At 38.9% G+C, this 72,089-nt stretch overlaps 4 protein-coding genes across 5 annotated transcripts; all 4 read right to left on the minus strand.

Annotated features, from left to right (window-relative positions):
- Positions 1-4,340: 4,340 nt before the first annotated feature.
- On the minus strand, positions 4,341-7,524 carry LOC127785736 (peroxidase A2-like). Of its 2 annotated transcripts, XM_052313137.1 has the most exons (3): positions 7,020-7,520; positions 5,230-5,392; positions 4,341-5,139 (listed from the first exon to the last, which is right to left on the minus strand). In XM_052313137.1, the coding sequence occupies exons 1-3, from the start codon at positions 7,443-7,445 to the stop codon at positions 4,718-4,720; spliced, it is 1,011 nt and encodes a 336-aa protein (XP_052169097.1). In that variant the 5' UTR covers positions 7,446-7,520; the 3' UTR covers positions 4,341-4,717. The 2 variants fall into 2 exon arrangements, with proteins under 2 accessions (XP_052169097.1, XP_052169096.1); XM_052313136.1 differs by having other exon boundaries at positions 4,341-5,392; positions 7,020-7,524.
- Positions 7,525-32,350: 24,826 nt separating this feature from the next.
- LOC127752815 (peroxidase N-like) lies at positions 32,351-34,023 on the minus strand. Its single transcript, XM_052278234.1, has 4 exons — positions 33,764-34,023; positions 33,469-33,651; positions 33,197-33,362; positions 32,351-32,902 (listed from the first exon to the last, which is right to left on the minus strand). The coding sequence occupies exons 1-4, from the start codon at positions 33,983-33,985 to the stop codon at positions 32,493-32,495; spliced, it is 981 nt and encodes a 326-aa protein (XP_052134194.1). The 5' UTR covers positions 33,986-34,023; the 3' UTR covers positions 32,351-32,492.
- Positions 34,024-35,060: 1,037 nt separating this feature from the next.
- On the minus strand, positions 35,061-40,079 carry LOC127752592 (protein NRT1/ PTR FAMILY 8.3-like). Its single transcript, XM_052278003.1, has 3 exons — positions 40,022-40,079; positions 37,788-38,005; positions 35,061-36,540 (listed from the first exon to the last, which is right to left on the minus strand). The coding sequence occupies exons 1-3, from the start codon at positions 40,077-40,079 to the stop codon at positions 35,245-35,247; spliced, it is 1,572 nt and encodes a 523-aa protein (XP_052133963.1). The 3' UTR covers positions 35,061-35,244.
- A 2,602-nt stretch (positions 40,080-42,681) lies between these two features.
- LOC127752853 (protein NRT1/ PTR FAMILY 8.5-like) lies at positions 42,682-49,411 on the minus strand. The gene is made up of 6 exons (XM_052278287.1): positions 49,321-49,411; positions 49,112-49,244; positions 44,983-45,082; positions 44,664-44,881; positions 44,025-44,560; positions 42,682-43,712 (listed from the first exon to the last, which is right to left on the minus strand). Exons 2-6 carry the CDS (start codon positions 49,178-49,180, stop codon positions 42,911-42,913), a joined length of 1,725 nt encoding a protein of 574 aa, XP_052134247.1. The 5' UTR covers positions 49,181-49,244; positions 49,321-49,411; the 3' UTR covers positions 42,682-42,910.
- Between the last annotated feature and the right edge of the window lie 22,678 nt (positions 49,412-72,089).

Raw genomic sequence — 72,089 nt, forward strand, 5'->3', positions numbered from 1 at the left:
ACAAAACGCGCATCGAGAAAGATGAATTGATTTGGTTTTCAAAGTTGAGGGATTCTTTATTCGTTTTACGGCCGAGGGACTTTTCCTAAACAAAAAATGGCCATCATGCGGCAAGCTGGACCTTGAGCTGTGTTTTATCAGACCGGCCATCCCACAGCCCAACTAAAACAACCAGCCCACATGCACGCCGCATTATAGTGACGAGAAAGTCTACTTTATGTAAATCAATCGTAAAACCATGTAGCAGTTTAGGCCCAAACCTATCAAAACCAGTAAAAATTGAGTCCGGTGATTTGCATAGCAGTTTAATTAGTCCTACTTAGCACACAAGTAACATGCTAGACTTATTATTTGTCCTATGTGACATGTACATGGCGCTTACGTGACATGTACATGGTGCCTATGTGACAATAAAAATAAATAAATAAAAATCAGTGAACCCCCTACCCGCAAAAAATTAAAATTGCAGGTAGCATACAGCACACTTGCATTTGCATCAGCTGCTTCCTGGCCGCAGCCACCGCTAATGTCACCATGGTCGCCTCCGTCCCATGGCATCCTACCTACCGCAGTGCAGTGGTCCCTGCCACCCCAGTGGTAGAGGAAATATCCCAAGTTCCCTTTATTTTTTTCTATATGGTAAGCGCCATGTAAATACCACGTAAAATAAAAACTAAGTCAACTTATCATGTGTGTCACGTAGAACTAAATCGTCATTCAGACTGTCCAGAAACACTATTTACACAAATTTTTATATTTAAGAGATCCTATGTAACCTGTAGAGTGGATTTTTTTTTCCTTGCAGTCATGTGCTATTTTCTTTCTACTCCTTTTCTTTGTTGATATAGTGGTTGCACATTTGACTTATAAAGACAATTACATAAAGTCTTTGCACATGGTATTTCTTTACCATATGCCTTGTTTTCAACACAACTTTATCATTCGCCATCCTTGACTAGACCAAGCCTCCTCACTGAACACAATCCCGATTCTTGCTGTTGATTAGAATTGAACTTCAACGTTAATGGATAAAACATCTGTATCGATAATAGTTTTTTTTTAAAACAGATCAAATTTTCATTGACCCAGCTTTGATAGAAAGCCCAAATTAGCAGAATACACCACCGCTGAATAAAAGACAGAGACTTATAAGTGACCTGCAAAGGGGACTTGACCAAAATATCTGAAAAAACCCAGTCAGTCCTATTTAACCAGAGCACCTAACACACACTAGCAAAACGCATCACCCAAACCCAAGATATACTGTAGTTTTTTTCACAAACTGATCAGCTATATATAAAACAACACTCCCACAAATGAGGCGTCATAAATACTGTCAATTTTTCATTGTATAATTTACTGACCATGTATGCATGGCCTCACATAACAAATACAACATATGCCGTCTTCCATGTACTATTAATTAATGCCAAAACCTTAGGCAGGCTGCTAGACAACATCTACGGATAAGATATCTATATTATTCTCACCACGCAAATTCACAATGTGCGTATAATAAACCAATTAGGAAAAGCAATGAAGCATTGTGTAACCGTCGAATCAGCTTACTAGTTGTCACGCATGCATGAGGCCATTTCCAACCCAAGACACTAGACATAGTTTTCATAAACTCCACATCATCAAGAAATTAGTACTAGACACTACTCTTTCAATGCAAACATCACTATTTTATACTTAAATTTAATGCTACTTATCTCACATGATGTCTTGAAAGTTGTGTAGAAACCATGACTTATGCAAGACATGGTTTCCTCCTCTTTCCTCATTTATTCACTTGCCACATTATTTTTTATTCTATGTGACAGCTTATTTAATACTATGGACACCATCCTAATCATTGGGCTGAGAATGGCGCGAAGGACAGGAAGAGTTGTGTGCACTCAAAAGCATTAGTACACCGAACAAGTCATCAGCAATTAATATCGAATATAATAATATATGGCAGCGCATCCAAAAAATCTTATCAAGTATTACTCCAATTAAAGATGGGAATTAATATATATGGAATTTTTTTTAGATTGGACCATAGCAATCTTTTCTGAACAGAGATAATTAAATCTTGCAAGGACACAACCGACACCTCTCCAGCTGATTACCAAGATCTAAACTGTTACGCCAACCGGTCGATGTGATGTGACAATTGATCAATCGACTACGTGTAGCGTTCGATTGAAAAAGTGGTCGCGGAGCCCCTCCTGCGTGTTACATTTCACGTTGTCAACAAACGAACATAAACACGCACGAACACATTACACAAGGGAACGTGAAAGTGGAGGGGCTATAAACCGTACACTGCTGCCTTCTCTCTCTTACAAGTCTTTCTTTTTCTCTCAACCCCTCTACTGTGTTTATATCCATAATAAGATAGTCATATAAGGATACATATATGCATATTTGGTATAAGGTTACTTCATCCTTAAAAAAACTGAAGAATAGAAGGAGGAGGCGGTACCGTGATCCTCACAATCACGGCGCCTACCTCATGGTCGCTACAAATCCGACTCCTTCGGAAGATCGGTTTCATAATAAAAAACCTTTTTACTTCCGGTTGGGAACCCTCTTTAGTCCCGGGTTTCCAACCGAGAGTAGCAATCCGAAACTAAAGATGCGCATCTTTAGTCCCGGTTGAAATAACCGGGACTAAAGATGGATCTACTAAAGATAGGGTATCTTTAGTCCCGGTTGTTACCAACCGGGACTAAAGAGGATAGCCAGGTTTTTTTTCCTTTTTAATTTTCTCCCGAATCTAGGTGGTATGCATATCTTTTTTTATTTTCTCCCGAATATGGGTGGTATGCATATCCCAAATCGAAGTAAGATCCCAAGTCCACGTCACAAATTTTAAAGTTCTAAAAAATTACATCACAAATCTTAAAAAAAATTACACACAAATCAAATTACATCACAAGTTTCTACAAAATTCATCACAAATACATCACAAGTTCACATCATACACAAATCAAATTCATCACATGATCCTGCAATAAATCATAAATTCTTAAAAAAAAAACAGAGGAGCCGGCCGGCCGCTGCCGCCTAGCCTCCACGCCGGCCGGCCGGCCACCACCGAGCCGCCGCGCCGCCTCCTCTCCACGCCGGCCGGCCCCCGACGCCGCGCCGCTGCCGCGGCCCTCCGCGCCACCTCCCCTCAGCGCCGGCCGGCCCCCACGCCGCTGCCGCGGTCCTCCACGCTGCTGCCCACCATCGCGCCGGCTTCCCCTCCGCGCCGGCCGCTGGCCGCCGCACCACCACGCTGGCTGCCACCCGGCCTTCTCTCGCTCCGATCCAAGCAGCTGGCCTCTCTCGCTCCGATCCAAGCAGGCTAAGGAAGAAGAAGAACTAAGGAAGAAGGAAGAAGAAAGGATAAGGATAGGGAGTTAGAGAGGAAAAAAGAGATAGAGAAAGAGTTCGTTGTGTGGACGGGAAAAGAGGATAAGTAATAGGGATTATATAGTACGTGTTGATTTTTATTCCCGGTTAGTAACACCAATCGGGAATAAAGTAAGATACCAACCGAGACTAAAGATCCTAGCCGCCTGACACGGTCTGACATATAGACAACCCCAACTGGGAATAAATATCATCTAGTCCTGTTACGCTTATAAACCGGGACTATTGTGGATTTGGGTCGACTGACTAAAGATGGTTTCTCCACCGGTGATACTGTGATCCCGATCGACGGTGTTTGCCCCGAAGCTTCGCATTGATGTTTAGCGAGAAATCGCGTTCTGGATGCCGATGGATCGGTTCGCATGGATAACAGGAGGTCTCGCATACACCTGATTTCGTGTCCGGCGTCGGGCAAGCCATTAAGACCAGTTCCAGTGTCTGGCGTCGGGCTCGTGTTGGAGTTGCCCCAACCATATGAATGAGGCATCCACCTGTGAGCAGCTTGACTGTGTGCATTATCCTTAGTTGGTAGGAAAACCGGAAGTAATACTGCATTTGTTATCTCTTACCCTATCTGTCTAAAAAAAGACCATTCCTAGCAATAAATCTGACAGATTAGGATTGTGTTTTCTTTGGAATGGAGTAGTATGCTTTTAAGTAAAGCTGGGCGTGATGCCTTTTCTCTAAAAGAAAAATACTGCACTTGTTATTAAAAAGAGAATGTTAAAACATAAGTAAGGGTGCAAGCCTCCTCCATGCGTATCTCTTAACGAATGCTTTTAGTTTTTAAACATAAATACACATCGTAATTTTGCAACCTTGGTTTTGTTTTATTTTTCAGAAAATAATAAGCTTAATATTGGTTTTGACTGACAATATAAAGTTATTGATGATATAGTGTAACAATAAATAAAACGTGAAGTGGGACATGGAATCAAACATGTAAACCGTTTATGGCACCTTTAATTTGGAACAAACACAATCATGGTACGTACAATTACATTGGTAACCAATTGGCCAATTATTAAGCTGGATGCGCGTGATCATAATAGATCCTTGATCACACATCCAAATTGAACACATGTACATTCTTTTTTCCATCCTTTTCTCCTTGATTAATTAAGCTGGACTACTAATATATCTCACAAATGCAAGCGCGCTTAATTAACTATGCACAAATAAATCTCTCTCATTTTGCTAATAATAACAACAATAATAATCGACACATACGTAATTAATTATGTTTGACATGATGACGTTGGTTACTTCAATTTTAAACTAACCAACGTCATACATGAAGTGATAATTAATTGACCCTTCTGCAGTTGGTCCGGACCTCACCCAGGGAAGGGTCAGTGACAGGGGAGAGGTTGCCCATGTTGATCATGGACTGCGCGAAGCTGCGGAAGAAGGCGGCCTGGCTGGTGGCGAAGCGGTCGACGATGGGCGCCGTCGTCCCGGTCGCCTCCGGCGCCGACTTGAGCTCCTGGTCCGACTGGAGGAAGCCGCGGTTGACCTCGATGTTGGTGTAGTAGTGGTTGTCGAAGGTGTCCGGCGTCGTCGGGTCCAGGTCGTTGAGCGCCGCCGGCGGCCCGTTGGGCGGGCACCGCTGCGACAGGAAGCTCCGGTAGGCGGCGTCCATGGTGGGGTCCGGCCTCCCCGTGTTGCTGAAGTTGTACAGCCTGTCCGTCACGAACTGGCACTGCACCCTCCCGAACGTGTGCCCACCTGCATTTCGCATTATTGTCGTCGTCGTCAGCTCCGGCGGGCATGACGGCAGAACTGAAATTGAGTTCGCCGGAGAAGTGATACGAGTACCTGAGAGGGCGACGAGGTCGACGTCGTTGAGGTTGAGGGCGGCGAACTTTTGGCGGAGGACGGTGAGGTTGTCGGTGGGGGCCGGCAGGTTGAGGGAGCCATTGAAGTCGGAGGTCTTGCCGTCGAGCCGCCCCAGCAGCACTCCCCACCCGGGCCCACCTGACTGTGACCGACAAAGAGAGATCGATCCATGTCGTCCAAAAATTATTACTTGTACGCTCAATTCAATTATTCATCGATGAGTTGCACTTGTGAACCCTATATGCTATATATCTTAGATATGATGTTTTGTAGTGCATGCAGCATGCATGGTGCACACGACAAGATTGGTTTCAGTACAACAGTGTCGATCGATCGTCGTCTTGTGTGTGTGGCGCGCGCGCGCTATATATATATATATATATATATATACTAGAAAAAATACCCGTGCGTTGCAACGGGTGAAGGTTATTTTAAATTTATTATTTTTATATGGTTTAGTTAAGATGAAATTCACCGTGGAAATTCGCTTGGATATATATATATATATATTTAAAAAATCATGAGCTGTAATTAAGAGTCTGTTCGTCTTAAGTTAGTATACGAGTTTTTTAAGAGATTTCTTATACAACTCATTATGTATCGCCAAAAGTGAACGAACTTAAAACCAACTCAACTACAAATATGTATTTCCACAAGCGATCCTTCTGTATTTCTAATAGCAAATGGACTTAAAAACCAACTCAAATATGGGTATATATTTCCACAAGCGAACGAACTTAAAACCGACTCATACACAGATGACGTATCAAAGTAGCGGCAAAAACATCTTCAATTTTTATAATAGTATATATATATATATATATGTATGTATGTATGTATATGTTGATGCTGATACTTACTTTGTCCTGTCGTAATGTTGTCCATATATATTATACACAAACTGTACATGTATATAGTAGCTAGCTCTACATGTCTTCCTTTCCTTGGATAATTAAGTGTGGCTTTGTTGTTAGCATGTGTAATAGTTTACAGATAAGGTTGGCGTGAGCCGTAAAATGTAATTAAGATTATCCAATGATATGATGAAATATATATACGGCGGCATACATATGCATGCATGCAAGCACCGACGACGGGCCTGTCAAATCACTGTTGAATGAAAAGGTGGTACGACTGCTAGACAGCACTCCAATTTGTTTCTTCATTATGGTTCCTAGACCTGTCTATAGAGTTACTTTCTCCGTCTCAAAATATAAAAGATTTTGTGTAAATATAACACATCTTAGTACTCTAGTACTATAAATCTGGATAGAGAATATCTAGATTTTTAGTATTAGGATATATCATATTCATCCAAAATCCTTTATATTTTGAGTTGGAGGAAGGATAGATGCATCTTGCAAGCACTTAATTAATTCGAGAGACACGTACAAACTACCAATAATCATCGATCGGCCCAACCATATCACACACTGTATTGTGCAACCATGCCGCATATTATGATGATATTCCCACGTAGCTAATATGATTGGATACCATCGAATCCATACAATTAAGCATGCATGTTAATCACGTACTTCTGTCTGTAACGAGCTACTATTACGTCCTGTGCTGTAGTTAGTAGTTTTTATTGGGCTCAAGAAATATGTGAAGATATCTAAATTTTACGTTAAAACTTCTACTACCTCAAGATGTTATCTACCCGAGATACTAAGTTTCATACTAGAAAATTATAAGGTAACTCTCAATACTTTTATAATGATGATAAAATTACCATGGTAATAATAAATGAAGTTAATGAAAATTACCAGCTCGACGGAGATCTCGGCGGCGAGGGCGAGGATGTCGGCGCAGGAGACAACGCCGGGGCAGGCGTCCTCGAGCGCGGCCTTGACGTCGTCGACGACGGGGAATCCCCTCGCGGAGTTGTTGTTGGGCGGCGACGTCTTCTCCGACGGCATCCCGGGGACGCTGTCCAGCAGCAGCGACGCGTCGCACCCCTGCACGAAGCAGTCGTGGAAATGGAGCCGGATCAGGCTCGCGAAGATCCGGGCGTCGCTCCGGTGCGCATCGATCAGCACCCGCCGCACGATGTCGTACGCGTCGGGGCACGTGCAGTCGTAGTACTCCTCGCACAGCTGCGCCACCGCGGCGCCGCCGCCGGCGACCAGCGCCACTGCCGCCACCACCACCACCACCGCCAGAGAGGAAGAAGAAGAAGAAGAAGCCGCCATTGCTAGCTAGCTAGCTGCTACACGACTACTCCTATACGGTCGTGTCGTGTGTTTTCCACGAGCTAACACACAGCGCCTCTCCTGATTTATAGCTGCCCAAGTGTACTGTGTGTTGCCGATCCATTATTTGATCATTTAGCTAGGCAGCTGGGGCAGCTAGCTAGCCAAACTAATTACTCCCTACTATTCGAAATGTTTGACACCGTTGACTTGTTAGCACATGTTTGACCATTCGTCTTATTCAAAAACTTTTGTGAAATATGTAAAATTATATGCCTACATAAAAATATATTTAACAATGAATCAAATGATAGAAAAAGAATTAATAATTACTTAAATTTTTTGAATAAGACGAACAGTCAAACATGTGCTAAAAAGTTAATGGCGTCAAACATTTTGAAACGGAGGAGTATTACATTTACTCTCGTCGTTTTTACTTATTTATTGTTACGCATCAAGTTGCTGTTCGTATTTTTGTGCATCGTTATCGGTTGACATGGTAGAATATGTGAAGGATAAGTATATGTAATCCAAATGGCTTGGCAATAATGCTAGTCTACAGAGTTGTCAAACTTGGTCTCCTCTAGACTGAGACCTGACTATGACCAGATGACTACTTGTGCAGATACTTGCAAATAATACGACATGTATTATTCGTGTGTTGGGTAGTGTACCTACTGGTTTTTTCCTTAATTTGCTTTTCTTTAATTTTAAGAAACTAATAATATATGGATATATGTTAATCTATAGCTAGTGGTACGTGTTGTTTATCTTATCTCCTCTAGACAAGGAGCAGTCCAATTCTTTGCAACGAACATATCACAACCACATGCATTTACTAATATGTTTTTGGGAGTGAACATGATAATATATATGTTTAAGATAAAACTTATTACATCATGCATAGTATTTATGGATAATACCTTTTGGCCCAATCTCACAGCTATAGGTTTAGCTTTGCTTGGACAGGACAATATGCAAGAGGCAGAAAACGTCACTGTCATGTCTTGCAAAGGCCAAGTAAAGCTTCGTTTCTTTTCTAATCATTCCACGGCGGCTATACATTAATTTATAGCTTTGCATGCATGCGTACATGTTAGCTAGCTATGATCGATCACACGTGAAATAATGGAGTTAATTAATCAAAGGACCATCGTTTGTTCATATTATAGGTACGTACCGTTGTGTTTTAATTTGTACATATATTTCTCGTACCGTATGATACTAGTACGAATAAATGTCTGCTAAAAATCTCTATATTTTTTCCCCTGGTCCGGGAAAGTTATCAAGAAATGCTACTAGTAAATCATTACAATCACGTACAAAACAAGTTTCTATCTGAATCAGTAGAATTGATCATATCACTACTACGAAACACGTTTTTTCCTAACGGCCAAAATACTTCTTTTGCAGGTCAGCGCGCACCCCGCCCCGCCTGCTACCAAAGCCATGTAAAAATTTAATCCACCATCTTCATAGACATGCCATTATCGCTCGTTAAAATCGATTTTCATAGACGGCCAGGTTAAGTCAACCGACTGGGAAAATGATTTTCAATGAAAAAAAAGGGGAAAAGATTATCCCCCACATCCCATTGCTCTCCGCATGCCGCACCAATTTTCGTAGATCAAACAACAAATAAAGCAAAAAAGGAAGACCAATTCATCATAATTGAAAATCAAGTTGCTCCATAAAATTTTGTATTCACAAATCCAACCTAAATTCACAAGCAAAAAAGGGAAGCAGCCTATGTGGAGCTGATGTACCAGATGCAGGAATCTCATGGTCACAAGCCATGCATCACCCCCATCGGATCCACTTCCTTCACCACTGCTGGTGGATCATAATCTCCCAATCACTACCGGCACCATATCCATCTCCTCCACCACCATCCACATCTCCCCTTTGCTGCCGCTGCCACCTCCCCATCTTCGCTTTGCAGCCGATGCTGTCACTAGTATCCTGGAGCGCTATCGCCACCACCCTTCTCTGGATCTCTTTGATGGAGAGAAGTAGAGAGGATAACTCTAAAGGAGAAGGAGAAAGAGGGAAAGTCTAATATTCTAGGAGCCCGCATATAAAATTATTTTTATAAGCAATATTTTTAGAGGGCCGTATGTATAAATAGAGTTGTTTTTATACATGGTTATGCTAATACGACTGTCTATTTCTACAAAGTGGGGTTTTTTCTTAGTCTGCCTTTAAAAATAAATTTGAGGTGCTACCAAAATGCTTTTCTTATAGCGTATCACATTCTAAGACAAGTTTCACTTAATTTGGTTAAATATATAGGAGTATACTATATATACATGAAAAACTAGGCACGCTTGCCCAATGCATGCAAATACATACATTTTGAACGTTCAACGACATGGGACCAGTGCTTTAACTAGATAGTGCTATAATTAATAAAACCGGGCAACCGGCCACAAGCTGGTGAGGAAGAATAAACGATCTGGATAGCTTAATTTAATTTTAAATCATAATTCTTTTTTATCAAATTGTTATTCTTCATCCATCCTAGCTTCATGCAGTGTAACGAACATATGATCCTTGTCTTCACATACCTCTTAATTAAAGCTAAGTTGTGAGCTGTTATGTTACCTCTCTAGTCAATATTGTTATGTTACCTCTCTGGTCAATATATTACTCCATCCGTTTCAGGTTATAAGATATTTTGACTTTGGTCATTAAGTTTGACTAAGTTTATAGACACATATAATAATATTTTTATTAATGTTACCAAATTAGTTTTACTAAACTACACTACACCATGCCCCTAGTTTGCTTACTACATATCTGTCAGGAAAGGACCTATATGCTGTCAAATTATTTGTCAGCAAAACTTTTCCCGACAGATAAGGTCTGTCAGGCCAAGTGCTGCCGGCAAAGGTCTTTCCCGACAGATAAATATGTGCTGACAGATAGACTGATAGTGTTGCTACATATTTACCGACATATAGTTTTACCAATAGATGGGCATTTACCGACACTTAAGAAGATTCCCAACAGATAGCATATCATTGTGTTATAGATTTGCCGACAATTAATGTATAGATGGCTAGCACAATAACTTACAAGCAATCAGTCGGTAATCCACACAAAAAAATATACTAATTACCTATTAGCATCCATTTTATGAACCATACCTCAAATTAAATTTGCAACATACATGGATGAATACCACTCCAAATTTTGCAACACAGATTATCACTTTTAGTAAGTTACACACATGCATAACACAATATTAAACTATTCATAACTATTATTCATCCATCAAGTAGCCTTCAAGTACCAGTATCACAATAGCAGTATTCTGATACAAATAGCAGTTGTCCATCAGCTCAAATAGCTATTACATAAATGTCCAACTTAGATATAATGGAGTTCTTCAAGTACATAGCAATAATTACATAACTTAGATGCAACTAAGGTTCTTGTAGGTGTATCGAGGTCCCAAAAACAATACAAATCATCTCTTTTATGGTTCTTGTAGGTTCTTGGTTTTTTTTACAGCACCTCTGCTAGCCCTTTTTATGGTTGCCTGCAAAATAAGGAAAGCTATGCTTCAGTCCACAATATCACATTCCCTTTGCTGAAATAAAAAATGTAAACAGTATAGAAGATACTGCCACCATATGTGAAAGCCCAATTTTTTTCATCTAACAGTTCCATGGACTATTTTTTTCATAGAAGCAGCACATGATAGCCCAACAAAACACCATGTGAAACATGATAGCCAAGATTCAGTGTCTGCCTCACTTGTGGTAACCACAACGAAACAACATATATATGTTTGCAGCTGAAATGGGGAAAGGTGAATTGGAAAAAAAACAGGTGGTCGACTTCAGAATAAGGGAATACTATATTGATAGACTTCAGATCTACTATCATCAATATATGTAAGCTAACATCCAATGCTATAATCAATGAACTGTACAGATTCAGATGCCCCAATAATGACAAAACATTACATGCTATGCAAAAATGTAGACACACCTACAAACAGGACAGTCAGTGATGGGAGTACCAAGGTCCAATAGACCACAATACCTTGCAGATACAATGTTAAGTATAACCCTCATGGAGAGGACTCAAATGAACTAATCATTGCAGATACAATGGCATTTCACTTGTCACCAAGAAGTGTTCAGTTAAGTGATCATGTCTATGAATGTTTTCATGGTTCCACACTCAAATTGCCATGCAATTTATAAAACACTCATGAAAAAAAAGTTTGTAGTACTGATTCAGCATTTTGTATATTGTTCCTATCACTCACAAGGTAAACTGTTGAGTGATCACTAGTTGTTTCAAGTGAGGTTATTTGCCCTAATATAAATACATGATCATGCCGCTGGTTCAGTGGTTCTATGGGAAATACAGCAAAAAGAAAAGGGACTCTATTGTGTACCTGCTTGCTGGTTAGTCTTTGATGTCTTCTTGTGTACCTTCATCTAAGAGAAACAACCAGTCAATATTTCATGAATAGTGGAAAAAATTCAAATAGGATTTAGCTTAGGATATTACCTTTACATATGGCCATGCAATGCACGTCATGTGAGCTTCAGCCATAGTCCCAATATCATCATATGGACGTGGTAGCACAGCATTCCTTTTGAGCACAATATCAATGAGAACCTCACAATAATTCTTACCAAGAGGGGCTTGTCCCACCATCGAGTACGGGTGCGTTGACACAATTGTTGCCTTAGCAACAGGACTAGATGTAAGAATATCATACAGTATTACATCTACTCCAGCCTGAACACCATGGATACACAAAATTAAGAAATAAAGTCAGCACTGCTAGTATTATTATATAAGTAAAGAGCATGACGCAAAATACCTTAAACTCAGGATCATGATGAGATGGTTTTCCACCCAATGCAGTAGAGTAATTACTTTGTGCACTTATTCTTGGGGCTGGAACTTGCCTACGAGCACCAATGGTTCCATCATCATTTGAATCATGATTCTCTGCCGAGGCAAAGTCACCCTCAGAGTTATGATGATCTTGTTCTTCATTGCCACCAAATTCTTGTTCACGCCTTAAATTCTGTCACAAACCAAATTGAAATAATTCATTGTGATGGAATTGTCAACAAAAAAGTTGATGAAAGAGGTTAGCAAGTACTCACAGTGGGATTTTGAGAATATGATCCATGATGCGAGTTAGATCCCTGTACTACAAGCATCAATTGCTTCATCTCATTTAGTTCTTGCTGCAGTTGGTCTACACGATCTGTTAGGACTTCAACTTGCTTGGCTGCTTGCCGACGACCTTCAATTGCAATCTGCATCCTAGTTGATATGTAATTCTTAGCTCCAGGTGTGCCAATATCTTGAGGAGTTGGTCCTAGTCCCACAACACGAACACGCCCTCTGGGCTCCTTTTCTCCACAAACGTGTGAATACAAGTCACCTTCTTGGATAGATTTATGTTTCAGTTCTGGGTTGTTTGTTGCCACTTCCTTTAGCTGATTCTGTAAATCAATAAATATATTGCATATAGACATCAGTAAGTATTACATAGTATTTGCTAGTAGGCAACAACAATGTACACATACTTACAATGGTTGAAGCAGCTTCTTGACAAGAAGTTCCATCTTTGTGGGTGTGTGTTGCAATAAAGATTTCATCTCTACGAGCATCACGACCAATATCTTGAGACTACAACAATTAGTTACTTTAGCTATGGACATAACCCATAATAGTGTACCGAATTCTTATTAAAGAATCATTGTCATACCAAGTCATATCCAACACAAGCATGGCTCTTGCTTCCAGAGGTATGAGGCACCAATGACTTGGCACGGTTTTGTTGTCCTACTATTGAGCGATACTGTAGTACAAATACATAATCATTTGTGTACTACTCAATCAAAGCAACACGTGGAGTGCTACTATGTAAAATTGTAGTAATTCAACCATTAAATTTTAAATTGAAAGTATCTTACTTCAGCCTTTGAAGAATCCAGTGATTAATAAGCCACTTCCAATCAGGGTCACTAACTCTTTCATCGCATAAATTCATGATGTCCTCTCTAGTCATGGTCTCATCATACACTTGAAAGGACTTCTTTTTCAAATCTGACTTAAAATCCTTCCATTTCTTTGCAGCCGTTGCCATGACAAAGCCAATAGCACCATCATCTAGATCATAGTATTCCTAATTTAACATGCAAATTTAGCATTCAGAAAACAGATAATTGCATAGATACAAGTATAGGCAATTTAATTTAAGTAATGTACTACTGCACTATAGGTAATTAAATTTGTATTGCAAAAAATACCTTCAAATCATCCCATAACTTGAACTTTTGGTTGATATCAACAAGTCTCCAATCGTCGTGCCCAAGTGAGAACTCCTTACTTTTTACCAATGTACCAATGAAGCTTTTAAAAGGTGCAGCATTTCTACCGACCGGTTGACCATAAGCATTGAAGAGAACCTTGAGTTTAGGTTGATTATTCTGCCTTGAATATATGCTATTCATTCTAGTGATACCTCTTCCCCCCTTCTTTTGTAGCTGTATATTATTAACACTTGGAATATTTTCTGCTTGCATATGAAAAGAGATGTTAAGAACTTTATATATTCATATACCTCAACTTATTAACGATACATGCAAATGTTGAATGAAATACCTTCACCAGCTAAGGGCATATTTCGAGGGTCATTAGCATCAACACCTCCATTTTCTGCATTTGTTTGTGTCCTAGGCCGTAATATTGGACCTCCAACTACTACTCCATCTGTCCCCTGAGTTGTCTACAAGAAAAATTCTAAGTCAAACATTTTGTATGCATTACATGAAAAACAATCAGATCATGCCTCATTAAAAACACTACATCCCTATATGTATGTATATACATACAGTTAGAGGCAGGAGCCATGACCATGAACACTACATCCCTGATTATATGATGAACAGCTTCTACTCATCCATTCTCTGAATACAAGAATGACTAACCTCTGAACAAAAACAAGTGGAGAACACATTGTGATTTGTTCTAATTGTTTACACTACAAGGGGTGCAAAAGTTTCTATGGAAAGCAACTAGAGACAACTACAGTCCATACTAGGCTGGATAGTTACATGAGTCATTTCTGAATTCTTTGATCATAAAGTATGAGTTCCAAGATACAGGACTAAACAGAGGATGGAATGTTAATTCAGGTGATACTTAGTATCAAAATTCGAAAGGAAAGGGCCGAAGAAATCAAAGGGAAAAGGGGAAAACTGCATCATGATACTTCACCTTAGCTTTTTTCCTTGGTGGTTTGGAAGTGCCCTGTTGGCCATTTGTATGACATATATTTAATGATTTAAGGAATGCCTTGTTTTTAGCAACATTTGCATCTCTGTCAATTTCATATTGACTTTTTTTTTGCATGCTTGCCATCTCTGGTCCTGAAATAAGGGAAAAAAGATATTTGCATTAGAATTACTTTACAACTCTTGCAAGAAATAATGACAATGAATTTACAATTTTGCAAGAAAGTGACAATAAATTCAAGCTGCACTAATATTCCAAACAAATCTTACTTTTTGGGTTTAGTTGCACCAACAAAAATTCCATCAATGTCTTTCCTAACACACCCAATACCTCCAGCACCAAGATCAACATTAATATTGGGGTGTAGCTCAGGCAGTGGTACAGCTATCTCATCATTCTCTAAGTTTTCAATTTCAGGATCTTGCATATCATAAGAGTGCCATGGTTTGGACCGAACTGCAAACCAATCTGTTTCAATGGGATCTTGAACATAGTAAACTTGAGTTGCCTGTGATGCTAAAATGAAAGGCTCATCTGTTATCTTCTCCCCTGTATTGAATAAGTGCTTGAAATTTACTGTAGTTATACCTAATTGATCAGTCTTAACCCATTTGCTGTCCACCCAATCACATTTGAAGAGAGCAATCTTTCCTCTGCGGTGATAATCCAACTCAATTATTTCCTTTATAACACCATAGTATGAAATGTTTCCTATTGTGACAGCATCATCATTTCCTCTCTCAAAACTTGAGGTCTGTGCAACCAGCGCTACACCACTGCATTGAACTGGTCTACCCTCATCATAGGAGTTTGTATGAAAGTTGTACCCATTTATAGTATAGCTACTATATTTTTGTGCAACCAAAATTGGCTCCTTGGCTAAAATTTTAATCTCCTCTGGAACTGTCTCACCACCCTCAACTAACTCAGCCACCTGTGATGTATTGATATTGTTAATGTGAAATGAAAAAAAAATCTAAAATATCTTGTTTTTTTTGTTCATTTGCTCACTTACATGCAATTTAAACCATTCATGAAATCTTTCATGTTGTACACGATTGATCTCTAGTTTGTTACGATGACCAATAGAGGAAAGATATGTTGCATGTTTGCTGCAAAGGTGAACTTGATCAGTATAGCAACAAAGAATAAAACTATAATATACTAAATCTGTTTTGCTGCAAAGGTGAACTTGATCAGTATAGCAACAAAGAATAAAACTATAATATACTAAATCTGTTTTGCTGCAAAGGTGAACTTGATCAGTATAGCAACAAAGAATAAAACTATAATATACTAAATCTGTTTGGGCAACTTACTCCAAGAAAGGTTTTATATTATCATAGTTGAACAGGACATATCTGTGTGCTTGAAGCCAGGTTTTGTAGTCTAAATTCATGGAGCACTTGCCAACCAATCCTCGCCCAATACAGAAATAAGGAGTTGAACTATAGATTTCCCTGCTTTGGCCATCATCATTTCTAACTGGACGATTAAATCTAGTTTCACCATGTAAATAGCGAGAGCAAAATGTAAGACTCTCATCAAATAAATAGCTCTCCGCAATTGATCCTTCGGGATGACTTTTAGTACGAACATAGCCCTTGCACCTCATTTGATACCTATAGTGACAAGAAAATATGATACTTTTCATTTTGTTTGTACCAGCAAGTAATATTGTTGCTAACTATATTTTTAGAAAATTACCTTTCTACAGCATACATGTTCTGAAAATGTACTGGACCAGCAATTATAGCATGGGCAGGAAGGTGTACCGTCAAGTGTACCATAATATCAAAGAATGACGGAAGAAATATTGTCTCTAGAAGGCTCAAGGTTTCAGCTATTTCATTTTGTAGCTTCCACATTTCACTTATGCGAATGACAGGTGAGTACATCTGCTTGAAGAAGTTGCTTACACGAATCAGGGCAGCACTAACATTTTCAGGTAATATCTTTCTCACAGCAAGTGGAAGCAACTGCTGAAGAAGTATATGATTGTCATGGCTCTTCAAACCAATTATCCTTTTCTCTTTAACATGTACATTGTGGCGTATATCAGATGCATAGCCATCAGGAAACTTGACACTTTTTAATACCTCACAAAATAACTTCTTCTCAGCAGGACTCATGGAATAAGGTGCAGGAGGTAAAAAGAACTTGTCTTCAACTTCCACAGGATGAAGATCCCTCCTAATATCAAGAGCTTGAAGGTCTAAACGTGAATTCAGATTATCCTTTGATTTCCCATCAATTCCCAAAAGTGTATTAATTATGTTATCACATACATTCTTTTCAATATGCATGATATCATAGTTGTGCCTAAGCATCAAGTCCTTCCAGTATGGCAGCCTGAACCAAATAGACCGCCTTTTCCAAACAATCAGCGGCTCCCCTTCCTTGCGCTTCTGCTTTTTGGTTTTTTTCCCTGAAGGATCCTTCCCAAAATTTGTTTGAAGGTTTTCTGTTTGCCTTAGAATTTCATCTCCAGTAAGTGGTTTAGGTGCTGGCCGCAGCTCAGTAAGACCATCAAATGAATGGGCATCAAACCTAAATTCATGGTTTGCATCTAAGAACCTACGATGACCCATGTAGTATGTCTTGCTCCCGTTCTTTAAAAACAGCGAACAAGTATAAGAGTGGCAATCAAGGCATGCTCCTTCACCAGAGGTACTGCATCCTGCCACATATCCTAGCCCCGGATAATCAGTAATGGTCCACAATATGGCAGCACACAATTGGAAGTACTCAGACCTAGAAGAGTCATATGTTCTAATGCCTTCAACAAACATATCTTTCATGTCATCAACTAGTGGCTCAAAATAGACATCCATATCACTACCAGGAGCTTCACGCCCAGGTATTAACAATGAGAGGATGAAATTTGGTTGCTTCATGCACATCCAAGGTGGGAAGTTGTAAGGAATCAAAATAACAGGCCAAATACTGTAGTTAATGTTCATGGACCTGAATGGGTTAAAACCGTCTGTAGCTAATGCACATCTAATATTGCGGCTATCAGAAGCAAACTCAGGATGCTTCTGATCAAAGTCCTCCCATGCAAGTGAATCTGCCGGATGCCTAAGCAAACCATCTCGTATACGTCCTTCATCATGCCACCTTGTGAGAGTTGCTATTTTCTGGTTCACAAACAATCTCTGCAGCCTTCTCTTTATCGGAAAATAGTGAAGAACCTTGACAGGAACCTTGTGTACACGTTTCCCATCAAGACTCTTGGTTTCTGATTTCCATCTTGAAGTTTTGCATTTTGGACATGCGTCTTCATTAGCATGGTCCTTGTGGAAGAGAATGCAATCATTTTTACATGCATGAATGTTAACATAGCCAAGCCCTACAGATTTTATCAACTTCTTAGCTTCATTGTAATTTTTAGGTAGTGCTGACCCCTCCGGGAAGGCATCATTCAGTAGATCTAACAGCATGTCAAAACTTCTATCTGTCCAGCCCCCAAGTAATTTAGTATGCAGCAGCCGTACTACAAAGCGTAGCTTTGAAAAGTTCTTGCTCCCTGGGTACAATTCTTGACTAGCACCCTCTACTAACTTCTGTAGAGCCTCTAAATCATCATCATTGATGGGCTCACTACTAGCATCTTCGAATTCCCCTCGATCATCTAGTCCAAATACTAAGTCTCGAACCAAATCAGAAATGTCATCATCTTCTCTAGAGTGCTCACTGTCAACCTCATCCCTGTCATGATTATCAACAAAAGAGGAACTTGTTTCTCCATGAAACATCCATATTCTATAACCCTTTACAAATCCATCGCATATCAAGTCCTCACGTATGTCACTTCGATTTTTCCATGATGAGTTCACACATTTTCTACATGGGCATAATATTTTATCTCCTATTGCAGACTTGCTAAATGCAAAATCAAGGAAATTGTCCACTCCTTGTATATAGATTTGTGTGTGCCTAGGCTCATCCATCCACGCCTTATCCATGATGATTAGCTAACGTCTAACTTGAGTCCACAGTAATCTTTTGATATATTAGTTGATATATTAGTTGACAGAATCAGCAAACAGTAGCATAAACATAGTTGAGCAACTGTGATTTTTTTTCCAGCCTATGTACAAGTCCAGTTTCTAAATACACAAATTAAGACATGATATTGGTCCCTTTCTCTTGAGTAATCTTGCAGTGTATTTTTTCCTGAAGCAACTGAGCTAGAGACAATATACACTACATTGCAGCTTACCAAGTATAAATAGTATGATTTTTATGTACTCAGATTATAGAATAATGGGAGAATATATAGGTACTAATCTGATAAAAATCTTGTTGATCTAAATTTTTTAAAGGTTAAACATGCTAATTTTGGATTTATTTCAGAATACTCACAGTGTGGCAGTGAAAAAAACAAAGTGCATAACTCTGAAGTGTGAAACAACTTGGTATGTTGCATTATTTTAATTTTATTATGTAACTTAGTTTGTCATATTTCCAGGCTATGTCTGCAGAGATGTTTTCCAGTACACTGAGTAGATTAGCCAAAGAAGCTAATATCCAAAAAAAAAAAACATCTAGCTAGCTACACCACATCAATCCAAGGGGAAAAAATGCATGGGATTAACTTATTGCCATCGCAGCTAATAGGAGAGGGAGGAAATGCTGTACATGTTGCAATCACATCGAATTCAGAAACACAGCTAATCAGATCGAGAGTTAATTGAGGTACCTGCTCACTGGACAGCAAGGCCTTCTTCTTCCCAAATCGAAACACACCTTCTCTGGCTCAGGGAACCACCGCGCTGCATGGCACACATAGAAAATCATCATGATGATCTTGCGGGAAAATATGATTTCGTTTCTACCACGTACCTTGCAGCTTCGAACTTTGAACTCGCCGCCGCCGCCGACTTGGAGGAAGGTGTGGTGGAGGTGGGAGGATTTTGCCGAGGCGGAGGGCGAAGCGGGGCGCGGTGGATGGGGAGCGAGGTGGCGGCGCGCGGCGGATTTGGCGAAGGAGGAGGTGGCGGCGCCCGGTGGATGGGGAGGAGCGTGGAAGGGGGAGAGGTGGCGGCGCGCAGTGGAAGCGGGGAGAGGAGGCGGCGACCTAGCTAGGGTTATTTTTGGCGTGTTTTTTTTTTGGCGCACAGAATATCGGCGGTTTTTTTTTATTTCCTGCCTGAGCTTTCACCGCGCTCTATCCTAGCCGTTGAATCAAGATCTGACGGACGAAGTATTGCTGACAGATGGATTATCATTAAGTTTTCCTGACATATAATTGGTTTCTAGTCTTAAAATTGCTGACAGTTATTTTGACCCAAAAAAATTTAGAATTGCTGACATATAATATATCTTATTACATAGTATTCCCAACATATAATTTGCCAAAAGCCTTTGCCAACAAATAGTCTATCAATAATTGTTTATCTTTACCGACAGATGTCTGTTGGTAATCTAGTGTCATGGTGTAGTGCTAATAATTAAATATATTTTCATAATAAATTTATCTTTGGTCGAAAATATTACTATTTTTTCCTATAAACCTAGTTAAACGTAAAGTTGTTTAACTTAAACCTGAAACGGAGGTGGTATATAGGAGTACGTGTGTACGTACTGTACGCGTGCAATGTATTTTTGCTATGAACGTAGTACAATATAGGAGTATATTATGTGGCTGCTATATATACACATTGCAGTGAGCATACTCTGGCCACATCATCAGCCAATTAATTGTTCATCACAAATTAAGTGATCATGGATGCACATTAGCCCACAAATTAAGACAAAGATCGCTACTGTTGTCTTGAAAGTGGCTTCTACGTACCAAGCTTGGATTTGTACATATAATGCAGGCAGACATAGCTAACAAGGCCAACTGGCATATAGATGGTTGGCAGATAGCTCTTTCCCGTTCATGATATATATCGACCGTTTTCGTTAAACAATTAATTGGATGCATTATTCGAGGTTTCTATATATTATGCTAGATATATATGTGCACAAATGTACGGGTATATATATATGTTCACACATGTCAATAAAGCAGAAAAATAAGAATATACTCCCTCTATTTTCATGTTATAAAACGTTTTGACTTTGGTTAAAGTTAAATTACTCAAAGGCTGTGTTCGTTTTAGCCTCTTCTTAACCCATCTCCATCATTTTCCACGCGCACGCTTTTCAAACTGCTGCATAGTGCGTTTTTTGCAAAATGTTTCTATACAAAGTTGCTTAAAAAAATCAAATTAATCCATTTTCGAAAAAAAAAGCAAATACTTAATTGATCACGTGTTAATGGACTGCTCTGTTTTCCGTGCGGAGGAAATGGGTTCCCAACCACCTGAAACGAACACAACATAAGTTTAACTAACTCTATAGAAAAAAGTAGTAATATTTATAACACCAGCATAGTTTCATTAAATCTATAATTGAATAATTTTTCATAATATATTAGTCTTGGGTTAAAAATATTACTACTTTTTTCTACAAAATTAGTCAAACTTAGAGTAGTTTAATTTTGACTAAAGTCAAAACGTCTTATAACCTGAAACGGAGTGAGTACTATACTTTTCGTATATAGTCACAGATTTTTTTATATGGTTTATTTATCAAGTGTATATATATGATACTTGTTTTCTATTTTGTGACTGTTTTTATTCTTATCAATCACTTTTTTTCAACAATTAATAGAATATTAGGATTCGACAACTTGCATATCTATTAAGTTTCAACAACCAGAAAAATAAAAAAAAGTGAATATAATTTTGAGTTTGTACTGAAAACTTGCATCGTTTTTATATAAAGCAATTTTAAGCTAGATTTACATTTTGCAGGTTTAGTTGAGTGATAAATGAGAAAAAAAACATCGTGTTGTGCAAATTTAGATGACTGAAAAAAAAGAAATAAAATAGATAACTGATAAATAACTAATATGGAAATTTTTATTTTTTAAAAGTATATATGTTTGTATGCTAGCTAGCCAGCGTATGCATACGTATACACACACGTGTGTGTACGCGATACACAAGGTGCTTCGCAAAGGTGTTTAGAGGGCTTCCAGCTGCAGAATCAGAAGTTTTCTCTAAACAATCTTGCTTCTGGTCTAGATTCTGGAAAATTATAGTTGTAGAATAAAAAAATAAACTAAAAGCAAGAAGCTGAAAAATCTAGCTTTTTCCGATTCTCATAAGCCGGTTACCAACCAGCTGATTCTGAGAATTTTAAACTCCTCAGACAGCTCCTCAAACTGGCTGATTCTTAGAATTCTCAGAATTAATTCGATGATTGTAGGTTGTTGGTCAGCAGCGTCAGATTTTAATCGGTTGTTCGTATGACACATTCGATCGCCTGTCACATTTCTAGACGGTACGCGTTGAGCACTGGTAGCCTGGTACAGCGCTAGTATACATAAATGTGCCTCAATTTCGCTATCTATCGAGAAATAATTAATTACACCCCCGATCAATATGCCTGCCTCCACTAGTTCTTAATACATACCCATATCATCTTTACGGAAAATCGAACTATAACTAATTATGATTTTTTTGGATAATATATAACTATAAGTAATGATAGTGAAATTGATACCCTAAAGGAACTTAATTAATTTGTTGCCCTATCGATCGGTACAGAAAAAAAATCCTAATAATGGTGAAATGGGTACCAAAAGGTACTTTTTGTCCCTGTCGGTAAACCATACTTAAGTAACATTACCTCTACGATTCCTTGAAATTTTCGTTATCCACTACCACCGAAAAAAATAGTTAGCTGTAAATATATATGAGCACTCATGTTAAATCTAGGATTTATTAATTTGAACCTAGGTGGAGTGGTTTCCTTAAAGAAAAAATCTAATTAGCTGAGTTACACTCACTTCGCAGCAATATAATGGTCGATTGGTCGTACGGTCGTGTGCTTCCATTTGATTTATGATTGGTTAACGTACGTACCCTTCAAAGTGAGTGGTCCAGTATGTGTTGATCTAGCCTTATTACTGGACTCATTATTTTTCCTAGATGCCATTGTATACCTTGAGGTTCACCGACGGTCCTTAAACACTAGCACGTGTTATCTTGTTCTTAAACTTTCAAATACAAATTCAGATCTTTAATTAATCCATCACAAGTCCAAAAGTGTCATGTTTTCTACTCCATCCGTCCCTAAATATAAGGAATTTTGGTTGGATGTGACAAATCATAGTACAACGAAACTAGGATAGCTTGTCTAGATTCGTTGAAATATGATGTGTCACACCTAACCAAAATCCCTTATATTTAGGGACGGATGGAGTATCTTTTATGCTACTGCCTTTTGTGACTTAGCTACATTAATTTTAGTTACTTCCTTCGTTTCATATTACAAGACTTTTTAGCATTGCCCATATTTATATTTATATAGATGTTAATGAATCTACATAGCAACGCTATAAAGTCTTGCAATATGAAATAGATGGAGTACTACGTACGCACCATATGTTTGGAGCACTGGCCGGCGGGATCTAGTTCTCGACAAATTCCTAAGGAAAGAAAAAAACCAGCATTAATTTTTATTAGGCTCCCATCGGTTGCCATTTTAACTAAAATGGCTTATTTGGCTTATTAGAAAATTAAAATTAATTTATAAGTAAAACTTTTGTAGATTTGTTCGTAGCGACTTAAAAGCCAAAATTAACAAAAATTACGTTAAAAACATTTCAAAATCAACTTCAAAATTAAGTTCAAAAATTCAAATTTTGGCTTATTCTTTGGCTGTTTAGGCCAAACGATGGGGCTGTTAATGTTTTAGATCACATATGTTTTAATTATATTTCTCCAAATTTGCTCCATTTATTCACTCGGCCAGACATAAATTGGTACACATGTGTGTAATAGTTGAGTCTAAAGCATTACCAACAGATCGAATATATAATCCGCTCTCAAAAATTTGTTATTGGGTTTTTAAATTAAAAATAGAAATGAAAAAACTCATCTGAGAAAACCTAAATTTAATAAAAACTAAAAGTGAGCCCTTGTTATTTTTTGCGGTTTTTGTAGGAAAAAAGTGAGCCCTTCTATTAAATTACCAACTAAAATCTTTGTTTTTCCACCGTCCCCGCGCGGAAAAAGATCACTCCTCCAGCCAGCCCACACGTGGGAAGCCCACACGTGGGAAAGAAAAAACAAAGCTTGCAGGAAAAAGAAATTGGGAACGGGAGTGGTGTCGATCCACCTCAAACGAAGAGAGCGATGAATGCGGTGATAGGGTTACCAAAATATTACTCCCTCCATCTCAGAATATAAGAAGTTTTAGAGTTGGACACTGTTATTAAGAAAATAGGTCGAAGTGAATGGTGGAGGGTTGTGATTGGATGAGTAATGGAGGTAGGTGGAAAAAGCGAATGGTGGAGGGTTATAATTGGTTGGAAAGATAATGTTGGGACAAATCTTAAGGGTTAAAAGTTATAATATTTTTGAACGGAAGGAAGGAGTAGTATAAGCGTAGGACATCTGTTAGTGGTTTTCTTTTACCAAAATCCTAAAAAAGTCAAGATCGGGGATGGAATAAGGGCACTATTGATGATGCTCTAAGCTAGCAGTGTTAATTACTTTTTTTTGTACCAAATAATGATGAACTCCAACTCAGCTTTCATAAACGTTTCAGGCCCTTCTAAGGTCTAGCTAGGTACCCACCGTGCCATATCATGTCACCATTCAAGAAGTCAAGTGCATATTATTTTAGCAATTTTACGGTACTTGAGGAGGTACCATGAGAAACCATTTTTTCTATGGACGTAACTACATAGCTAGTGGTAGCTGGTTTGTCTTCCACTCTATCTATAAGAGACACCATTCACTTATACTTCAAATACAATTTTCTCTTAAACTACTTATCCGATCTACGATCCGATTACACCGTTGTGTTCGTAACAATTAAATCTTTACAACAAGATCTCACATCATTATATTTTGAAAAAAATCACAAATTACTTTTATAATATGTCTAAATTACTTTTAGATTTCACTAAGTTACTTCTTAGATATATAAAAGTAAATTCAGTAAAGCCTAAAAGTAATTTACATATATTATAGAAGTAACTTAGAACAAAACGAATATAACTTTGGCATGTCATTTGAAGTAAATCCGTTATAGAGATAAAAACATTACTCTATCTAGAAATTAAATTAATCAGCACAAATTATGGAATTAACTAAAAAAAATAATAAAAGCAATCACCTCAGAGCATTATGAATATATAGGAAGTATTTTAATCAAATCTAAAAGTAAATTATATATATGATAATTTGTTCAATGAAAAAAGACATTAATTAAAGTTACTTTCTTTTTTGTTATAAGTTACTTCTATAATATATGTAAATTACTTTTAAGCTTTACTAAATTTACTTTTATATGTCTAAGAAGTAATTTAGTGAAATCTAAAAGTAATTTAGACATATCATAAAAGTAATTTGTGATTTTTCATCAAAATATAATCATGTGAGATCTTGTTGTAAAGATTTAATTATTACGAACACAACGGTATAATCGGATTGTAAATCGGATGAGTAATTTAAGAGAAAATTTTATTTGAAGCATAGATGATAGGAATATTTCCTATACTTACTTAATGGACAAATACTATAATAAAGTAAGATTCTTCCATCTAACACATATCTAGATTCTGGATAGGCGTCGCTAGTTATGACTAAATCGAGAGTGCTCTCGAATTAGATTTTGTGTTTTTCTATTATAAATTTGGTACCTCATAGTACCTAGATACTAACAGGTACTAAATTTTACACTAATTTTTTAATACCTCATGGTATCTACTCAAGGACCATAGAATTGCTCTTTTTTTTTACAGCTATAAATTAAGAAAAGCAATAGTGCTTACTCAACGAATTCGAAGGATAACAAAACTACAACACTACTTTAAAAAATGTCTATAGATGCAGGTTTAGGAACCGCATGATCTAACGGAGGAGACGGTGTGAGCGCCGCAGCCGCAGCCTTCCATCCCGCCGCCTCCCCTGCGGCTGGATTTGGAGGAGGGGAAGGCGCGGACGCTGCCGGCCTCCGCTGCCACCTCCGCCGAGCCGCCGTTGCCTCCTCGGCCGGACCGCTGCCGAGGTCCGCTACCTCTCCCCTGTAACACCCCAGGTAACCACATACTTAGAGTGCCACACCAAAATATATTCAAAACCACTAACTTTCAAAATTATTAGAAATTTCAGCAGAGTCTCCCCTATAAATACGGACATCCATGATAGGCAGTTATAAGATAAATCAATAACGAAATAATTCATACTTTCCAAACCATCCTAGTTCCATAAATTCCACATAAAAATACGAACCAGAACTTTAATTGACCTTTACAAGTTCTACGCAAAACTTATACTAAGCAGAATCATAATCTAAAACAAAATTTCAATAGTACAATAAAATGTGTAATCCAAGAGAGCTACTTCCTGCCCATGCATGCTGATCTCAATGTGTACCTAAAAGCAAATAAACACGAGTGAGTACGGAAATACTCAACAAGTATATTATGGAACTAGAAGACACGCATACACATCATGCGTAATAAAGCCTGAACATAAAACTTTCTTTTTTTGAAAAGAGTCACATTTCAAACACCAAGTTAAAGGCAGTCGTAGTTCCCATTCCGGGCAAACATGAATTAAAATAATAGTTTCCATCTCGGACAAGTGTGAATACATCCTAGCATTTTGCCGGCAAAGCCGAGTAAACGTGATTAGCGCTTACCCACAAGAATATGAGTAAAAACCATATAGCACATCCATGACTTACATGGAACATAAATAATTGAAACTAGAACAAAGAACCAAATTAAAACCATATTGCACATCCATGGTAAGCATGGAACTTGAACTATTTAACCAAAACCTGAATCTGCAATATTGAAACAAGAATAATGTCGTAAATATAAGATAAGCTTGAAATCTAAATAGCATTAACAATAATCTGAACATATGCAATCCCATATCACACAAAAATATATTGAAAATAAATAGATAGAGCAAACACTCAGAGAATCACACAAGTAGTTCGTCATGCACTCGCCTTTTAACCTCGACGGCAACCCGACGAAACCCCTTCCACACCCGTGGAGTAAAACTACGCATAAACCAATATATTGAACTAATAATAGTTATAAGAGATATTTACTAAAATCGAAACCTAGAACATATAAACTATTTACCGATTTATATTAAACAACCTATAGCAGTTCCATTACTGTTTTATGCGTAACTCTCATACCTTCTAACGGAATCTGGCAAAAAATACAATTTTGATCATCTAGAAAAAATTGTCTACAACTTTCATGTTGGGAGAAAAATCAGATTAAGTCTTTGTAAATCCCATATTAAGGAAAACGAATTGTTGTCCCGGTTTTTGGACCCGGTCAGCAGTACTGTTTCTATTGTTTCTCCTAAACCATTTATCGGAATCGAGCGAAACCAGCAACGTTATAAAGATATCGACGATGACTACAAACTTTATTTAGGACAACTAACCTGAATCCTGATGGTTTAACACCAGATTTGAAAATACTATTGTCAGCCTATAATCAGCAAGTAAGAAAATACTCAACCGACGATTTAATCGATTCCCACGTGAAAATTGTATTTTTTTTGGACTAATAGGAGTTACCTTTGCAGAGGAGAAAATCAAATTTGAGATCAATCTGTGAAAACCCAGAAAATCCCCAACTTTTGCCTCTCTTCCCTTTTTCCTTCTTTTCTCCTCCTGCTTTCCCTGCTTTCTGAAACTCCTCCTCTCTGTTCGTTGTAGAAGCACAGCAGTAGACCAGCAGCAGCAGCAACAGCGAGGAACGTTAGCAGAAACAGCCACAACATGGAAACATATTAGATCGGTGGCAGCAGCAGCAGCAGCAAGGATTGGCGGCAGCACTCACCAAGGAGGAGTCGAGCAAGAGGAAACAATTAGTGGCGCAGAGGCAGGGTTGGGGACTGGCGCTAGGGCTAGCTGCCACGATCCCTGGTTTCTTTTTTTTTCTTCTTTTTTTTTACAAGTTGGTTAAATAGAGAGCCTAATGAAGATCAAACGGCGTTCATTAATTCAACCTCTAGGACCTTGTTCGGACTTCGATTACTCTAAACTTATAGTCTATTTTGCACTACTCGGCGAGCTCTACGCATCCATGGTTCCTAATCGCCTATTTGAACAACGGTTTAAAATTTTAACTTTTGCGCGTTTGTTCTAATATTTCCTGAAATACACTAATTCGATACTCGGGGTATCACCACCCCCCCCCCGGGCGGATCTGGCAGAGGGGAGAGCACGGTCGCCGCCGAGATAGGCGAGAGAGACGGAGATATTAGATATGGACAGGAGGATGGATAAGATCGAGAGATGGATATGGCGGCTCGCTGGCTCGGCTCGGTATAGGTAGCATTTTTTTTAAAAAAAACCGACACCTATAATAGATTATAGGTGCCAGTTTTTCTTTAAAACCGGCGCCTATTGCTTAATGGTGCCGGTTTTATGTGTTTTTAGTCTGCGGATGAGGGGAAAGCACTATATATGACAGTTTTAACTGTTCCAACACCTATAGTGCCAATCTCTATGAGCTTTTTTAAGTAGTGCAACTACATATGTTGATAGAGGAATGTACAGTGAACTCTAGAACGGTAAGAGAATCGATCTTGACCTTCCATCCTTTCTCATTTAGATCCATTTGTTCCAAATATAAACATTTCTAAAGTTTTTCATTGAGATTAAGGTGAAGGGATAAATTAAATTAAACAGAAAAGGGTTTTGATTGGTTGAGATATGATGATGAAATATATAGTTGCAGAAGTTGCTATATTTAGGGATAAACTATATATGCTAGCTAGAAGTTGTTATATGTATATTTTTTTTATTACGGAGGGAGTATCTATAACATTGCCACCCAATTACTGTTAGATTATCAGTTTTATAATAGAATTCCTAAATTAATGGTTAAAATCATTTTTACTGTGAATTAATGGTGACAATACCGGTAGTATTCTACTATTAGTCAAGACCATGGTAGGTTAGAGGAATTGAAGGCATGCTTCACTACGCCGGACCAGGTCATCTCTGACAGGCCCAAACCCTCACCTTTAACGGGTTTGGTCTTGGTCAGTGATTAGTGGTCACTGATGACAAAATCACCTGTGATAGGTGAAACACCCGTCACAGATAACTCATCTCTGACCGGTATATAAGTTATCTCTGACGGGTTAAAACTTGTCACCCATCACAGATGAGTCATCAATGACGTGTCGTAACTACCTGACCGTCACTGATGACTAATCTCTGACGGGTTGTAACTTACGACCCGTCACTGATGACAAAGCAAGAAATACAATTTTTGAATTTTAAACGCAACAAAAAAACCTCAAAAAAATATTTTGAATTTTACTAGCCATCCTATACATGGTTACACATCACTACCTACAAATTCACAATTTTTCACGCAATATAACTTGCATGCTAAACTATACATGGTTACACATCACTACCTACAAATTCACAATTTTTCACGCAATATAACTTGCATGCTAAACGTGAGATTCAAACTCAAGACCTCAACCTCCATAGAGAGCTCCCTTACCAACTCACCTACTCAACACATATTGACAAATCACCCAATGTTATTATTTTGTCTATGCTTGTCTGAATCATTTAACATATATTTAACACCCTAAATGACTTCAAATGAAAGTATTATCAACTAAATAGTTATAGATCTCATCGTGTTTTATAACTTTTATATAGAAAATATCTTCATCCGATGTTGTTTGAAGAATTCAAAATTTCATTTTTCAAAATAGATCTCACTTTATAACTTGTATTTTGAACATGTAAACTTTGTCAAATGAAAATATTTTCAATTATAATGTTGTAGATCTGGTTGAGTTCTATGACTTTAATATGGGGCATGTATCCATCCATGTCATTTGAAAAATACTCAAAAAAAAAATTTTAAACGTAAGATCTCATCACTTGTAATGCATGTTCGGCGATGTAAACGATCTCTAATAGAAATGTTGTTAGTTATAAAGTTGTGGATATCATTGAGAGCTACAACTTTTATATAGGACATGTCTCAATCCGAGGTTTTTTGTAAAATTTAAAAATTTGAATTTTCACTCATCACTGACGGGTCATAACTGCCACCCGTTAGAGATAACGTTATCTGTGACGTGTGTTAGTTAAAGACCCGTCAGAGATGAGTGGTCTCTTTTGTGATGGTTCATGATACTACACCTGTCACAGATGGCATATCATCCGTGACAAGCCATGGTTGTCTGTGACGGGTTACAAGTGCAAGCCATCACAGATGACTTCACATCTGTGACAGGTCCTCCATAGTAGCCATATATTGAAGAGGATATTTTTTCGGCCCATCAGAGATGACTCATCTTTGACGAGTTGCGTTGGCCTATCACAGATCACTGAAGCCCGGATTTTTAGTAGTGCTTGTAGCTAGACACCCATTTTTAACATGCATGCATGTATTATCCCATTATAGCTGGCCATATTTTCCCACACAAGAACTTTTTGTTGGATTTTGTCGGCTATAAAAATTATATCTGCCAAACTTCATGCTTCCAAGATAGACTTTACAAAATGATTGATCGAAGCAAACGCCATGCAAAAATTTCGTCAAATTAAAACAAATTAAACAGAATACAAATACCATGCGTTTGAATTATTAGAGCACATCGTCAACATTGCAATCATTAAATATTCAAAATAGAGCATATATATAGAATCTTCTTTGGAAGACAACATTGTAGACACATCTCTTTCATTCGGCGACCTATAGTTGAACGAGTCTGCACATGTAAACGTAGGAACATGTATGTTGACACGTACGATTAAATATTTGGCCAACAATCTCTTTCATGGAACTAGTGTTAATTAGTGCACCCTGCATTAATGACATGTGTATGTATATACTAAATCTATCCATGTGCGTGCGTGGTGCACGACAGCACACACAGCCACAAACCAAGTAATGATAAAATTAGATAATAAATCGCGTACTTAGTTCTCCATTAAATTTATATCTCTAATTAAGCACGTACTTAGTTGCCCTTTAAATTTAGTTTCCCACAGGAAGACGGACACACACAAGTGCCAAAAGGTAGCTTAGGATTGTGATGCACATCCAACCATATTAAGGCTAATAGCTAGCATACTTGTGTTTCGATGGAGACAATCTTGAAAAGACTAGTAACTGTTTCCCTCCGTTATAAATATGTATGCTCACAAAATGAACACATTAATTAGCCCATTAAAATTAAGTTGAGAGAAGTAATCATTTAAGCATATACTTCCTCCATCTCAAAATACAAGGCACAACCATTTTTTTTCTATACAAGACGTGCATGCATGCATACATTAACTATTACTTCTTGGTTTTTTAAATTTGGGTTATTTTAATTTCTCTACCATTAAGTCACCCAATCACATTGTTTGCATGTATGGATGTGGTTCAATTGATGAGGTGATTAAATTCTTTCTTAGTTTTTGTGTCAGGAGTGGCTGAGCCTTATATTTTAAATACTTTTAGTGCGTAGTACTTCCGCTTCAATCAACACACGTTGTAGATTGCATTTGCAATTAACACGACTCTGATTAAGGTGAGTAGAAGTGATATTTTAAGATCGAACAACAATAACTAAGCCTATCAAAGAGGGTGAATGGTAGCTACACTAAAAAAAACTTTTAGTGGAATTAAAATTTACCCCAATCGATAGAGATCGGTCTGACCGGCTTGATTGCCCCGGTCTAACCGTTAGTCCATCTTGGAGAATAGCGTCTGTCGGGCCGGCGAGGATGGCGGGATTCCTTACCGTTGTCTGAGCCCTTGTGGTGGCGCCGTGGCAACAAAGTGGTGACGCGGGGAAAAGCGGCGGCTTCGCCGGCTAGGAGAGGATGGGGAAGGCGTGCGACGGCCGGTGATGGGCACGGTGGCCCGGCCGCGGTGGCGCGGTGCCTGGTAGCGGCGTTGCCGCTTTGCCCCCCCGGGGAAAAGGGTGATGGAGCCGGGCTCGGGAGGAGGAGTGTTAGACTTCTCCTTCGCTAGCCTGGGAGAGGAGGAAAGAAAAAAAAATTGGGCTGTTAGGGAGGCAAAGTGGACTTTTTCCAGAGAGGGTGAATTTGGTCGAGGAGGCTGGGTTTATGGGAGGTAAACATAGTTTTATAGAGTAAAACATATTTCACAAAGGAACAATCTTTTTAAAATAAGCTTTTCGAGAATAAATGAATTTTAGGTTTTTAACAAGGACATGGCACTGGAATAGGAAGAAAATTTCGAATTGGCAAATCCAGCATGATGCAAATTTTTCGCAAAGTTTTTGGGGATGAGTTTTTGAGTTCTCGGATTTTATTTGCGAATTTTTCAGGATGTTACAGTTAGGTACTCCTACCAATCTTGAACGTTTTGCTAGCACAGTACTACTAGCAGTACTCAAATGATTTGGTTGTCAATATTCTGCAAACACAACAGATGAAACTGTAGAGATAGTTGCAATCTTCAGATCATCCTGCAGCATGATATGATATACAGTATATGACCCACCCAATTTAAGGCACATACATTCAGTTCTTTTTTTCCAATGGATCACATCTTTGTTGACGATCAGTTCACAAACTAGTCACAATCACATCGTTATTACTTCTGCTTCTTCAAGCATTCATGTAACATCAAAACATTACACACATCGTCTCAATCGCCTTGTGAAAAGTACAAGAAATTTACTATCTTTTCAACACACTGAAGCTCAGTTAATTAACAACCCTGCAGTTCTTGCGAATCTGGCCGTCGTCACCGGTGAGTGGGCTGATGTTGCCCATCTTCACCATGGATCTGCCAAAATCCCAGAAGAACTTGTGGGCATTGGCGCTGTAAGTCTCCACCAGCTCCTTGGTGTTGGCGATGCCGTCGTCGCTGGAGAAGAGGCCCTGGTCGGAGGACAGGAGGCCTTTCTGATTGAGGAGGTTCTGGTAGTAGCGGTTGTCGAAAACGTAGGCGGAGGTGATGTCCAGCACGGTGGTCTCGTTGCCGTCTCCACCGGCACAGAGGCTCTGGAGGTTGGCGGCCATGGTGGCGTCCAGCGTCGGGTCGGCTGAGCTTGAGGTGGTCGACAACCGGTTGCTGAACAGCGTGCACCGGGCTCGTCCGATCGTGTGCCCTCCTATTGATGATCAATGAGTTTCAGATTTCCAGATCATTTAAAAGTTTATGAAATCTTGAAATGTGCAACAGATCATTTTATAATTGATCAAATATTATCTCTGACGGTTTCCAAGTTTTTACTGTAGACAGTATGAAAATTCAGAACTGACAGAGAGCATATGTTCCCTGAAACATGGGCTGCCACTGTACAGTTTCAGGAAGTACTACAGTGTAGGAAGAGGTTATCTTAGCATATAAACCAGATTCTGAACCATTCGTGCACCATGAGATGGATTGATAACTAGTGTGCTACCTGATAGGACGACCACATCGGTTGTGTCGAGGCCGACATCATTGAACTTCTGAATTATCGATTTGATGGGTTCGAACGGTGAAGGGAGGCCGTTGTCAGCTCCTGATTGATTTGCGACAAGACCATCCCTTCTACCGAGAAGAACGTCATAGTAAGGGCCTCCACTCTGAACAAATGATGAAATTTTAGCATACTTGAGATTTTCAAACAAAGATGTACAGTATCAGAAAGTGAAACAACAAGGACAATGGGTAGACGTAGACTGAACATACAAATAGTACTCCATAGCCAGCTGCAAGGGCTACAATGTCGGCGCAGGAAACAACTTCAGGGCAGATGTTCTCGAGATCTTCCTTTATCGCGTCAATGACTTCGAACCCTCTGACAGAGTTCTTGTTGGGAAGTGCAAATTTCTCGCCGTCGTCACCGTCCAGAAGGATGGAACCGTCACACCCCTGAAATGCACAACAAATTTTCAGTAATTGTGACACAACTAGTCAATCTAATATGTATGTAGAACATTCAGATAAAGTTCAGAGATGTGTGAAAAGGGTAGTTAATGTATACATTGACAAAGCAGTCATGGAAATGGAGCCTTAGGAGGGAGGCACCCATCCTCATCTCAGTCCTCATGGCAGCATAAACATGCTGCTGGACAACGGTGTACACATCAGGACATATGTAGTCGTAGAAATCGTCGGATAACTGGCATCTCGCACCCCGAGTATTAAAGCACAGTACAAGAACTGAGCATACAAGCATGAACCTGTAGCTGTAAGAGTACTCCATCTCTCACAGAAGTTACTGCCCTGCTCTTGTGCTGGTTGCACAGTCCATGTTTTCTTGCCATGTTCTTATAGGCGGTTAAAGCGATAGATCGATGAATTATACTATTTCCGATAGGCGAAGTCGGCATGATAGTGGGCGGCGGCGCATGCACTGGTCTGATGCTGCTAACTAGTTTTCTATCCAGATATTCCACTTTCTGAAAATGGCTACTGGAGCCTGGTTCTCCTTTCTGCTCTGCAATGGTGAAGTCACTAACTAGTGTAATGGAGCTGCACTTAGCATGCTTGCTTCCTAGTGCTAACCAGCTTTTTGTATCAAATCCAAAGTGGTAGTGGGTGTTCCAACCAGCTGAGAAGGAATTTTAACGTATCGATCGCAGTTTCGTGTGTGATTTGGGTATTGCAGATGTCTGAAGCATGATAAGATAAGTGGATTGTTCACTTGTTCAGTTAAGTAGTGGCAACGGTGGCATGTTTGCAATGTGGGGAAATTCATCTGGCCTATCAAAAGATTCAGATGAGGCTTAAAGTGCATTGGTGCTGCATACGAGTTGTCTCTGCATTACCAATTGAGTCCAGTGCAATGATGTAATCATGCATTAATTCATGCAGATAAAGCTTCTTCAGATTCAAACTGATTTTTTTTTAGATAATGGATTAAACTGGCCTCTACACCCAAAAAAGGATGTACACAGCCCAAATGCCATCCTAATCAATAAGCACTACAGCGAATGACTGATTGATTCAAATCCATGACCGAGCAGAAACTCAAATTTATCTCCTTTGCTGAATGGTACAGGTTTTCTTGTACACGCTCGTACTGAAAAATAAAAGTAGCAAACAATAGATCAACTCTTTCACTTGTTTACAATAGAGCCAAACTGAACTAACAATTTTGTCTTCAAATCTTTACATAATGGAAGAATCTATTAGTCTTCAAATTAATGGCATCCTAATCGAAAAGCATTACAGAGAAATGATTGATCGAGAGTCATGTGAGATAAGAAATTCGGATGCACGTTGGTTTAGTTTTCTTTTCTTTATTTACATGTTATCTGTCTTGCAATTTTGCCGGTTTTGCTACAGTCAACGTGGTCGCCATTTGAGCTGTAATTCTTTACTCCCAGTGAATTCACAGAGCTCTTGATTTCTATTCCAAAAATAACAATGAGAAAACATAAATTTTCCCGTGTACAGAAACTAAAGAACACATGAGCTGATTACAATTTACAGGTTCACAATTCGATCAGCAATTCTCAATTAATGGATTGAATCCTTGTACTTGTATCGCTTTGCGCAGCAGATGAACACGACGAGGTTGATCGAGCTGAGGCCGGCGACGAGCCAGAAGAAGCGGTCGAGGTGGCCGTCGTCGATGTCGTCGGCGATCCACCCCGGCGAGCCGCCCCTCGCGGTGGCATGGGACACGACGGTGACGACGACGGAGCTGAGGTAGCTGCCGAGCGAGCACGTCATGTGGCCGAGCGCCGAGCAGAGGCTCCTCATGGAGTCCGGCGCCTGGTTGTAGAAGAACTCCAGCTGCCCGATGTGGGCCAACACCGCACTGGCGCCGAGCAGCACGTATTGCGGCACCTGCCACGCGATGCTCACCTCGCCGGCGGCCGCCAGCCGCCTGCCCTCGACGGTCGCCGCGGCGGCCATGGCGGCGACGGACAGCGCCATGCCGGCGCCGATGCGCTGCAGCTCGGTCAGCCCCCTCTCGCTGCCGGTGAGCCGCCGCGCCGCGGGCACCACCGCGGCGTCGTAGAGCGGCACGAGGACGAGCATGGCAGCGGCGTAGACGGAGTTGAGCGACGCCGCCGGGACGGCGAACGCGACCCCGAGGCGGCGGCGCATGGCGCGGCCCTGCACCGGGAAGAGCGGCTGCTGGACGAGCACCATGCAGTAGACGATCCCGGTGGCCCACACCGGCAGCATCCGCACGATCGCCTTCAGCTCCTCCACCTGCGTCACCGTGCACAGCCTCCACGGCTGCGCCGCCGCCGACGACGGCACCGCCACCGCCACCGCCGCCTTGTCCAAGAACCTGAACTGGTCGGTGTGCGCCATCCTCCGCCCCTCCTCTGCCGGACCATCGTAGAGGACGAAGCCGTCGTGAGGCAGCACGACGTTCCTCTTCCTGACGGCGGCGACGACGACCTGGCAAGCTCGGACCACCGGGCTGCCACGAGGCTGGTGGTACCTGTACATGGCGGAGCCGAGGAGGAAGCTGGCCATGGCGAGGACGGTGCAGAGGGCCGGGACGCCGAAGCCGAGGAGCCAGCCGAAGTTGTCCTGCAGCCACACCACGGCGGAGCCGGAGACGAGGGCGCCGACGTACATGGCGAAGTAGAACCAGTTGAAGTAGGAGCTCTTCTTGGGCCTCTCCATGGCGTCGCCGCCGTCGAACTGGTCGGCGCCGAATGGCCCCACGCAGGACTTGATGCAGCCGGCGCCGATGGCCATGAGGTACAGCCCCAGGGAGAAGACGGCCGGCTGGGTGCTCCGGCTGATGACCGCCGGCGACGCCCCCGACAGCGCCATCGTTCCCATCCCCTGCAATCAGTGCATCGATGATCGATCACAAGAGAAGATTTCAAATTCGTTTGAAATTTGTCAGAAATCATTGGTCAATCTCTTTTTGTTGCCGTAACAAAAAATTGTTTAATCCATTGCCGGTTATCAAAATGCCTAGTAAGTTGCTACAGTATTATCGAAATCGGTAGTGGGTTTTTTTATTCTACTCTGGATAGCATAGTTATTATAGACTTACTTTGGTTATAGAATCTATATGTCATTTCTATTCAATACTTCGACTTATTTTTATTGTAGTATCTATGTGATTTCTATTCGATACTTCAGATATCCACCATTATATTATGAGGGAGATGAATCCCATAACTTCAATTTGAGCTTAACTTTTAGAACTCATCTTTGTGAAACATTTTCATAATTAATATTTTAGAATGAACAATTAGCATTGCAAATCATTTATTTGATGAAAATTAGTGTGGACGTTGGTATAAGTGCATGTCACTAGTGTAGGCCATGTTGCGGTATTTATGCCCTGAAACGATTGTTTTGTCTGATTGTGTGGAGGTGATTTGAGATCAAACCTTAATTGATGGCAAGAACCGGGACTACGCTGCAGGAGGACCCGAGGCTTAGCATGGTCTACATGTCATGTAACAAGATCGTACTAGAGTCAGGATTCTTGAGGTCAATATCAGTCATAGGTGGGATTATTGAAAGTAAACTTAGAAAGCAATGGAGGTCGTGATGAGATTGGATAAGGTGTCACATGGTGAATGGACACCGTGCGAGAAGTCTTTGTAAAGGGCTTTTGCATGTCGTGCGGTGTAAGTGCATGTGGTTGCGGAGAATGTTGGAAGAAAGAAGAGCATCCAGTTGCATGGCAGCTACAGTAAATGGAGTACTGTAGCTAAATATACATACTCTCTTTAATATTATAAGTTGTTTGACTTTTTTCTAGTCAAATTTTGTTATGTTTTATCAAGTTTATATAAAAATTTAATAACATATAAAATATCAAATTAGTTTCATTAAATTTAACCTTGATTATATATTGATAATATGTTTGTTTTGTATTGAAAATACTACTATATTTTTCAATAAATTTGGTCAGGAAAAATTTCTAACAACTTATAATATAAAACGGAGAGAGTACGTAATGTGGATGGATGGCATGGTACATTTTTTGGGAGAGCAAATTAAGATGTGAACTATTGTCATTGTTAAAGAAAGTTGTGTGAAATCAACAAGAATGATTAAATCAAGCTTACGATGATGTAGATGGAGAAGAAGGCGAGGATGGTGCGGTATCGGCCGAGGCAGGAGTCGGCGACGATGGCACCGGCGAGGGGACCGATGTAGCAGGTGCCCTGCCACATGCTGAAGTTCCTGGCTGCTTCTGCATTTCCCTGCCGCAATTGCGTCGTCAGGAATGTCACCAGGCTGTACTGCACCCCGAAGAACGCCAACTGCCCCAAGCATTCCGTCCCTGATGAATTCATATTTCACAACAAACCGAATTTCAATATGCAACTTATTACATGAACCTGCAGATCGATGCAACTGGTATAAGACAGGTTGAAATGGGAATAGAAGATAAGGAAAATTGGTGAAAACCATGTAGCATCTGTAAGAATTCAGAACATGGAGAAACTGAACAGGCAGCATGGCCGGATCCGTACTACCAATTTCAAGAAACTAAGTGAGCTAAATGGTATATTTCAAAATGCCATTTTTTTTATTTTAATAGCACAAGTATCATTTTTTTTTTCATGTAAGGTGTTGTATGTTTACCAAGAACGAAAGCACATGCCCTCCAGCAACCAGTAGAGTGTTTGGATGCAGGATTCCCTTTGACATCAACAGATCCATCTCCTGTGTGCTGGCTTAATTTACCCTGCAGCAACTGAACAGTTGTTACCTACGTGCCACTCTGTAAATTCTTCATATGTCTGTTCATCCCTAGCTGTCACTATATAGTAGCATCCATATCAGTAAATTTCTATATATATATATATATATATTTCAAGAATTTTTCTACAACAAAATAAAATAAACTGTTGGGGCACAAACATATCTTCTTTCTTTGTTTTTTTTTTTTTGACAGGAGAGAAAAGCACTGAACTCAACGTAACCATGAACACAACTTTGTGACAGTTTGGACTTGGGATCCATTCTCCTTGGGAAAAAAAAGGATAAGTAGGGCCGTTTTTAATTCATACAAAAATTACTATGCCCTACCATTTTTTTTTAAAAAACAGAGGAAATGTGGTAGCTTCAATTGAAGCCAAATAATGTGGTACCAGTTTCTTCACCGTAGTATTAATATTTGACTTCATTATTGATCTAACTTTACCTACCCAAAATTTATCACTACCAAAATTTCTGGTAGGGCTTTAAAACCAAAATGGCCCGTCATAATTACTTCAACATATTCCTCATTTTTTGATGTGTATTATTCCTTTTCACGAGCATAGGTAAATTTGTAGCATACCAATAATATTCTTTTAAGAGTATTTCTTTTTTATTACACGGTGACATATAGGGAAGAAAACGGTCAGAAAATAGCCTCAACCATTTCAATAACTTTTTTTCTTTCTGTACAACATAGTCAAAATCAGTAAAATTAGAAATGAGAACGGTATCTAGAATATCAAAAAAAATCAGAAACGAACGAGGACAGGGATAAATCCCAAACCTCACTGAATTACTGTTGGGAGCACAGATATATGTGTATAATATTTATGGACACCTTGATTGACACGTGACTTTGCCGTCATCCTACTATTTCTTTACATTTTCTTCCTCAAGAACTGTAAAAGCTGAACTCAAATACTCTGAATTACAATTTGAATTGTGCAGGTAGATTTATTTTTTCGTAAACGTGGGAAAAGAAAGGAATTAACCACATTTCTTTGGCACAAAGAAATTTATGTTAAGTGAAAATTCATCTGAATATTTTTTGGAAATAAAATAGGAAAAGTGAAATAAAAAGAACAGTGTAGAAAGAGAAGTTGTTCATTAGAAAGCAGAAGCAGGCAGTCACCTCATTGTTAAGCCCTGCTTCATCTGCCAAAGCACCCGGTTTGTTTGTGTCCATGTGTCTTATCAAGTGCTGTATGAATGTTGTCTGTAAATGCACAATGCAACACAAGCACACATGATGCATCCATATATATACTCCTCAATAATATATAAGCAAGAGACCATAAAAAAAACAATGCTATTAAGTCTATAACCAAGAGTAATGACTCTTTCCAAAAATAAACAAGAATGATGTTGTACAGGAGGTTACAGCTTCGAAGGATCATGCTAATGATCCTCATGATTGATCGATCACCTGAGGACCTGAAACACACGAGATCGAATTATTGGGTTATTTATGATACTATTAGACTTGTTCACCTCATAATTTTTTTTCTGATGGATTTGTTCACCTCATCATTGATCACATAGTTAATTAAGCTACACGTATTGAGATATTCTTGATCGAGCTTGTTACAACCTTGCAGTTTTAAGTAGTGTTCAATATCCTTATCCCAATCAAGATTTTCCTTCCCCATGGAGAAAAGTAGCAAAAAATATTGCAGAAAACTTCTTGTTGCTGATGACATAAACATATATGCAATTGCAAAGGCTTTCATCTAGAAGATTTAACCAACTTGAGGATATGTCTGTCTCAAAATGTGTTGTGTTGCAGCACTCGATATTTTGGAGACGACGACCCTGTGATAAAGTTAAACACAGGTTGTTTCATCGTGTTGCACTTGGCATAATATCTTGAACACATGCATACAGAAAGTAATGTTTAGTTATTGAGTAATTTTATGGTACTTTAGGTATTATGAGATACCAAAAGTTTACACGAAATTCGGTGCCTTTCATTACTTATCAAGGATCATGAAATTTGTCTTATAGTTGTTTCATCTAGTAAGATCAAATCAAAGAAACTAGCACAATGTTTCTTAATCATGTTATTCAGAAACAATGAGAAATATTGAAGGGCATTGGAAAAATGTTATTTAGTACTCCTTTGAATTGAAGGGGTTCTTTGTTTGGATTGAACGGTTTTTGGAGGATAATTGGATGATTCCATTTCCTATAGAATTTGCCACTATTGATTCATTTGGAATTAATGAAGGAATGGGGCATAGAAAAAGTGGAGGAAATCTATCTTTGCCATCGATTCCATAGAAAATTCATAGGAATTTTATATCCATTGAGACCTCTTTTATTGATTTCCTTTGAGAAGCCCAGGACAAATCAATGTTTGCACTTCCAAATGAACATAGTTTAGACACATCTTGAACATATAAAATATATATTATGCACAGTTAGCAGGAATTGATAAGTATTAATGGTTTGTTCGGCCAGATTATGTTGGACTAATTGGGGTAATTAAGTAGAACAAGTGGATTATGTTATAGCACTGTTTTCATGGGTAAATATATTCTCCCGCATCAATTAGCTAAGATGATATCTCTTTTAGATAATGAGCTAATTAAGAGGATCTGACCGGAAAAAAAAAACAGTTGAATTAAAAACTCTAAGCCTAGTTGTTCCGTGTATAAATACATGCATGAACTGGTCATTTGAGTATCATATATATAGAGCACGATTTAATTAATCACGTTAAATATCGGGTCGTGTTTTTTATGCGTGTTGTCTTCTAATTTTGTCACATTAAGCAGCTGGGCTATCATTATTCTATTTTTTCTTTCCTTTTTCCACAAAATGAGGAAAAGGATGAAATATACAATCCATTGATCAAGCAAGGACGCATTTGCAAACGACCATGCCTACAATCTACAAAGATCATATAAAGCCAGAAGGTTTCATCGTGTTTATCTATCTTGCACATGTGAATCCAAAATTTGGAATAATTCAGAATGCAGAATATGGATATACCCTCATAATAGATGTTGAAATATCTTTTCTCATGATTTACTCTTTCAATTCCGTCCACTTTTACTAACCTAGCTAGACTTATTCTAATTTCAGATAATAAAACTTTATACGGTTTGCCAATAATTATATGTATAGTAGTATTTAGTACCTACAAGCTATACCAAATTAATAATAGATCATATATCTGATTCACACAAACTATATATACTGAATTTATCGTACTCTAAGATACATATTGCAAATCAGAAATCACCCATCTGAGCAGTTCTTTACATTTTTCTCTTTTCCAAAATATCTTTGTATATTCCAAAGGGTCATGAATTTAGTGCAAAACCCAAAAGAACCATCTAGTTTGAAAATAATAAGATATAAACACTGATACGTTTGTTTTGCCTTTACGGTAGTCTTTGTTGGTAGTAGAAGCCAACCTAGACATTCATCTTCTCTAATCTAATGGATTGTATATATTTATAACGGGAAGGCTAAATGGCTGTCGAATGATTTTTGATAGCTAAATCATTCATGTTTTAATATATTCAGAACCGTTGTTTCATATGTTGTAGCAAAATGTTACATGAGGTGATTTGACTGTGTTTCAGTCTTTTAAAAGATTGAAACATTTTCGATCTACTTGGTGAAACAACGCCCGATTGGCTTCGAAATTTGCATGATGGAAGCCTAAAAAATCATGCGAATCCCATATAAACTTTTTCTCGATGTACTCGGATTTCTTTCATGTTTCAATATATTTAGAACCGTAGTTTCATATGTTGTAGCAAAAAGTTTCATGGGGTGATTTGATTGTGTTCCAGCTTTTTAAAAAGATTGAAACATTTTCAATCTACTTGGTGAAACATTTTCGCTCTACTTGATGAAACACTCATGATGGAAGCCTAAAAAATCTTGCGAATCCTATATAGACAGCTATTTATAACGCACATTACAATTACAAGAACTAAATGGGGTTTATGCAGATTTTTGCTAACCATAGATGAAGGTTTAGGAATAGGTCATCATTTGTGCCTGTAGGCTGGTGTAGGCTGGTGTTTCAGTTAGTTCTCTTGTTTTCCATCAAATTGTGTTATGCAATTCACAATCGTTTTAATGCAAACTTCGTAATAATTTGGTTGTAACTTATTCAAAGCAAAGACTGGAATGGTTCTTCCATTATCTAAAATGTAGAATTCATAAATCAACAATTAGGATCACTTTTACTAGTGATAATAAGCAAAGGTACATGAAATTGGTTTTTTAGAATATTACAGAAATTAGAAAATGGCAAAGTATTTATTGTTGTCCTGCTGTTAATTAAAAAACCGACGTTTAAACATCTAAAAAAACCTCCGATGAGGTTTACACATATCACAAATAGCACATTTATAATTGATTCAACCCTACACTACATAGGCACTTCCAAGGCAATTTTATTACTAGGACTAATTAATTAATTAGCTGAAAACACATATACACAAAAAGAAATAAAAAGTCAAGTGGTAGGCAGCTTGCTTTTGTAGGTGGCAGCGCAGCAGACGAAGGCGATGAGGTTGATGAGCTGCAACGCCGCCATCAACCAGAAGAATCGATCGAGATGTCCCTCGTTCAGATTCTTCGGGATCCATCCGCCATGGCCGCCGCCGCCGCCGGTGACGGAGCTGATGATGGTGAGCATGGCAGAGAGGAGGTAGCTCCCGGGGGTGACCATGATGAGCGAGCACGCCTGGCACAAGCTCCTCATGGCGTCGGGGCTCTGCTCGTACGCGAACTCGATGTACCCAACGACGCCGAACACCTTCGCCACCCCGACGAGCACGTACTGCGGCGCCTGCCACAGGATGCTCACCGCCGGAGCCTCCGCCTCCACGCTGCGGAGGCGCGCCGTCTCGACGGCCGCGGCGGCGGCGAGCGCGAGAACGGCGAAGACCATGCCGACGCCGATGCGGTGCAGCTCGGAGAGGCCGCGCTTGACGCCGGTGATCCTGCTCACCGCCGGCATGAGGACTCTGTCGTATGTCGGCGCGAGGACGAGGATGCAGACGCAGGTGAAGGTCGTCAGCGACGCCGGCGGCAAGGCGAAGGCGGCGGCGAAGTGGTTGTCCATGGCGCCGCCCTGCTCGACGAACAGCGGGAAGCAGGCCTCGGCGGTGTTGAAGATTACTCCGGTGAGGAAGATGGGGAGCATCCTCGCAAAGATCTTGAGCTCCTCCACCTGCGTCACCGTGCACAGCTTCCATGGACGACTAGCTGATGCTTCATCGGATGCAGTGATAGTGGCAGCTCGGTCAAAGAACCTAATTGCAACAATTAGTGATAAAAATTCATCAAATTTGATCTTGTGTTTTCAGTACACTGAACAACTCAATATAGGTACGGTGAAGATTAATTAGTGATCACCATCTGTAATTTTGTAAGCTTAAAGTATGACTTTTAGCAGGATTCTACATTTCGGATTTAAATTTCCAGTTTCCATGCTATTGCATTCTAAGATTTAGAAAATTTTGTCGAAATTTTGTTAAACGACACCTGCCGTTAGCCCGTTACGGCAGATGATGCATAATGAATTGAGATCAGAAATTGATCAGAATTGGCAGAATTTAGTTTACCTGAGTCCATCAGTGTGCATCAGCTTCCTGCTGCCAACAATGGCAGACTCCTTCCCTGGCATCTCATAGAGCAGAGAGCTGTCACTTGGCACGTCCACGTGGACCTTGCGAAACGCCGCCACGACAACCTGGCAGATCCTAGTAAGCGCGCTACCGCCGGGTTTCTGGTACCTGTAAAACCTCATACTCGCAAGGAATCCGACAACGCCGATGACCGAGAACAGTGTAGGGATCCCAAAACCCAGTCCCCAACCACAGTTATCCTGAACCCACACTATAACCGTGCTCGCGACGAAGAACCCGCCATTGACAGCGAAGTAGTACCAGTTGTAGAAGAGCTCCTTCTGCGCCTTCTCTGAAACGTCGGTGTCGTCGAACTGATCGGCTCCAAATGTCGGCACACATGGCCATATGCCACCCAAGCCCAGAGCTGTCATGTAGAGGCCAAGAGAGGACAATGCCTCCTGAGGAAAGGTTGCCATTGATCTGTGCATGTTTGGTGGAACCACTGCTGAAAGTGTGAGTAGAACCATTCCCTGAAAATGTACAGTACACAACACAAATGTTCAGACAACTTAACTGATATTCAGACAACTTTGCTCGTATTCAGAAAAATATGAAAATGTTGTGATCTCTTACAAAGGTAAAGGTGGTCAGGGAGACGACGATTGTGCGGTGCCTTCCCCAATAGGAGTCTGCGAGGAACGCGCCGAGTATTGTGGTGAGGTAGCAGTTACCCTGCCAAGCAGCGATGTTGCTAGCAGCAGTGACATTGCTCTGTCCCTGTACCTTGGTCAGGTAGCTCACCAGGTTGGTCCCTACTGCGTAGTACGCCAATGCGCCGCAAAATTCGCCACCTACATACACCGTGCCAAGAACATGTTCTTCACTAGTTCAAAATGAACACTGAAATGTGATTGATGAACACTGAGATGTTGGGCAGTGTGTGTTATTCAACCTAGAATAGAGTAGCATGCCTTCCATTTCCCAGTGTGTGTTTTAGATGCTGGATTGCCTTTGACATCAACTGATCCATTGCCTGTATATGGACCTTCCTCCTGCAACCAAGCACAAGCATTTGATTACTCCTACATTTGATTGTTAGGACACCTCATCAGATGAGCAAAAGAGATCATAGAATGAAAAGAAGTTGCAATGGTGAATTTCTCCAGGCAAATCAAGGAAATCAAAGAAAATGTTAGCAACCGGCTGGCAGCCAAACTCCCCGTCCATCCACTGCCGCTGCTCCTCATTTGCCATGCTCTGCTCGATCGCCGGCGACGAAGCGGACAGTAAGTTTTAAGGAGCTCCCACGATAACATTAACAAGAAGCACTTGCCATGTCATTTCGCACGGAAATTCGTATCGTTAGAATATAAAAAGCAAACTGCTTGTGCGACACGATCGACAGTTGCAGCCTTTGCAGCAGAGATTAAGGTTGATTAAGTACACTTAATAGGTCGCGTGAAGGTTATTGAAGTGTAATGAGTCATCGTACTCAACTTTCAGCACGCCGACTTTCAGGGATCCTAGCAACTTTTATGTCGAAGTAGTTGGACGGCCCGCGCAATTGCGCGGCTAGCATCAATGTAAAATTATATATTTTTACACATGATTTTATTTAAAATTATCATCCCCGTGACTCTAATAATTTTATAGTTTTTAAAAGCCATGGCAGTCGCTACCCCTTACTTCTTTGGCACATTTTTATTTGCTTACTCGATTTACCACTACTTCTATTAATCCTTTTTAGAACTTTAAAAATTAGGCCATATAGTTTTTAGAGTTCAGTGTCTTGTTGGGTTTCGTTTTCATAATTTTTAGAAGTATCGTCAAACATCGCCAATTTACTATTCTATGGCCCGTCTGCTGACACCTCTCTTTATTGTCATTGGGATTTTAAAAATCGAACACAATTATTGTTTGTGTTCTTTTTTACTTTCTATAAGTTTCACCAAATCGTTAGTAGCTTCGCCACTATACTTCTCTATATCCTACCCGCTACTTCCCCTCTTTATTGTCATTGAGATTTTAAAAATCGAGCATGATTATCAATTGGTTTTATTTTTACTCTCCATAAGTACCGCCAATCGTCGTGACCATGTTGCTTAACGGCATACCCGTCGTCATTTCTCTTAATCATTATTGGGGTTCTATTTGGGGTTTTGTTTATAGGTTTTAGATATCCCATCAACCGCCAGCACTCTACTCCTTTACAAGCCTATTGCTTCTCCCCTCTTTATTGTCATTTGTTATCGTTCTGTTCTAGATAGGCTGTTTTTTTTTAAAAAAATTGCATATTTTTCATTCCGATAATTTTTATTTATAAATTATATTCCTACTTAAACTCTTATAATTATTTTTCTATTTTTGAAATATATTTTATTTGTTATTTTGAACTTTAATTCATCTCGCCATGTGTTCCAGATTGCCGCTTATTTCAATAGTCATTACGTTTTTATTAAAACTTCTAGTTATTTATAAATTATATTCTAATTGAGCTCTTATTTTTCTTTTTCTATCTTTTGAATTTATTTTTATTTTATATATTAATTAATCTCGTATTGTGTTCTATATATACTATTTTTTAATATTTTTTAATATTTATTTCCAATTTCAATTGTTTCAAAATTTTATTCCTTCTTGAACTATATTTTTAATTTTTAATTTTATAATTTTGAATTTTATTTGATTTTTTATTTTGAATTTTATTTAATATGGTATTGGTTTTTTATATGGACTATTCTTTCAATATTTACTTATTTTTAATTTCGAATTTTAGTTATTTTCAAATTGTATTCCTACATGAACTCTTCTCTTTTTTTCTAACTTCAGATTTAATTTTATTTTTATTCCGAATTTTAATTTATCTCGTATTGGGTTCTTATATGGATTCTTCTTTCAATATTCCTTATTTTTAATTTCGAATTTCAGTTTATTTTTAAATTCTATTCCTATTGGACTCTTCTTTTTGTTTTCTAATTTCGAATTTTGTTTTATTTTTATTCTGAATTTTAATTAATCTCGTATTGGGTTCTTATATGGACTCTTCTTTCACTATTCCTTATTTTTAATTCTGAATTTCAGCTATTTTTAAATTGTATTTCTACTTGGACTCTCTTTTTCTTTTTCTCCGATTAATGTGGGAATTTTTAGCCTTCACTGCGAACGTGGTGTCTCTTTTCAAATGTGTTTTAATAATATAATAGATAGAGAGATATATAGATGGCATAAATACTGGCTTTGGCTCTAGGCAGATCACATTATCTTTCTTCAGTGTTGTGTTTCCTGGGCTCTTCTGAAGTCAAATCGTTAGTACAAATCGATATTTATTGATTCCTAATTTTCGAAATTATTAAATTGACAGAAAGTAACGAAGACTTTTAACTCTGAGGTAGGGTTTGTTATTCCAGTTCAAAATTTTAGTAATTTCATACCCCACCGGCAAACTTAAATCTCCCCCAAAAATTTCAGATTTTTTCAAATATTTATGAATTTGATCAAAAGTTATTCATTAAAAATACATGTTAAAATTTCAAATAATTGCGTGCAAAGAAATACCAAAACTCCTAAGTAGATTATTTTTTTCTCGTTAGCCTTAAAACGATAAATTCTATATTTAACTTTCAACATAATGTAGTTAATATCTATAATACTAATAAAAGAGTAAAGTGCACAAGCGATGCAACTCACATGTTGGCAGTTAGTGGAAGCTAGTAATACTTAAGTGGCAAACCGATGGTTGCAAGGGCCATGGAACAACAAACATGAACTTGGTATCTTCCATGGCTCTCTTCGTCCTTAGTTCAGACCTCAACTGATTTTCTATTCATGTATCCCGCCCAAGGTTCACAATTCTGACGAAAACCGGTCGAATTGCATAAAATTTCGAAGCTTCGACAAGGCTCGAAAGTAAAAGCTGTATGAGATTTCGATGAGTTTCATCGAAATTCAAATTTGAATTGATAAAAAAGGAAAAAACAAATAAAATCTTATAAATAGTATGATATTCATAGAACCTATTGTGATATAAATTTTCAGAAAAATTGATTTATTCTGTGTATTTACTGAAATTTACACTGGGAAAGAAAAGAATAACGAATTAAAAAAAGGAAAAAAATTCAGTTTACCTCTTTTCTAGTTAACGATTGAAATTTCGATGATTTCGCTCGGAATTTCGCCAAAGCCGACTGGTTTTCACGAGCTTATCGGTAAATTCAAGAAATTTGTATTCAAATTTTGGTTTATAAAATTTGTTCGGAATCTACCGGCTTTCCACCGGATTTTGCGAAAACTGTCGTTCCGCTAGGGATGGGTCATGATTTCATTTGGCCCGTCCAAATAAGGCCTGAGTTACATTGAATGATTTGGAGCAATAGGTTGTTCTGGCCCAACAAAAATATAGGAATACTATCAATTATTGGCATGTAATAAAAGACATGCCAATACAGTGCAGTAGTCTATATAAATGTGTTCTTCAAAAAATTATTATAAACTTTGAAAATGCCAACAAATATGTTTTTTTACACATAAAGGAGTTTTTTTTATTCCGGAATGCCAGCATATATCGATAGCACATATAAGCTCGCAGCTTTAATTCTGCGTCTGCTCCAAATTTTTCTTAGCATGAATCAGTACATACCATAAATAATTTGAAACTTTCTGTATAAACGTGTGAGTTATAATATTCTGAAATACAAACATAAAAAATCAGAATATAAGCCAAAAACAAGGTTTTAAAATAATGTTCCGGACCATCACATCGATCCTAGGAAAGTAGGAATGAGTTATGAAAACGAACGGCTGCCCTTGCCCTTCCCAAAAGTACAAAACCATCCTTTCATTCTCTTGTTTTTTTGTTAAAAACATCTAGATCTGCCAAGAAAAAGGAAATCAAAGAAAAATCTCACCAACAAAGTTCAACTTTCTCATATGAAATATAAATCAATGCATGCAACTGAGGAGGTATGTTTAACCATCCGTCTCAATTCTCAAACAAACAAACGATTTTTTTTACCCTCACCCAGAAGAAAAGTAGAAAACTAAGATGAAAGCAGAGACATGCATGAAAGGTTAGCAATGGTTACCTGCAAAGAAGGTGTGCCATTGAGGAGAGGAAGAAGAGGTAGCTTGGCGTCAGTAATGGAGCCTTCCATTGTGCTGACCCTGCTGTGGCTATTTTCCTCTTGTCCAACAACTCTGCCTCACAAGCTTACAGTCCTGAGAATCTTGGATATATATAAGCAATTCTCATAGTAAAGGTAAGATTAATTAGAGGAGCAAATAATGGAAGCACCTGAAGAAGAAGAAGAAGAAGAAGAAGCCTCAAAAGGACATGAAAGAACGAGGGCCATGCCTTTTGTCATTCTTTTGCTGTATAATTAAAGCGAGTAGGGCAATGACTGACTAGAGCCTTCCATGTCAGTGTCTCCTTAAAAATGTGGAGGCTTGGTACTGTTTGGTGATCAGAAATCTGTGACCAGAGAGGAAACAGATCAATAAAGATGTGGTTGGTAAATCATAGATGATGTGCTATTTGTTATTTTTAATTTTTAGATGAACTAGTCTTTCGAAAATTTTTAGATGAACTATAAAAACTTGTGGTCCCCTATATATGGATGGATACTCATACAGTACATATTGTAACGAAATATTTATATATTTATAAGGTGTTGTGTGCTTCCAATTAAACAAGGTAGTTGCCAAAATATTTATGAATTAGTACTATCAATGTATGTCCTGGATTGGACCGAGATGGCTGTGTTTAGTTCGTGTACCAATTTTTTTTTAAGTATATGAACACACATTTGAAGTATTAAACGTAGACTAATAACAAAACAAATTATAGATTCCGCCTGTAAACCGCGAGACGAATTTATTAAGCCTAATTAACCCGTCATTAGAAAATGTTTACTGTAGCATCACTGTGTCAAATCATGGTGTAATTAGGCTCAAAAGATTCGTCTCGTGATTTACATGCAAACTGTGTAATTGTTTTTTTTTATATTCACATTTAATACTCCATATATATGTTTAAATATTTAATGTGACGGAAAAGTTAGAAGTTTGAAGAAAAAATTTAAATCTGAACACGGCAATCTCAAGTTGTTCCAAGATTAGCCATACGATCCGTAAGCTATTGAATATTGAGTCTTCGAGTCATTATAATAATATAGTAGTACTCCATTAGAGTCCCCGCACCCATCCGTTCAGAAATAATTAATGCGATCAATAATGTACGGAACCAATGCTCATAAGTCACAATTAATGGCCTGATGACAATCTTGTTGGCCCCATGCCCAGACACTAGGGATGAAAACGGAGCGGATATGGACGGATAATGCTCATACCATATTCGTTTTCATATTTTTTACCGGATACGAAAACGAATACGGATAGCTCGAATACGGAAACAAATACGGATTATCTCGAATACGAATAAGAATTGAATATGATCGGACACGAATACAGAAACAAATTTTTCTCGGAACACGAAAACCAACTCAACTTCTAATGGAAACAAATATCAACATATATAATTAGCTCATTTTATATAAAATGAGGTATAATTTATAAATATTTTTTAAAATTTAAATAATATTAATAGTATGGACTAGTGTTAAGAGATAAACTACTATTAAAATCTATAAAGGTATATTGAAGGTTATAGAGTTAGAAAGAAATGGGGTATGTCTCATGGGTCCTGCGGATATCCGAATAGCACTGTTCACCGGATATCCGAATTATTATCCGTATCCGACGGAAACCCTGGTACCATATTCGTATTCGTATCCGGGAGAAAATATCCGTATTCGTATCCGTATCCGAACTATCCGAGAATTATCCGATCCGAAAGGTATCCGTATCCGTTTTTGTCCGGAGCGGATGGAAACTATCCGCTCCGTTTTCATCCCTACCAGACACTTTCAGGATGCTTAATTAAACAACACTGCTCTACTTGTGTTCTGATTGGTTAAGCTATGTTTGATAAAGTGATAAAAATCTTTTATACGTGTGTTATTAGTATTTTAGAAGTTAATTTAGGATCGAATCATAAGAACTAAGCCAACCAGAGGGGGGTGAATGGTTGGTATACCCAAAAACCGAAAACTTTTAGCGGAAATAAAAGTTACCCTCGAATTCGACGGAGATCGGTCTGACCGAAGTTGTCCTGCCGGTCTGACCGCTCAGATGCCGTCAGTCTGACCAGTATAGATCAACCGGTCTGACCACCGAAGCTGCTCGCCGTGCCTGTCGCCGCCGCCGGTCTGACCGCCGTGCTTCCGTCGGTCTGACCGCCGCTTGCCACCGGTCTGACCGCCGGTAGATCGCCGGTTAGACCGCCGAAACCCGGTAAACACAAATCGAAGAACTCTTCAAGTAGATGACGACTTTATTGATTCTCTTTGTGTTTACAAAGTGCACCAACAGCACTCCTTACAAAAATTTCGACTAAACTCGAAACCCTAACTCAAAACTCAACTCAATTGCTCTCAAAAGCGATACCGGGAAGCCTCACGCTCCCCCTCTATTTATACCCGAGGTAGGCAGCCTAAAGCCACGAACCACACTCATACTAGGAGTCCTAAACACCTTAGGAAACCCTCTAGTACAAGAAAGAAACTTTACATAACCAATCGTACCAAATTTGGACTCCTTCCAAATTCGACTCCGCATCCCATACGCACACAATAACTTCATCGTATGCCATATGGAATCTCCATCAACCACGTGCATCAACTCTAGCCTAAGTATTCTGCATGATCTCTGACCACCACGGACGTCGCCTTATCCCCAAGCCGACTCCTGGTCCATCACCGCAAAAACTCTCCGGAGACATCGAGTCACCTACACATGGAACAAACAAAGAAACCATATTCCGAGACCAAGCTATCTCCAACTTGACTCATTAGTAGCAAACAACAGTATTACATACGTATAGTATCCATCTAGAGGTCATAATCATGAAATAATCACGGATATCCAAACAAACAACCCGAAACCAAAACCGACACAGTATCGGCTGGTCAGACCGCGGGCTAGCCGGTCTGACCGCGCGCATACCGCCGGTCCGACCGGCTACCAGATCCCGGTCTGACCGGTCACATGAAATAACAAATCCTGCGATCACCTGTGAAATCCAATCATCTCCAAAACCACTTCGTGAATAAATTCCAAATAAGAAAACCAATAATCTCTGATGCCCAATTGTTCATCGCAGAATAATCATCAAAAACACCTTTGATTTTACAGTTAAGGTTAGAAATCTATCTATCTATTACTCCCTCAATTTTAAATTGATCTACATATAATTTTTTTAGATTATTCCTAAATGATCTACATATTTGTGTTTATTCTTTAAGTCTATTCGTTATTTGTGCATTGGAGTAAATAGAGATTGATGTATGCATCCATGCACATAAGTATTTATAACCCACATGCGATATCCTGATTTGCTATTGGCTAGGAAATAGTGGGGATGGTGCATGCATCGAGTTTGTTGCTAGAGTAAATATAGTATGAGAGTTATTAGTTTTTATTGGTCTTGGTGTATCTATGAAATATGTATATCAATTTGGAATGGAGGGAGTATATACTAAAAGTCCATTAAACTTCCTACAAACGCTCTCAAGCCTGGCACTTCTACAAACGCTCCTAGACCGCCACATACCAATGTCTAATCTCACCGTCGATTTTCACTTAAATCGGTGATGCAAATAATTTAGACTATTAGATTAGATTAGATGTATTTTATTTAAAGGAAACGAATACCATACTGTTGGGCGGAAAAAGAACGGAAAACATAAGTACTCCATAAATAACCATAAATAAGTATGTACGACTAAAAAACAATCAAGCTTACATAATGTTGATAGAAGAAAAAAGACCTACTCACAGATTTGCTTAAAAAAAATAAAGCCAAAAACAACACAAGTACTTAGTACCATTGAAGAAATATAAAAAACAACAAAGCCAAAAAAAAATATACATACGTAATACCATTGAAAAAACCGATGATCTTTAGATATAATTTTCTATTATTTAAATATAAAATATAACACTATATAAATTTAAGCAAATATTACCGTTGGTTTTTCACTTTTCCAATTTTAGCATGAACTAAACACACCCAAAAAAAGACATACCAGAATCTTAGCAAGTTGATTGAAAGGCACGGCAAGTGGGACTGCCTAGACATCCGTTTACTTCTGCAGTAACATGCAGTTTTACGGGCACCAACACATACATAATTTGTTCAAGAAAAAAACATACATAATCATACGCACTGCAGTAACATGTAGTACATTTTCTTATTGCAATACAACACTATTAACACATAGGATGAGGCACACTATGACAGCAACACACTATATATACTGTACATGCAGTAACATGTAGTACTTCTTTAGGCAGTCAGCACGACGGTGGCGGCGGCGGCGGCGACGTCGACGGGGTGTACCGTGCGAACCCTCTTCCCTGCCTCCCACCACTGGGCTGCAGCCTTCCAGCCGGCGCAGCAAACAAGAGTAACTGCAGCGAGAAGTACGACAATGACCACAATCAAGCCTGAAAAATTCATTATTTAGTAATTCCAAAAGAAAAAAAATATATGAAGAACTAGGACTTGAACCTATGACCTCCTAGCTGAGGAAAACATATTTTCTCGTGGCTAATGATTTAGTACCGATGATCTTCTTGGAACTTTGATCGTTTAAGACTCATCGCCATTATTACGGGTTTTTATTCTAAATACTAAGGATAAATATAAAGAAGAGATAAAATCCAACCAATCTAAAAAATAGATACTCCATCCGTTTTATATTACAAGTACTAGTCAATGTTTTTCAAGTTCGACTAAATTTGTAGAAAAACATAGGCCTTGTTTAGTTGGGAAAATTTTTGGGTTTGGTTATCACATTGGATATAAGGACACCCATTTGAAGTATTAAACGTAGTCTAATAACAAAACAAATTACAGATTCTACTAGGAAATTGCAAGACGATTTATTAATCCTAATTAATCCATCATTAGCAAATGTTTACTATAGCACCACATTGTCAAATCATGGCGCAATTTGGCTTAAAAGATTCGTCTCACAATTTACACGTAATATGTGTAATTGGATTTTTTTTTCCTACATTTAATACTCTATGCATGTGTCCAAACATTCAATGTGACCACGTGAAAATTTTTGTTCTGGGAACTAAACAGGGCCATACTAGTATTTTCAACACAAACTAACATGAAAATATATCCAATGTTAGATTTAATGATATAATTTCATATTTTAGATGTTGTTAAAATTTTTATAATTTTGATCAAACTTAACAATTCAAACGTCTTATAATATAAAACGGAGGGAGTACTAACATTACAAACATGCTCCAGCTCACCACTGATAATCGTCATCAGTAGTAAGTACTAACAAACATTCAAAAGAATCAGGGGCGGATCTAGAGTGTAACAAGCGGGGCCCTTGGCCCCCACTCAATTTTGCAGCGAGCGGGGGCAAATGCCCCCTTGACACTTTTTACTTCCTGTTAACGGCTAAATTTGGTAAGATGTGAACTAGGTTCAATATTTGGATCGAGGCGGATTCGATGAAGAGATCGATTCGAAGAACAGAGTATACATCGGCTGCGAAGGTATCAGCTGGAGTGTACATCGGCTAGGACGGATCGGACAGAGGGTAGCCAATACAGCCGATAGAGGTAATGCAGCCGATGATGATGAAGACGGTTTCAAGGCTGTTTCTAGAATCGATCAAAGTACTTCACAGGGATTGCCATGGTAGAGATAAAGCTCTCTTATGTAATTTCCTTAGAGATATGTTTGGGCAAAAGTCTACCGCAAAGACTTATGGTATCTTAGAGTTTGTTAGAGATAAGTGTCGTGTCCGGCAAGGACATATCTTGTATCTCGGGTATAAATATGACCCGAAGCCATGTAATCAAATAACACACGTTCAATACAATCTCGGCGCATCGCCACCCTTTTACTTTCGTTTTGTTTCGACGAGTTCTTACTTTCGGGTTGAGCTGCATCGGTTTCGATCTTCAACTAGAGGTAAAACTTGTTATGGCGGCTTGCGTTCTCGGGATTAGTGCTTCCATCTTTATGATACTCTAATATTGTTTATGTAATTCGTCAAGTTATCATATATTATATATAATCTTTGACAATATCGTTATCTAACCTTAAATCGGCTAACATCTATTGTTAGAAGGCAACCGATTAGGTTAAATATCGATGTTGACTTAGATTATATAGGGTATCTACCATCCTATGAAACAACCAACGGCTTGATTGTCTAGATATTGTTATTCTCTTCACACTTATAGCTGCATCAGTTGAGTTTGACCTTATAAGTCGTGATTAGAATCTTAATCTCTAGTCTGCTTTTGATTGCCGATTAGGGCAGTATCGGGGTTTTAGCCGATCTTATCTGATTTAACTAATTTATATCTTATATGCTTGATTGACATGTTAAATCCGCCCTTTATGTTAAGATCTTGTTGCGTTTAGGTATATTAAGCTTTCTGTTTGATATATCCTACTTGCTTTAATATCTTAATATAGAGTGGTATCAGAGTAATTAGCCGATACCTGCTAGATCTATCTGATCGGCTATGCTATAAATGTCTATAATCTCATTGTTAATATATATTTCGATCTAAGTGATTTATACTGTCTCGGCATGGCGACCGATCTATCCCAATCACTTGATTTAAGTATATATCGATATAAGGATTATATACTATTAATATCTACAGCCGATCGAACAGATTTAGTTCTTTCTTGATTATTCATGACTGCCGATCGATTGAAATATGACATCGGCTCAAAGATAAATGATACGTCATCGGCGACCTGCCGATCGGCTATCGTTTATGGATTTAACTGCTATCTTCTTGTCTTTATTTCTTGTTGATAGGAGGATCAAATCAACTGGCATGCTCACGAACCTAAAAGTAAGATTTTTGGACCTGCAATGAAGTTAAGCAGATCTTCCAGGCCTCGTGTTTTTCGCATCAACACTTCCTTAGTCTACCTAAGCGGTAGATCCTTAGCCCCCACTTATGCTATTTTCTGCATCCACCCTTGAAAAGAATCGGTCGACGGGTAGACACGGCGCATTATTTTAGACCATTAGATTAGATGTATTTTATTTTAAAAAAACTAATACCTTATTAATCTATGTACGTATACAGGTGATTAAATAACTGTTGGCTAAAAAATAAAAAAAGATACATAATTAGTCCATAAGAAGGTACGACCAAGAGAAAGAAATGAAGCTTATCTACTGTCCAGCGGAAGAAAAAAAATATGCGCACGGACTTACTATAAAAACAATAGAACCAAAAAAGTACTTATCATTAGAAAATGATCGACGGTAGTTTGAAATAGTATTTTATACTATTTAAAGATAAACATATTACTCTACAAATTTACGTAAATATACTTTGTTAAACTAGATTTATATTATAAATACGAGATATCCAATCAATTATCTTTAAATGTTCTATCTTAACTTACGAGGCTAATATATATAATAACTAATGCTATGATTATTTTTTATTTCACATCATATTTTAGGGTGTCAAATATCACTTGACGAATATACAACACTAATTTAAATCTAAATATGTAAAAATGGAAACAAAACAATTTAGTTGTTTTATTTTACACCATTATATTAGATTTATTATTTAAAAATAAAACATTTCTCCTATATACGGACACATGAGAAATATATAATTGTCAACCAGAAAATGTACCCCATACGTACATATGATTGAAAAAAAAAATAATGCTTACGTATCGTTTGCCGGAAGAATAGAAAACGTTCTTATGATAAAGCCAATAAAATCGATAGTCCTTAAAATAGAACTTTCTAATAAAATATAATAATATTCAAATTTACGCAAATATAAATATAAAATATCCAATGAATGCTTTTTAAGCATTCTATCTAATTATTTTAAAACTATATATATCCATTTTTTTATCCCGTTGTATTCCTTTAAATAAATAAACTATTAATGTCTATAACCCTAAATACAACACAATATATGGAGCCGATATGTAATAATTAATGTTATGATAATAATTTCGCATCATATTTTAATTAAAAAAACACTTGACGAATATACAACGCTAATTTAAATGTACATGTATATTCTCCAAATTACTAAAGGTGTCTAATGTGATTAGATAGGTGTTGAAAGCAAACCAAACATTGAACTAACATACACTTTGTCTCAGTTACATATAAATGTTTCTATTATTTTGGGATAAAATTTAACTCCTTAGATTTATGTGACGGAGAGAGTATAAGTAATATAAGTCTATCTTTATTAGATGAAGTAGTATAATTAGCTATATTTTTAATAGAAAATATCTTTCATTAATATATAATAAAATTAAAATGTTACTTAAAGTCATCTATAGCATACAAAATAAAAATGTTATATAAAGTTTGGAAACTCCACAAATTTTTTAAAAAATAATCGCTCATATATGGTACAGATAGATATGAACCACCTCCATCATTGTGACATATTTTTTCTAATAAATTTGAGCATATACGGTTTCAACTAATATGCCCAATCCAGTTATTAATGAACCCATGTTTAAAATAGAGTCAAAAATAAACATTCGTAATAAAAATTCAAACAACATTAAACAAACATGCACGCGCGTATGCGTGGGCTAGCTTCCTAGTTAACTATAATGAGACAAACCCATAAATCAATTCAAATTGTAAAAACTTTATTTAGAGGAACCTGCTAGCACTTTATTCAACTAACTGGGACCTTAAACACTCTGACGAAACAGAGAACCAGGTCGAAGTAACTTCGTTAGCACAACATTCCTTCGCTAAAAAATGAGCTGCCAAATTGGCTGACCGATGGATCCAAATGACCCTAAAATCATGAAACAAACCTAGTCGATGCTTCAACTCTTGGATTATTACCCCATACATCGATCTATTGGCGTTCTCACCAGTCACCATTTTCTGAAGCTTGCAGACTGTCGGTTACAAGGATTAATTTTGAAACACCTAATTGTAAATTTTGTTTGCGGCTCAAGAGCCAACAAGCAGATTCTCAGTTAAGATGGTAGAACTACTCAACTACAGACAAAAAAAAAGTCAAATAAGTCAGTGCTATGTTTCATATTTTAAGCTAAACCCTTAGCCATCAACATCTGGTGTTGAACTTGAATTTAATTGTTTGCAACCGGTACGATCAACAGCCATTCGCATCATTATCTAAAACAAATGATCATCAGGCATTGCATACGTTGAGTATGAAAACTTTCTTGCTACTGAAAAATTAACGCAGAATACTTCCAATAAAGGGTAAGAAAATATTAACATATAACAAAATCTAAAAAATAATATTACTACCTCCATCTCAAAATATAGTAACCTTATACTAGATGCAATGGAATCTACTTTCCTCCGTTTCACAATGTATGACTTACATTGTGAAACGAAGTGAGTATCTAGATTGGAAGTCCTAACATGTATTACATTCGTCCTAAAAGTGATATATTTTAGGATGGGGGAGTAACATGCATTATTAAAGCAGCTCATCAATGCCACTCTGGTTCTTGTTAGAGCATGTAGCCCAGCTCACACAAGTAGTCCAACTTGTCACATTAGATCCACTCCACCATATATCTAATCGGAACCACAACTTTAGGTTTCGAGACTACACATCCCAAACAACGTTATATATAGTCGCCTCGTGTTGTTCATGGATATACTTCATCTATCATTGAAAGTGTTGGCACCTTTTTTGGCAAGAAGATAATTACAATCAGGACACCTAAACATGTTGTGGTGATATGGAGTCAAAACCACCTCGATCTAGACCAAGAAGGGTTTTTTTAAAACTAAACCGGCTAGCGAAGCCGGTTTAGAGATCAAAATCAGCCTCTAGGTCGATTTAGATTGAGATGGACGAACTATTAAAACTAAACCCATCTCGTGGGTGAATTGGAAAGTTTAAAGAACAAACCTACAAAGGGCATCGCACTCTCACAGCGCAGGCGGACAATTTATGGCGCAAATCAACAAATATGGACGAACTATTACTAGGTAGAAGATAAATAGAAAACATGACTAAAAAGCAAAGATAAAAGAACGATTCAATAGATTATAGGGATTGTAGTCTATGGTTAGAATCGAACCAGCCATAGCCCTTATAAAGGGGTCGCTCTTGCCATCTACAGGACCCTTTCCATGTCTTACTTGGGGTAGAGACCAATTAGAACTCAAGAAATACCTTCCTAAGCAAGGAAACCTGAGACCCGACAAAATTGGACTCGGCGTCAGACTGAGCCCGTCTGACCGGCCCAACACCCCGGCCTTATGACGGCGGTTAGACCGGCTCCGTGAAGGATACCAGATCATTTCCAAATTCGTCCATATTTTCCTATTTTTGTTCTAGGTGCCAAATTTGGGTGTTAACACATGCCCCCTACCTTTTTGGCGAACTTGCGAGCCGAAAAGCATAGAACACATGGTCTTAGGGTGACAATCTATATTGGTCATAAGGGCTTCCAAGTGCCTAGTAGATCTTTCTCTTTAGAGCACTGCTCCCGTCCTGTATTTTGTACCGCATGGTACATGTACCATGTGGAACCAAAACCCATCCAACCGTTGATTTTGCAAGGGTAGGATTGGAACAGGCAAAGAAGCGAGGCACCGCTCCATCCTTTGATTTTGCGCGACTTCTCCCCCAAATCAGATGCGAGACCCGCCCACTAGACATCGTAAACCCTAGCCGCCGAACAAATGTCCGCCTTCTGAATCGCGCCCCAAATCTCGCCGACGTCGTCACCCGAAATCACATCGCCGCCGGAAACATCTGCCGCCCCAAATCACATCGCCGCCGGAAGCATCTGCCGCCCCAAATCACATCGCCGCCGGAAGCAACTGCCGCCCCAAATCACATCGCCGCCGGAAGCAACTGCAGCCCCAGATCACATTGCCAGAAGCAATTGCGGCATAGCAGTCGCCGTCGTCTGAGTCGCTGGAGTAGCCGCCATTCCCCTTGAGCGGTGTACATCGCCGGCGAAGAAGCCCTTGCGATGCGGCGGCTCAATTGGGACAAATCGCTAGGGTTACCCCTTCACTCCAGCACTCATCGATCCAGATATTGTGAAAAGACATAAGTGCCTTTGCACCAAACGTTTCAGGTGGTACCGCGCAAAGGATACAAATGGTACCGCATGGTACCGTGAATTCCTAACCGTTAGATCTGTGCGAATCAACAGCGCAGATTTTGTACCTCATTGGTACCGCGCGGTACCTCGGGGGTGTGCTGGACGATAAAATTCCTATTCTCTTTATAGTGTCCTAACATATTAGCAATTTTCTTAGAGTGATTCACATAACTCAGCATAGATATTCCCAACTAAATGATTACCCATTGAGCACCTCGCACTTGGACCCTAACGGTAAAATCGTTTTTTGATGCCAAGTCCCTAATCTTGAAACGATCTTACTCCAATTATAAAACTTGGCTATACTTCTCCTTTCATCTTTTTAGTCCATTCCAAAGTCTTCAAGCCTTCATCGGTCCCTTTGTCACTGTTAGTGTCTTATAACTATTGGCTGATAAATCAACTCACTGAACATAGGAGAATCAACCAGCTGAATAATACATCCCCCAAGCCAATTGATAAGTTCCACGATGCCTTATAGCATTTCATCCATAAGATTTCAGGTTGACCGGTATCTAAACATGTATCTTGAAAATACTAACTCCATGGTTTGGCAATGCAATTCTTTATTAAACAAAATATATTTAAATGCTTATTGCCGAACTCTCCAATAGATCTTATCCGATCAACCATCTTGCTTAGATCATGGAAGTATTAAACTAGTGGAACCTCCAATTGATAAAATTGAATTTCATAGCACATCAACCGAATTTTATAGGATCAATTCGGCTATATAATCAAATTTAAGCTCATGCCCCCAGCTACATACTGTGGGTTGCCATCCCCGGTCAGGGCGGCATTAAAGTTGTGGTCTGACCAGTTCTATATTCGGTCAGACCGGTCGAGAAGCTACGATTAGATCATCCAAGAAGCATTGGTCAGACCGGTGTGGTTGCGGTTATACTGACCTGATCTGGAGTAATCAAGCACCGGCTTTTAGAACTTGCCTCTCCTATCTTTATGGCCAGATGTTTGGTGTGTCAAATTACTGGTCAACATGATTTCTCAAGTGGCTATTTTAAATAACTAGGAAGGTAGCCCGTGCATTCGCGCGGGCATGTGTCGTACGCTTAGTTCGAGACACTTATAAGAGTGAAATATTAAACGGATAACATCTGCCACGATTTCTTCATAAATTGTTTACGTCGGAATTAATTGCTTTTATAATTTTCTAACCTATTAGCTTTATATTATATCATAATTAAGTAATATCTATAAGCAATTGAAAAGAAGGTAGACTTATTTTCTTAAGAAAACATGTCAACAAAAGTAAAAGTAAGTGTAAAGTAAAAGTAAGGTGTCTTTCTTTTCTTAGTTGCATATATTATCATGGTTTATTAGAGGATGAATTGTGTTAGACATGAAGCTCCACTAAATGTATGGGTTTATATAGACTCTTATAATTGATGTAGTTTGAGAGGTGATCCATTTATGAATATTTCATGTAGAGTGGGTCAGAACCTCCACGCAGCTTAACATGAATACGATAACGATGAAATATAATTGCGCAGTAATATTTTTGGAATATGATGTACCATGAATACACACTTGTTTTTTTTAATAAGATAGATCTAACAATTAGAAATAATGGTTCCACCGGTTTAAAAGGCATAGGTGTATTCCAAAAATGTAGCATAAAAATTATAGTTGTTTTAGTATCCAACATTATTGCAAAGCAAGCATAGCTCAACTGGTTAGGTTCCTTGTTCTGGAACTTGCCACCTGGGTTCAAGTCCTATACTTGATATGGGTGCTTGCATTTACGATTAATTATTCTTTCAGTTGTAGGTGACGTACCCATCAATAGTGAGGCATCCGTGGTGATTTCTTTAATCTCAAAATATGCCGGCCTAGTTTTTCGGAGATAGTCATAAGGGTAGGTATGTGTGTGTGGATTCATAGTATGACTTTTTACGAAATAAAGACAAAATATATTACTTCATAAATATAAATATACTTAGTTAAATCATATAGTAAAATTATTTTAACATAGCATGATTTCATAGTAGCAGGACTAATTTCTTTCCTATTTTTATTTTACATATTTATGATTATTTGAGCGACCGGTAAAATTTTAGAACATGAACCAACACAAAATATTTCCTTTTCAAGAATACCTACGAAGTAGATTTTTTCTCGCACCATAAATTTAATCGAAATTGACTGGCATGCTAAAGGCCTAGCAATGTCTCCAATATTCTTCTCTCAAGGCGTAAGATATTTCATTATGTTTGCTTGATGACTTGAATTATTCACTTCATCTCTCAAATATAATGAAAGGTCCGGAGAGTCTACGGCAATTAATTGTAAGAAATATAATGGTGTGAGCGAATAATAATTGTTTGGGTACCTAAAAGTTGCTTTTTTGAGATTTATTATGATAAATTAAAAATATTATCTCAACTACTTAAAAATAAGGAGTAAAGGGGAGATAAGACGAGGTGAGGAGAGGGGTGGTGGGACAGTTGGCAGAAAGGCATTGTGTATATTTCTAATGATAGAAAGGCATTGCATATATTTCTAACGGCATATAGTTGTCATTTAGATTAAAAAATAGAGACTGCCTATCTAACATTCGATAGAAAATCCCCCTAAAATTCTGGCAAATGTAATTATCGTATAATAGCAGTGTAATTACATTCGTAACTCGTATGTAACTGCAGTACAAGAAAGATGTAATTATTATTGTAAAATAGAAAAATTTACAAAGCTTGGTAGTGAAGACATGCTCTAGCGTTTTGCACGTCGATCGCCGGTTCGATCCTTGGTATCCATGCGCAATTTGATTTTTTCTCTCTTCCACACATGCATCTTAAAGCATATCTAATGGTGGAAAACTTGCATGTTTTTCCCCATGATTTTCTTTCAAAAGATAAATATCAGTTCCATAAAAGTTTGAGAATTTTTAATGATCGTCTTTAATTTAGTGGTCTTGGGTCCAACGTGTAATATTTGTCTTTTACTCTAAAATATAGTTCAATGCGCCTGAAATCGTTTGAGTAAAGAAATACATAGAATGGTTCAAATCGATCACAAATTGGTTATATACAATTTAAAATCCATAATCACTTAAAATACTGTTTATTTATTTTTAAAAGGTCCAACTCAAAAGTATAAACCACAAATGCATGCGAAGTGCATGGGTGCAACCGGTGTACAGTCTGCTCTCAGCCTTCACGTTAGAAAAAGAGAAGTGAGAATTTAATTAAGTTTCTATATAAAATAGGCCATTAAATATCTTAACCACCAATAAAAAGGAAAAAAAAAGAAATAGGGGCCTACAGGAGGTGGCAGGTACGTGTGCGTGGAGAGAGCTTTGGGCCTTTGGCAGGAGAGGGACCCGTAGATTAATCTAATCTAACGGTGTAAAATTATGGGTCCAACAATTTAAATGAAAATCAATGGCTAGATCGTTTGCTTTTTTTCTTGGAATTTTTAGGACTTTCTCTAATTTATTAGAACACCAAGTGGCGACGTGAGAGCGTTTTGAGGAAGTTTAATGGACTTTTAGTATATAATAGATCGTTGACCAATACCAAAGCAAACAACCAATGTTAGACGTGTAGTAGCTGTATCCATAATCTACCACAATTTTAAGATCAAAGCCGTGCCTTCTAGTATAACCTGGATTTATATTATTGAAAGGCAAGATTATTGTTTGTTTAAAAATTTTGTCAAATAGATTAAGGGCAAACTAAAGTTGTGATAATGGTATTTTATAATAATTTAGGGTTCTATTTTTCTTAAGGTATCTCAAAAAACCATTCATAAACTTTTGAGTAGGAGATGGATTAAGTACTTTACCACTTTTGAATCATGTTTTTTTCTCGAGTAAATAAGACACTATTGCTAGTTAATTATCATGCAATCCATCCATATACATATCGTGTAGTATGTCCACAAATGAAAAATGCGAGAGCAAGATATTCAAAATTCTTGTGAATTAAATTGTCTCATAAAGGCACATGATAAAGTAAGAAAGGGAGGGAAGCGTATGCTTGGAAAAAAAGAAGAAGGGGGAAAATGAAAAAGGGAGGGCAAGTGTATGTACCCACGTACGTAGGTGTGCACATATGACGTGGGAGGAGAGGTGGGACCTCATAGTATTTAGTTTGTTCTAAGATCAAATTAATCTAACGGTTTATAATATTGGACGTACCGATTTGGTGAAAATCAAGCAATATATACTTTGCTTTGTTTTTCATAGAATTTCTAATATTTTCTCTAATTTATTTGAGTACCACGTGACAGCTCGAGAGCATTTTAAGAAATTTTAAAGGACCTAACTGTGATGCCCAGAAATTCACTAGTAATTTCCGAACTTATTTGTGCATTAAATCCTCGTGCAGGAATCAGCCGAGGTACACAAACTGACAATTTAATATACAGATTCATCAATATAATAATGTTACATACTTACAAAAGAAAAGAAAACTGCAGCGGAATTACGGTCTAGCGAAGCTCCGGCTCCACTCCCACAGGCAGCTCAACTGGGGTATAAGCCAAACGTCTTCTCCTTCGCAACTTGTCTTCAACTGAGGTTTGATTGATTATTGCAAGGTGAGCATATGACATACTCAGCAAGCCACGCAGCAAATATGCAAGTGCACAGGATAACAAAGGATGGCATAGTAGGGTTTCATTTGCATAAACAGCATTTAATAAACATTTCAGAAGTTAATAAAAAAGTTAAGTAATAATTAAACAATATTAATCCAACACTATACAACATACCCTGTTGCATAGGCCCAACCATTCTGAACAACCATCCCGGCTGCACAGTTCTATCTCCAAACCAGGAATTAACCATTCCAAACCAGGAGCTAATCAAATTATTACCAGTTATAGCATCTTTTATTATGATGAGAAGTGTGAGACTAATCACGAAAGACATTGTTAGACCCGCCCATAACCGCGGGCATGGCTATTCGAATAGTTTTACTCTGGCCAGAGGTGTACCACTGTACCCACAAGACACAGCCCCACAACATGTCACCATGCGCCTCAATACCACCACAGTACCTCGGAAAGGAGCTGTGACAGTACCCCTCGCACAACACAATCCACCACAGTGCACCGTTCCTGGATCATAATCACTCCCTTATAAAACAAGGCATGGACTCCCCAGCGACCCCCGTGGGCTTATCTCCGCCACTTCTCAATCTGGTGCTCCGCAATGAACCATGCTATACAAAAGGTAAAGCCGTTGCCCACGCTGGCTTGTGGTTGGCACGGTTAATGTTTCACAACCGAAACTCGTGAACCGGTCGTTAATTGTCATGAGCACGACCATCAAAACCATGTGCTCACAACCCACCATTATCAAGTTTTAGTAGGCACATTAATTAATTAACCAATTACGATCGACCATCGTGAGCTATCATTAAGCCATTATTAAATAATAGTGAGTCATAAGTTGTCCCAATAGTGTGCTAATGTTTCTAAGCATGGCTAAGCAATCATATCTAATATCTAGCTGAACCAATATATAAAGCCCAACTAGTCAAGTTATAATAACCCAAGGTACCAAGGAATAAAGTAATCAAGAACAAAAGGGCTATAACCAACAATAGGTTAATTCCACCCAATGACATTCGAAAATAAATGCAATAGTTGAATAGAAACGATAGCTTTAAACAGGATCAACATGCTCAAAGGGTTGTTTGGGATCTATGTGACTTGCCTTGTTGGCCTTGAAACTCTTCAAATTCTTCTCCTGCGAAAACGGACTCTCCGGAAACGTCGGAATCTAAATAGAAAGGAGCAAAACACCAAAACAGCACATAAACAAGCATGAACAGTACATGTGGATATTTTTAACATGTAGATCTCAATTTTAGAAAAATTTAGAGACTTGAACCAACTAAATCTGAGCTAAGATGAATTAGTTATGAATTTTCAAAGATTAAATCGGATTAAACACTTATATGGGTTTTAATTGAATTATGACACAATAATGAATTATTTTTGAAAAGAAAAAGAGAATTATTGCGTCAGCGGCTAGGGTTCGCGGTGAACCGGGTGCACGGCGGCGGCTCACGGAAACGAACGGCCGAGATCGATCCTATCCACAACGGACGGCCAAGATCTAAGAGAAAAGATAGAGGGGATCCTGGGGATCATTTCCCCTCTATTGATTTCATTGGAAACGGAAAGGGGCGGCCGGATTTGTAAGGAGACGGCGACGGCGCGGCGCTAGGGTTCGGGCAGCGGGCGGCCGAAGGTAGACGACGACCTGACAGGCGGGCCCCACCTGTCAGCGGGCGGATGCGCGCACGCGGCGGCTGCGGGCGGACTGGGCCGGCTTGGGCCGGGGAGAGAGAGAGAGAGAGGGGTTTTGGGCCGACTTTCGGCCCAAAGCCAAAAAGGGATTTAAAAAAACCTTTTTCAATTTAAATTATTCATTAAATGCAATTCCATTTATTAAAAATACTTCCTTAGCTCAAATAAATCCCAGAAAAATCTAGGAATTATAGAATTAAGCAAAGTATTTAATGAAATTTTATCTGGCCCACTTTTATATTGGAATTTATTATTTAAAACTAGATCTTCTCTTCTAGGCTTTTAAAATCATTTCTAATAATTCCAATTAAACAACAATTTATATATTTGAGATTTTTAGGGTGTGACAAACCTACCCCCCTTAAACGGAATCTCGTCCTCGAGATTCGGAAGAACTGGCGAACAGATGCGGATGAGCTGACTTTAATTCATCTTCTTGTTCCCAAGTTGATTCTTCCTTTGAGTGATTACTCCATTGAACCTTGCAAAAACGGATAACTCTATTTCTGGTTTTTCTCTCATCTGTTTCCAAGATACGGATTGGTTTCTCAACATATGTCAGATCCTCCTGGATTTCTATTTGTTCAAGATTAGCTTCTTCGGTAGGTACTCTTAAACACTTTTTCAATTGCGACACATAGAACACATTATGGACTCCTGCCGAAGATTGAGGTAACTCCAACTGATAAGCGACCTCTCCTCTTCTACTGACAATCTTGTAAGGTCCCACGAAACGCGGTGCCAATTTTCCTTTGGTGTGAAAACGATGAACCCCTCGAAGAGGCGTGACACGAAGGTACACATAATCTCCTTCTTCAAAACTCAAATCTCTGCGGCAATTGTTGGCATAACTCTTATGGCGAGACTGAGCCACACGCAATCTTTCTTGAATGATCTTTACCTTCTCTTCTGCTTCCCTTAGGATATCAATCCCGAAAACCTGACGTTCTCCCGTTTGATCCCACAAATCCGGAGTGCGGCACTTCCGACCATACAGTGCTTCGTAAGGAGGCATCTGAAGACTAGCTTGATAACTGTTGTTGTACGAGAATTCCGCATAAGGTAGATTCTTATCCCAACTTCCACCGAAGTCTAAAGCACAAGCTCTCAATATGTCTTCCAAAATCTGATTTACCCTTTCGGTTTGTCCGTCTGTCTGCGGATGATAAGCAGTACTGAAGTTCAACTTAGAACCCATCTCTTCTTGAAGTTTCTTCCAAAATTTTGAAGTAAACTGACTTCCCCGATCGGATACGATCTTCTTAGGAACACCATGCAGACACACAATCCTTGCCATATACAATTCCGCCAACCGACTTCTAGAATATGTTGTCTTTACTGGGATGAAATCAGCCACTTTGGTAAGTCTGTCGACTATTACCCAAATAGAGTCATGGCCTGATGACGTTCTGGGTAGGCCAGTGATGAAATCCACACCGATTTCCTCCCACTTCCATTCTGGTATCTTCAAAGGCTGCAACAAACCTGCAGGTTTCTGATGTTCTGCCTTGACTCGCTGACAAACATCACATACTGCTACGTATTCTGCTATCTCACGCTTCATACTTGCCCACCAAAATCCTTCCTTGAGATCTTGGTACATCTTGGTACTACCAGGGTGAATGGAGTATAAAGTATCATGAGCTTCTTTCAGAATTGCATCTTTTAAATCTTTGTTGTCGGGGACACAGATCCTCTCACCCAACCATACAGTTCCTTGCTCGTCTTCCAAGAAACCGATAGCTTTTCCTCTTCTCATATTCTTCTTAATTTCTTGAATATCAGGGTCGTTAATTTGAGCTTCTCTAACTTGATCAATTAGAGTGGGCTTTGCTTATAAGGCTGCAACGAAACCTCTACTGACAATTCCCAAATTTAATCTTTCAAATTCCTTGCATAACTCCAATGGCAACTGTCGTCCTTCCGTAGCATTGCAATAGCCTTTCCTGCTAAGAGCATCTGCTACAACATTAGCCTTTCCCGGGTGATAATGAATTCCCATGTCATAATCCTTAATTAATTCCAACCATCTTCGTTGTCTCATGTTCAGATCCGGCTGAGTAAAGATATACTTTAAACTCTTGTAATCGGTGTACACCTCTGTACGAGTACCGAAAAGATAATGACGCCAAATCTTCAACGCATGAACCACTGCAGCTAACTCAAGATCATGAGTAGGGTAGTTCTTCTCATGCGGACGTAACTGACGAGATGCATAGGCAACCACCTTCCCATCTTGCATCAGAACACAACCTAAGCCAAGCTTAGATGCATCGCATTACACTTGGAAACCCTTCTTTGGATCAGGCAAAATCAAAATGGGTGTTGATATTAAGCGACTTTTCAACTCTTGAAAACTCTGCTCACATTCTTCTGACCACTTGTACTTCACATCTTTCTGAAGCAGCCGTGTCATGGGCTTAGCAATCTTGGAGAAATTCTCTATAAACCTCCGGTAATAACCTGCAAGACCCAGGAAACTGCGAATCTCTGAAACTGTCTTTGGTTGTTTCCAGTTGGTTACGGATTCCACATTACTAGGATCAACGGCAACTCCTCCGGCTGAGATGATGTGACCAAGGAACTTCACTTCAGACAACCAAAATTCACACTTGCTAAACTTGGCATACATTTGATGTTCTCGTAGCTTCTCTAGTGCAAGGCGAAGATGTTCTTCATGCTCTTCTTTGGTTCGGGAGTAGATAAGAATGTCATCAATAAAGACCACCATGAACTTGTCTAGGTATTCCATAAACACCTTATTCATCAAGTTCACGAAGAAAGCGGGGGCATTGGTAAGTCCAAAAGACATAACAGTACATTCAAACAACCCATACCTAGTGGTAAAAGCCGTCTTAGGTATATCTTCCTCTTTGATTCTCAACTGGTGATACCCTGATCGGAGATCTATCTTGGAGAAAACGGTGGCACCTTTAAGCTGATCAAACAAATCATCAATTCTGGGCAGCGGGTACTTATTCTTGATAGTCACATCATTTAGTGCACGATAGTCCACACACATCCTCTGGGTATGGTCTTTCTTTTCCACAAAAATAACTGGAGCTCCCCTTGGAGATGAACTCGGTCTGATGTATCCCTTTTGAAGCAAATCGTCGACTTGCCTTTTGACTTCTGCCAACTCATTGGCCGCCATTCTATACGGTCGCTTATGGATCGGAGTGGTTCCTGGTACCAAATCTATTCTGAACTCTATATCCCTTTTAGGCGGCATACCAGGTAAATCGTCTGGGAACACATCGGGATACTCCCGGACTATAGGAATCTCTTCCAAAGCCATTTGGTTCAGACTTGTCCTTAAAGATTCAGAAGACAATGCATGAACAGTTACAACTCGACCATCATTGTTGGTGAGAGTTACTTTTCCGTTGGCACAATCTATCACACCTTTATATCTGGCTAACCAGTCCATCCCTAGGATGACATCAAGGTCTTTGGATTCTAACAGGAGAAGATTGGCCAGAAATGGTACTCCTTGAATTTCTATTCTGACAGAGGGGCTACGTTGCAAAGAGAGTGCTTGATTACTCGGGGTACTAACCATCAAAGGACGTCTAAGATCTTCTACTTCCATCTCATGATTTCCCGCAAAACTCATAGATAAAAATGAATGTGTAGCACCAGAATCGAAAAGCACTGTTGCAGGAATTGAATTAACAAGGAACGTACCCAAAATCACATCTGGAGCACCTTGAGCTTCTGCAGCAGCAACATGATTGACACGAGCCTTTGATGCTGGTGCGGTAGAGTTGCTCTGGGCAGGGACAACCTTCACGCGTTGGGGCTTCGGACACTTGTCAGAGTAATGTCCTGGGTCTCCACAGTTGAAGCACACCCCAGGCTTGCTGCCTTGCTCCCTCTTGGCAGGCTGTTGCTGTGTCGAAGCTGCAACAGGGCGTGGAGCTTGATTGTGGATGTTGTTGCCCGCGTTGTTGTTGAAGAACTGACGCTGCGGACAAACAACAGACGAAGAACCTCCCTGCGACATTGACTGAGGTCCCAAAGTAAGACGCGGCCTCTGACTATTCCCCTGTTGTGCCTTGAGTGAGCAATCCGGCGTTTCTTCTGCTCCATGCGGTTGTACTTGTCCTCCTGGCGAATAGCCTTATCCACTAACTTCTGAAAATCATGATAATCCCCAGTCATGAGTGGGTAAGAAAGCTCATCATTAAGTCCTTCCAAGAACCTCTCCTGGCGCTCTTCATTAGTGCGCACATCTTCCGGAGCATAACGAGCTAGACGATTGAACTCGTGCAGATATTCGGTGACCGTGCGACATCCCTGGGTGAGCGACCTGAATTCCTTCTTCTTGAGAGACACCACTCCTGATGGTATATGCGTCTTCCAAAAAGCAGCGGTGAATTCAAGCCAAGTGATAGGTTCAGCAGTAGTCCTGTTAAGGCGGAAGTGATCCCACCACTCAGAGGCAGGGCCATGCAGTTGGTGTGATGCGAAAACAACTTTCTCCTGATCTGTGCACTGGAGCAATTCCAACTTCTTCTCAATAGTGTGCAGCCAATCACCTGCTTCCACTGGGTTGGTAGTGCAAGAAAAGGTAGGCGGCCTTACACGAAGAAATCAGCTAACTTGTTCTGCGGTGGTGGAGCATTGTTGTTCCCTTGGTTGAGCTAGTTCTGCATCTGCTGCATCATCATGTTCATTAACTGAGTCTGTTGAGCCAGAATTTGGGCAAGGGTTGGGTTCTCTTCATTGTTATTGTTTCCACTTCCACTGACACGAGTGTTCACAATATGTTGCAGATTAGAGAAGATAGATGGAGAGGGGTTACGCTAAAGTTAAGACCTTAACCAGGTTACCACTGATCTGGTGTTTGTAGATCATTATATTGTTTAAGTTGATTAAGCAAGCAACCTAGTATAATTACACGCTCATCATTGAACCACACCATGACGGGAATGCAACCATACCTACACACAAGCAAGCAAAAACGTTCTACCCTACTAACTATTCTTCAAAGTCACTTTGGTGGTTTAGGCTCTAGGGTAGGATCCAAACTTCACTCCATCTTTACAACTTAGCACTTCAGTTCGACCATCGTCTTCTTATTCCTCGATCCACTTGACTTGGCCTCCAAAAGAAGACCACATCGATGTCTTCGAGTTTCTCAAACAAGTTTAACAACTACTTTCAGAACGATAAAATGATTTGCAAAGAATTCTGGAGAAGGAAGAAAAGAAAAATTTTCACAAATCATGTTTTCGGAAAATTTGTCCTTAAGGCTTGACCATTTGGCTTATCCTACAGTCGAGATGGCTCTGATACCAACTTGTCACGCCCAGAAATTCACTAGTAATTTCCGAACTTATTTGTGCATTAAATCCTCGTCCAGGAATCAGCCGAGGTACACAAACTGACAATTTAATATACAGATTCATCAATATAATAATGTTACATACTTATAAAAGAAAAGAAAACTGCAGCGGAATTACGGTCTAGCGAAGCTCCGGCTCCAGTCCCACAGGCAGCTCAACTAGGGTATAAGCCAAACGTCTTATCCTTCGCAA

The sequence above is a fragment of the Oryza glaberrima genome, chromosome 10 (genome assembly GCF_000147395.1).
Source record: "Oryza glaberrima chromosome 10, OglaRS2, whole genome shotgun sequence".
Taxonomy (NCBI): domain Eukaryota; kingdom Viridiplantae; phylum Streptophyta; class Magnoliopsida; order Poales; family Poaceae; genus Oryza; species Oryza glaberrima.

Bases quoted from the DNA above. Each gene is read 5' to 3' on its own strand.
- LOC127785736 (XM_052313136.1), bottom strand. From the start codon at position 7,445: ATGGCGGCTTCTTCTTCTTCTTCTTCCTCTCTGGCGGTGGTGGTGGTG. The intron at 5,393-7,019 runs GTAATTTTCATT...TGTCGGTCACAG, and splicing joins CCGAGATCTCCGTCGAGCTG to TCAGGTGGGCCCGGGTGGGG.
- LOC127752815 (XM_052278234.1), bottom strand. From the start codon at position 33,985: ATGGAGTACTCTTACAGCTACAGGTTCATGCTTGTATGCTCAGTTCTT. The intron at 33,652-33,763 runs GTATACATTAAC...TGTGCATTTCAG, and splicing joins TCCATGACTGCTTTGTCAAT to GGGTGTGACGGTTCCATCCT. The intron at 32,903-33,196 runs GTAGCACACTAG...GATCATCAATAG, and splicing joins CGATGTGGTCGTCCTATCAG to GAGGGCACACGATCGGACGA.
- LOC127752592 (XM_052278003.1), bottom strand. From the start codon at position 40,079: ATGGGGAAGGAAAATCTTGATTGGGATAAGGATATTGAACACTACTTA. The intron at 38,006-40,021 runs GTTGTAACAAGC...TGAATTCATCAG, and splicing joins ACACTACTTAAAACTGCAAG to GGACGGAATGCTTGGGGCAG. The intron at 36,541-37,787 runs GTAAGCTTGATT...CACTGATTGCAG, and splicing joins TCTTCTCCATCTACATCATC to GGGATGGGAACGATGGCGCT.
- LOC127752853 (XM_052278287.1), bottom strand. From the start codon at position 49,180: ATGGAAGGCTCCATTACTGACGCCAAGCTACCTCTTCTTCCTCTCCTC. The intron at 44,882-44,982 runs GTTGAATAACAC...CGGTGTATGTAG, and splicing joins GGCATGCTACTCTATTCTAG to GTGGCGAATTTTGCGGCGCA. The intron at 44,561-44,663 runs GTAAGAGATCAC...GTACATTTTCAG, and splicing joins CCCTGACCACCTTTACCTTT to GGAATGGTTCTACTCACACT.